Source organism: Rosa rugosa, chromosome 5 (assembly GCF_958449725.1).
Source record: "Rosa rugosa chromosome 5, drRosRugo1.1, whole genome shotgun sequence".
NCBI lineage: Eukaryota > Viridiplantae > Streptophyta > Magnoliopsida > Rosales > Rosaceae > Rosa > Rosa rugosa.
This window is the reverse complement of record NC_084824.1, coordinates 47782594-47853699: the sequence shown is the minus strand read 5'-3', so window position 1 is coordinate 47853699 and position 71106 is coordinate 47782594. Positions and strand designations below refer to the sequence as shown.

The 71106-nt window shown below is 42.9% G+C and overlaps 4 protein-coding genes and 1 long non-coding RNA gene across 5 annotated transcripts; 4 read left to right on the top strand and 1 right to left on the bottom strand.

The window, feature by feature from the left end:
* The first annotated feature begins 21326 nt into the window (after positions 1 to 21326).
* LOC133709146 (uncharacterized) lies at positions 21327 to 21957 on the top strand. The gene is made up of 3 exons (XR_009846153.1): positions 21327 to 21428; positions 21546 to 21758; positions 21869 to 21957. It is a non-coding gene; the product is annotated as an uncharacterized LOC133709146 (long non-coding RNA).
* Positions 21958 to 23382: 1425 nt separating this feature from the next.
* LOC133708191 (uncharacterized) lies at positions 23383 to 24887 on the top strand. Its single transcript, XM_062133647.1, has 6 exons — positions 23383 to 23756; positions 23831 to 24004; positions 24130 to 24237; positions 24379 to 24448; positions 24541 to 24639; positions 24724 to 24887. The coding sequence occupies exons 1-6, from the start codon at positions 23449 to 23451 to the stop codon at positions 24817 to 24819; spliced, it is 855 nt and encodes a 284-aa protein (XP_061989631.1). The 5' UTR covers positions 23383 to 23448; the 3' UTR covers positions 24820 to 24887.
* A 9155-nt stretch (positions 24888 to 34042) lies between these two features.
* On the top strand, positions 34043 to 38594 carry LOC133709151 (nuclear transport factor 2-like). Its single transcript, XM_062134786.1, has 10 exons — positions 34043 to 34201; positions 34320 to 34420; positions 34516 to 34650; positions 35552 to 35858; positions 36369 to 36631; positions 36724 to 36898; positions 37098 to 37222; positions 37309 to 37374; positions 37619 to 37700; positions 38193 to 38594. Exons 2-10 carry the CDS (start codon positions 34382 to 34384, stop codon positions 38405 to 38407), a joined length of 1407 nt encoding a protein of 468 aa, XP_061990770.1. The 5' UTR covers positions 34043 to 34201; positions 34320 to 34381; the 3' UTR covers positions 38408 to 38594.
* Positions 38595 to 38816: 222 nt separating this feature from the next.
* Positions 38817 to 43124, bottom strand: LOC133709152 (uncharacterized). Its single transcript, XM_062134788.1, has 7 exons — positions 42951 to 43124; positions 41949 to 42522; positions 41227 to 41399; positions 40991 to 41075; positions 40733 to 40909; positions 39567 to 39739; positions 38817 to 39277 (listed from the first exon to the last, which is right to left on the bottom strand). Exons 2-7 carry the CDS (start codon positions 42393 to 42395, stop codon positions 39223 to 39225), a joined length of 1110 nt encoding a protein of 369 aa, XP_061990772.1. The 5' UTR covers positions 42396 to 42522; positions 42951 to 43124; the 3' UTR covers positions 38817 to 39222.
* An 11989-nt stretch (positions 43125 to 55113) lies between these two features.
* LOC133713164 (uncharacterized) lies at positions 55114 to 57398 on the top strand. The gene has a single exon (XM_062139279.1). It carries the CDS (start codon positions 55421 to 55423, stop codon positions 57032 to 57034), a length of 1614 nt encoding a protein of 537 aa, XP_061995263.1. The 5' UTR covers positions 55114 to 55420; the 3' UTR covers positions 57035 to 57398.
* Positions 57399 to 71106: the final 13708 nt, after the last annotated feature.

Sequence of the window (71106 nt, the reverse complement as noted above, 5' to 3'; positions counted from 1 at the left end):
TTACACAACAGGAGGACTGATATGGCATCAGAAGAACAACTTGTGTCCCACATCGAAGATGGGGGAGACTTCTTTCACATGCTCGAGTATAAGGGCATTAGCACAACCACCTTTTACGGGTAATAACTCCTTTGTCCACTATTTACTTGATACACATCTATATTAGTTTCTCACTCAAGCATCGGAGAGGCGTAAACCGTCCGGTACGGTTTACCCCTCTAAGCGTTTGTTCTCGATACAGGTTTAGGAGTTGGATCGGTACCCCAGACGGTATAGCATTCTGTGTGAGGTACCCGGAGAAAGCCACCAGAAACAAGTAAAAATTACCTCGAAATAGGTAGCCGGAAAATTTGGCTGGAATTTGGTTGCTGGTGGTGGTTGGAAAAAGTCGTTGCTGGCCGGAGCGAGGCTAACCGTGGCAGGGGTTGCGCTGGGTGTGCGAGGGTGCTGCGCTGGTGAGGCTAATTTGCTCGGCAGATTGGCCTAGGGCTTGCGAGGCTTGTGCAAGGGCTATCGGCAGATGTCGGCAGCTAACGAGGCTCTCAGGAGGGTGCTGCGTGCAGGGGTCGCTCAGGGGTGCGCGGGGATTGGCAGATGTCGGCAGAAGGCATGCAGGGCTATCGAGGCCTGTGCACAAGTTGTGGACAAATTGCGACAAATGGGCGAAGGCTGTGTGAGGGCTGCGCGCAGTTGTCGGTAGATGTAAATGGCAGGGGGATGCAGGAGAGCGTAGCGCAGGGGTGCACGCAAGGCAGGCAGAAGCTGTCTACAGGCGCGCTGCGGTGGGGGGTCGATGGGCATGCAAGGATGTTGCTAGCTTGCGAGGCTCACGGGACCCGTTGAGGAACTTCCAATAACCTGTTCAACAAGTTTTCGGCCGGTTCTTGGGGTTTCACCGCTGGTTCTGGGATCCTGGGATTTGGGGCTTCAAGATGTGCAGCGATGGTTCTTCGGATTTTAAGTCTACAAAATTAGTGTTTCAGGATTAGGGGTCCGTGTTGATAACGTGTTTTAGGGAATCGATATTTGAGAGAGAAATTGTTGTGCTTTCATTGATAATAGAGGCCTCTTTATATATAGGATTACAAGCATAGAATCAAAGTTGTACATGGAAACATAATCGTACTATGAATGGATATCTACTAAGATTCTCTGAGATAATCTCTAAGAGAAACCCTATTACAACTTGCACAAGTAACCTAGAGTTTGGGCCAAACACATATTCTGGATTTACTTGAACAATAATAAAATAAAATATTTTGTATTTTGATAAATATACATGTTAATGCTCAAAGTCTGGCGGTAGCCAAACCTCCGTTTAACGCGGGTCCGGCGGGCGGACCGCTACTCTGTATACTTGGTAATTCCTGCTAGCTGCCAAGTGAAAGACAGGGCGTCAGAGGGAGACCGCGTTGGGCGGTCTTCACTTCTCCGATGCCTAAGTCAGTTGATATATAGGCAGCACAGTAATAAATGAGAGTTAATGCGTCCTAATGAAGAGAGAAGAGAGGACCTTTTATAGGTGAGGAGAGGTCTGATCTTCTCTTTGTTTTTGATGTGGGACTGATATGCTTCAGTTCCCAGTTTCAGTAGCTTCTGATGCCGTCTTGGCGGAGTGCGTGGCGGCGCGTCAGCGGCGATCCCGGGGAACTCTTGTACTCAGGCCGTGGCCCGCCTGGCTGCCTATCTGTTGGTTACTCCTTTGAAGGTAGTTGGCATCTGTGGCGGTACGATGAATGTGTCTGATTATAGCTAATTATGCTTTGCAACGTACATGTAGGTACAAGTCCCCCAAGTCCCCAGTCAAGGAGGGCAATCTTGGTTGGGGAGTTGATTGGCGGTGTGAAGCGTTCTCTTCCGCTAGACTTTTGCAAAAGCATAATTAGCGTCAGTGCGTTGTCAACCATGGATAATACTGAGCAAACGCTTTATACCCTTTCGGGTGGGCCCCTGCTAGGCCCCCCAGGGAGTCCTCCACTCCCCGGCTAAGATGGACCTCCGGATGGTCGCAAAATTTGTTTGGTGAGGAGGAGCTGCACGGAGCAGAGGGTGTTGGGTAGCGAACTCAATCTTTAGGACCCGAGTGACGGGGGTCAACGTACCTGATCAGGGTCGTCGTAGACTGTTGACTAGTCCCCGCGTCCCGTAGGGACAATCTGACTGTAATGCCGCGTGGCGGTCATCAGTCAGAATGAGGCGTGGCCTCGGGATCCGCCGCTGGCGGGAGTCCCCCCGCTGGTTCACAGCAGTAAACAGCGTCCAGTGGACGTGCTTGGCGTTTACTTTATTGAGCGGAACCGCGCTGAATAAAGTACGCGACTTGCCAGATAAAAGAGGTTTCCGCTAGAGGTGCGTAGCGGAAGGTGCCCCGTTTGTATTATGACAAGGGAGAAGTTTCGCTGGCGGGGCTTCGCTCAGCGGAGACCGTCACTTGGAGAAGGACAAGTGAGAAGTTCCGCTGGCGGAGCTTCGCTCAGCGGAGACCGTCACTTGGAGAAGGACAAGTGAGAAGTTCCGCTGGCGGCGTTTCGCTCAGCGGAGACCGTCACTTGGAGAAGGGCAAGTGAGAAGTTCTGCTGGCGGAGTTTCGCTCAGCGGAGACCGTCACTTGGAGAAGGGCAAGTGAGAAGTTCCGCTGGCGGAGTTTCGCTCAGCGGAGACCGTCACTTGGAGAAGGACAAGTGAGAAGTTCCGCTGGCGGCGTTTCGCTCAGCGGAGACCGTCACTTGGAGAAGGGCAAGTGAGAAGTTCTGCTGGCGGAGTTTCGCTCAGCGGAGATCGTCACTTGGAGAAGGGCAAGTGAGAAGTTCCGCTGGCGGAGTTTCGCTCAGCGGAGACCGTCACTTGGAGAAGGACAAGTGAGAAGTTCCGCTGGCGGAGTTTCGCTCAGCGGAGACCGTCACTTGGAGAAGGGCAAGTGAGAAGTTCCGCTGGCGGAGTTTCGCTCAGCGGAGACCGTCACTTGGAGAAGGGCAAGTGAGAAGTTCCGCTGGCGGAGTTTCGCTCAGCGGAGACCGTCACTTGGAGAAGGACAAGTGAGAAGTTCCGCTGGCGGAGTTTCGCTCAGCGGAGACCGTCACTTGGAGAAGGACAAGTGAGAAGTTCCGCTGGCGGAGTTTCGCTCAGCGGAGACCGTCACTTGGAGAAGGGCGTACCAGGGATTGCTTCCGTGATACGCCTTGACACGTGGCAAATAACTAGAGGGTTAGCGTGCGGAGACGCGTCTCCTCAGTCCGGCCGTCTTCTCGTCATTAATGTGAGTAATGATGGATTTCGTAACCGAGGCGACGCCTCGGTTAACCCGGAGGGTTAGTGCGGACAGGGGACACGTGTACGGCTGGGGTGTGATGTCGTTTTCTAGCGGACGGCCCAAAAGCCTCTGACGTTGACATAAAAGGGGGGGAACGTATTGAGAAAGGAGATCAGAAAATCCATTCGAACTGTTTGTCGTCTTCAAGCTCTGCCCAGCCGAGATTTGCAGAGAGTGCCGTGCGGTGTTGGAGTTCTCGTGGTCGGAGAGACGAAAAAGTTCCGTCGTCGGGGCACAGCGAGTAACAGCACGCCAGAGAGTTCACGACTGAGGTGAGTGTTCTGGTTATCCTTCTCTTTGGTTTCGCGTTTTTGTCGATTTATGGGTTTGGTGTTTGTCTGGGATTGGTGTTTGAACCGGGTTTCTTGATGTTCGTCGAGGGTGTAAGATGAAATATGAGGGTAGGTGACGGTGTTTAACAGAGAGTTGTCAGTTAGGGTTTTGCTAGATGGTTGAATCTGGGTTGAGGGGGGATTGTTCATGTTTTGGTAATTTCTGGGTAGTTGTTCGTGGTGTTTCTGTGCTATACCTGATATAGGGATAGGTTAGATCCTTCTGTGGGCTAACTGATTTGGGTTTTAGGGTTTGGGATGGCCAACGTCGTAGAGATCTCGAGCAGTGAGGACTCCGGGTCTAACGTGTCAATCAGTGCGGCGGATAGGGTTTTTATTGACTCGTTGCGTCCGTCTGCCCGTGCAGGAACCTCACTGCCAGAGCCGTTAGACATCGAGCCGCTGCAAACCATACCCTGGGAAGTTGTCATGGGCCGTACGTCGCGACCGGAGAGTGCTAGGGCGGGTGAGGAAGCTGCTGCGCAGGAGAGGAGTGAGGAGCGGCTAGCAAGTAATAGTGCCGCCAGTGGCTCCGCTGGCGGGGGAAACGTGACGGGGGAGGAAACAGAGTCGGCGTGGGTTCTCCAGGATGGGACCCCCGTCGACGAGGCGGGAGGGCGGATGACTGCCGCCGCGGTCAACCGGCTGAAGCGGACATACCGGTTGCCGGGAGTGGTGAAACTTCGTCAACCGACGGCGGACGAGAAGGCCTCAATCCTTCCAGCGGGGTTCGCCGCCGTTCACGAGGCAATATTCCGCCAGGGGGTGACGTTGCCGCTAGTGCCCAACCTTCAGATCCTGGTGTGTGAGTTCGGCGTCGCGTTTGGGCAGATCTGTCCCAACATGTGGCGGTTGATGCTGGCGATGAACTCCTTGTGGCGGCTATCCGGGTGCGAGGGGCCGACGGTGGCGGAGGTTTTGCATTTCTACGAACTGGTGTACGTTAAGCGCCAAGGTTGTAGGGGGCAAGTAAATTTGAGCCGCCGGCAGGGAGCGCCCAAGCTGATAGAAAATTTGAGGGATTCGATGTCCTACTGGCGGGGGACGTTTTGCGTGGCGACGACGGGGTGGGAGTATCAAGCGGAGTCCAACCAGGGGGAGCCGACGTTTAGGATTAAGTCGGAGTTTCAGCCAATCCGAGGTTGTCCGTCGATCTCCGCTGAACATAGTTGGCGGTTTAATGTATACATGTTGCAATCGTTTGACTGACACCTTCTGTTGTTTTACAGCGGGATTGCGCTACAATCTGACGCGAGAGGAAGAGTGCCGGGTTGCGCGCATCAAAGGTTGTTGGAAGAACCGCAATTTGTTGGACTTCTGTCTCCTCACCGGCTGGGAGCTGTTGGTCGATCAGCAGCTGACGCGCGCTATTGGTAAGAGATCTCCGCCACCTTGTATCTCTTGATAACTTGGTTAAAGCTAACGGGCGTTTGCATGTTCTCAGAGACTCCGCCAGGCAACAAAGCGAGCCGTGACGCCTTTGACAAAGCCATGGACCGTGCGGAGATAGAAAACTTCCTGGAGACAATGTATGCTTCAGGCGAGGCGGCCCAGATGACAGTTGTGAACCCCGAGACGCTGGACGTGAGCGCATCCGAGGTTCCGGTGACGCTGCCCATGCCGCACCACTCGCACCTAGGGGCCGACGGTCTGCCCAGCGTGCAGGTGGATGGACAAGCGGGCGGGGGGAAAAAGGGATCCTCTGGCGGGCCGCAGAAGGAAAGAGTGGTTGCCACTCGACGCGGGCCACAGAAAGAAAAGGTCGTGGCTCCAGTGGGGGCTGCCGCCGCTGCGGTGGGGAGACAACCGCCGAAGGGGACCAGGGCTGCGCCCACTGGAGATACCCGGTCGATCCTGCGGAGGCGGCGCCAGTGTGATTCGGACGGGGAGGAGGATGATGACGAGACCCTCGAGGTCCACAGGCAGAAGAGGAGCCGACAAGACCCGTCGAAGGCTCCTGTGACGGCCGAGAGAGAGATGCCCGTGAGCGATCTGGACTCGTTCGCTGCCTTCACCGAGTTCATGACCGACAGCGAGCGGGAGTTTCTCTACCACTTGTGCGAGCGGTTGGGGTTCGGCGGTCTGGCAGGGATGACGCGGCCTACGGCGATCGAGCAGTCGCCCTTCAGCTCAGCCTTCGGGCACTTGGCGGTTGGGCTGAACGAAATGTTCTTGGCGGCCTCCAAGCAACCCCGAATTGAGGGACAGCTCCGGGAGGAGGTTAAGAGGCTGGAGAGGGAGCTGGCGGAAGCCAAGGACAGGCTGGTGGATGTGGAGCGACGCCTGATGAAGGCAGACTGTGACGCGGCGGACGCTCGAGGCAAGCTAGATGTCGCCATCCAGCGGGACATAGAACGAAATGATCAAGTCTCCCAGCTGGAGCAAGACAAGGCCTTGCTGCAAGAGCGTGTGACCGCCAAGGAGAAGAAAATTGACATCCTGCAGCGGGAGTCTGCCGCCAGGCAAGGGGAAGTGAAGAGATTGGAGGGAGAGTTGACCCGGCTGAGGGATGACGGAAGTCGAGCCGCTGCTGCCGCTGTGGAGAATTTCAAGCAGTCGGCGGAATATAAAATCGCGCTGAATGAAGCGGCGAAGGCCGGCGCCCTGGCGAATGTCGAGCTGTTGCGAGCGAAGGGTGCCATTGATTGGGCCAAGGCGTCCCTGCCCAAGGCGCCGCAAGCTAAAAATGCAGCGCCGACGAATAAACCCCCGCCAGTGCCCAGTCCCCCAGCAGGTGGCGGAAGCTCAGGCAGCGGGTACCAGACTCCGGCGGATGGGACCATAGAGACGCCAAGTCCTACCGCTCGAGGGACTGACCAAGGAAGCTGCGTACAGCCGTCGCAGTCCGAAGTAGGTGACGCGGCCAACCCCTGACTTGCCCGACGTGCTCCGTTTTGACTGTAGCCGCTGAGGCTGAAAACATATGTACTTTTGTTTTTTTTTTTTTTGAATGTAAGGAACAATGTTTGGGTGGGGAGTCCCAGCCCTGAATATATGAAGTATGGAATTCTTGACGTTGTGTGATGATATGTCTATACCGCTAGAGTTTGACTTAGGATTTTCTTTTGCAATCAATGAAAAATTAAAGGAATTAAGATTGGTCCAAGTGCACAACGTAGCGGACGAGGTCCGCTGACGATTGCTGGCGTTGCCAGCTGCCCTCAGTGCTAGACTTGGTAACAATGGTTTGAATAATTCCTCATTTCATTGATAACTGACTGGTCAGTGTTAACAAAAGTGGGGATGTACCCGTTGGGTAGCTTCCCTTAGCTAAATATTGAACAAAAATTTAGCTAAGTCAAGATGCTCCTGGGTAGTGACACGACTATTTGTAGTAATACCGAAGGTGTTCGGTATTCCAAGGGTGGGTCGTAGTGACGCCATCCTTGTCCATTAAGTAGAAGGTGCCTGGGCTAACGACTTCTATTATTTTATACGGACCTTCCCAAGTTGGGCGGAGTTTTGTTGGTGCTGGAATGACTTCCTTCATTACCCAGTCCCCCAGTTGGAGGTTCCGGGCCTTGACTCTGGCGTTGTAGAAACGCGAAACTCGTTGTTTGTTTTGCAGGTTTTGCAAATGGGCCCTGTGTCGTTTTTCCTCTAGGAGGTCCAAGTCCAGGTTGATGCCATCGCCGTTGGTCTCTGGGTGGTAGCACTCGACCCGAGCGGTGGGTTGAGCTACCTCGACGGGCAGAACGGCCTCAGTTCCGAACGTCATACAAAAGGGGGTTTCACCAGTGGCGGAGGATGGAGTCGTCCTGATGGCCCAGAGTACTTCTGGAAGCTTTTCCGCCCACAAGCCCTTGGCAGTGTCGAGCTTCTTTTTTAGCAGCTTCTTGATTATCTTATTTGCCGCCTCGACCTGGCCGTTGGTTTGGGGGTGGGCGATAGAGGCAAAGCTCATCTTGGTTCCCAGATTGGCGGTGAATGAAATGAGCTCCTCATTGTTGAACTGTGTGCCGTTGTCTGTAATGATTGTGTGTGGGACACCATAGCGGCAGTAAATGTTTTTCCAGAGGAAGTGAATGACTTTGGCGGTAGTGATGGCCGTCAGTGGCTCGGCCTCTATCCACTTGCTGTTGTAGTCGATAGCGACAATGATGTACTTGAACTGTCCCTTGGCGGTTGGGAATTTTCCCATCAAGTCGAGTCCCCATGTAGAGTGGACCCATGGACCGATGATGACTGAAAGTGGTTCCGCCGGCGCATGTGGGAGATCGGCGAACTGCTGGCATTTGTGGCAAGATCTTGACACTTGCCGGGCGTCCTCACCAAGCGTAGGCCAAAAGTAGCCCTGTCGCATTGTACGATTGGCCAGGGATCTGGCGCCCGAGTGGTTTCCGCACTCCCCGCCGTGAATTCCTGCCAGCACGAGCTTTCCCTCCTCCGGGGTTAAACAGCGGAGGTTGGGGTGAGTGAACCCCTGGCGGTAAAGCTTGCCATTCTGGATATTGTAGCGGGTTGCTCTCCGCTGAATTTGGCGTGCCTTGACCTTATCCTCTGGTAGTGTGCCGCTGCGCTTGTATGCAGTGATTTCGTCCATCCAGCTGGGGTTGATTTCAATGTTGAAGATCTCTGCTAGGGTCTTTGTGATGCTTGGCTTGTCGAGGCATTCCACCTTTGTGTCCGTTGGACTTTGATGTGGCTGGGCGGTTGCCAGTCTTGCCAGGGAATCAGCCTTGGCGTTCTTTTCCCTGGGGATTTGTGTGATGGTGTGGAAGTTGAACTTTTTTAGCAACATTTCGACATATCCCAAGTATGCTGCTAACTGTTGGTCCTTGGCCTGGAAGCTGTCGTTGACCTGGTTAACGACTAACTGAGAGTCGCTGAATATGTTGACGCTGTCAGCCCCTGAGTCAATGGCGAGGAGTAAACCGGCGATAAGGGCCTCGTACTCCGCCACATTGTTTGAAGCTTTGAAGTTGAATTTCAATGCGTACTCCGCGTTCAGTCCCTCCGGTCCTGTTAGGATGACCCCGGCGCCGCTGGCCTTGGCGCTGGAGGATCCGTCCACATGTAGGTTCCAATCCGACTGGAGGGGACTTGCCTCCCCTACGGTTACCACTTCCGCTCCGGGTACCATCTCTACACCGGGTTCAGGTTGGCGTTCGGTGAGTTCAGCGATGAAGTCCGCCACTGCCTGGCCCTTCATGGCGGTTCTTGGTTTGTATTCTATGTCGAACTCGCTGAGCTCGATGGCCCACTTGCTGAGGCGCCCCGAGTGTTCAGGGTTCTGCATGACTTGCCTCAGCGGTTAATTGGTTAACACATGGATCGTGTGGGCCTGGAAGTACTGGCGGAGGCGCCTGGCGGCGACGATAAGTGCGAGGGCCAGTTGCTCCAAGGGAGGATACCTTGTTTCTGCTCCGTTCATGCCTCTGCCGGCGTAGAACACCGGGAGCTCATCCTGGCCTTCCCTTCTAACAATTGCGCAACTTACCGCTGATGCAGATACCGCTAGATATATGAATAGGGTTTCTCCTTGGACAGGGACGGAGAGGAGAGGGACTGCCGCCAGATATTCCTTCAGGCCCTGGAACGCCGCCTGACATTCCGGATTCCAGTCGATGACCTTCTTGTGCGTTGTTTTGAGGAGTTTGAAGAATGGGGCACACTTGTCAGTGAGTCGAGAGATGAATCGAGAAAGGGCGGTTAACTTGCCCTGGAGGCATTGGACGTGCTTCTTGTACTCTGGGTCCGCCAGGTCAAGGATGGCCTGGACCTTGTCTGGGTTAGCCTCGATGCCCCGCTCGCTGACAATGTATCCCAGGAATTTGCTAGCGGTGACTGCAAAGAAACATTTTTCCGGGTTGAGGCGCATGCCATAGGCCAGGAGAATGGTTACTATGATCCTGAGGTTTGCCACATGTCCGTCGGCCTTTACGCTCTTAACCAGCATGTCGTCCACGTAGACCTCGATGATTTTTCCCAGATGCTCCGCGAACATGGCGTTCATCAACCGCTGGTAGGTGGCACCGGCGTTCTTCAGACCGAAAGGCATGACATTGTAGCAGTAGAGGCCTTTGTCGGTCGTGAAGGTTGTGCATTCTTGGTCGCTGGGGTGCATTTTGATCTGACTGTATCCGGAGAAAGCGTCCATCATGCTGAGGAGCTCATGTCCGGCGGTGGAATCGACCAGCTGATCGATACGGGGTAGCGGGAAACTATCCTTTGGGCATGCCTTGTTGAGGTTTTTGAAGTCAACACACATCCGCCACTTGCCGCTGGGCTTTTTGACCATCACCAAATTTGAGATCCACTGGGGATAGACGACTTGGCGGATGAATCCAATGTCCTGGAGCTTGGCGACCTCTTCTCCGATTGCCCGGTATTTTTCTTCATCGAAGGCCCTCCGCTTCTGCTTGATGGGATAAAAAGAGGGTTTGATGGTCAGTTTATGAGTGATAATCTCAGGGGAGATACCTGGCATGTCCGCGTAGGACCATGCAAAGACGGAGGCGTTATGACGTAGGAATTGAATGAGTTCTGCCTCTACTTCTGGATCTAGTTGGGCGCCTATGCGGACTGTCCGCTCAGGGTGCTCATCTGAGATGCAGACAACTTTCAAGGATGTGTCCGGGTTGACCGGCTCCTTCCTTACATACTTCTCCTCCTCATCCCTAGGGTCCTCGAAGATATTTGGTGGCGGTGCCTGGTTTCCCACTGTTAGGACATCATGGCGGCGTGTTGACCGTGCCACAGTCGTTGAATAACACTCGCGTGCCAATTGCTGGCTTCCCCGCACACTGCCCGTGCCGTTAGGTGTGGGGAATTTCATGAGAAGCATGTATCCGGCTATAATGCACTTGAGCTTGTTGAGCGCCGGTCGTCCGAGGATGGCATTATATGAGCTGAGACAATCAACGATTATGAATTCTGTATGTACCTCCGCCATACATGGGCTAGCGCCAATAGTCAGCCGCATATAATCAGAACCGAGCGGCTGTGTGATGTCACCAGAGAAGCTGAGCAGCGGCTCATGGTCTTGGAGCAATTTGTTATTCCACTTGAGATGGCTGTAGCAACCGTTAAAGATGACGTTGACAGCGGACCCGCTATCTACCAATATCCTCCCCACCGAGAACCTACCAAGAATGGCGTCGACCAAGAAGGGGTCATCATGGGGTAGGTGTACCCCGCGCTCCTCCTCCTCAGAGAATGTAATAGGTTCCCAACCCACTTTTGGGACCTTGGCGGATCTCTCGTAACGAATATGGCAGACCTCCTTTGGGTGATTAATGCGTGCATAACGCTTCCTGGCTCTATGAGACAAGCCCGTGATTGGAGCACCGCCGTCGATTGTGTTAATGCGGCCTAACGTCTCTACGTTAGCAATCACGGGTGGCGGTTGGCGCACCTTGAACTGTTCCATCTTGCCTTCACGGTACAAAGTCTCAATTGCCGTCTTCAGTGCGTTGCAGCTGTTGGTGTTGTGGCCGCTGTCTTCATGGTATTTGCACCATCTGCCGGTGTTTTTGGGTTTGCCCGTCTTTGGGTATTTTGCTGGAGGAGGTGGCGGGATTTGGTCCTTGCACTGATTGTATATTTCCTCGTACGAGGTTGTGAGGACTGTGAACACTGCATACCGCTGAGAAGACTCCGTTTGTCTGTTGCGGTTATCTTCCTGTGTTGGGCGGTTGCCCTTGTGGTATTGATCCTTCTGCCGCTTGTTCTGGTAGTGGCCCTGTGGCCATTCCCTTTTCTTGTCAGTTGGCGATGCGGCGGGTGCCTTGTTAACGGTCTCATGATGACTTGAGGTGGGCTGTGTGGCCTTTGCTGGCGTTACCGGTGGCGGCGGGACTTCTCCATATGTAATGAATTCCGCCTGGGCGTGAATGACCGCCTCACTCATGATATGGTCATATGCTGCATTTGGGTGATTGTAGTTGAGGTGATAGAGGAACGGCCCCTTGAGGAGTCCTTGCTTGAAGGCCGCCGATGCCATCGATTTGTCCAGATCGCGGCACTGAGATGCCGCCGCTCGCCACCTTGTGACGAATGCCTTGAGTGACTCACTCTCTCCTTGTTTGACGCTGAACAGCTGACTCGTGTTATGATGTCCGGCGGACAATAAGATGAACCGGGAGAGGAAGGTATGTGACAGTGCGTTGAATGAGTCAATGGATCCTGGCGGACATTCGAAGAACCAATTCATTGCCTCTCCGTCCAGTGTTTCGCTGAACAAGTGGCACAGAGTGGGGTCGTCAAATCCCTTGTTGTTGGTGACCTTCTTGAAGGTGTCCATGTGGACGAAGGGGTCGGTTGTACCGCTGTAATGCGACATCTTTGGAGTTTTCGCGTACGCAGGCCTGATAGCTTGTAGGATTGCAGCAGTGAAGGGTCCTGGTCTGGACGTGAAAAGTGGACTTTGAGTTGACGGCGCGGCGCCCGACTCTGCCCGGACCAACCTTTGTTCCAACTGCTGCATCCTCTCCAGAATCTGGGCTGTTGCGTCGCCGGCGGGTCCGGTATATATACTCCGCTGGGTCTGCCTATGCCTTGGCGCAGGCGGATCACCCTCAGTTCTTGCCCTAATTTCCGAGCGGTTGGTGCGTGGTACCGACTCTGCCTCCTGCTCCAACATGAGTTGGGGAATGGGCGGTGGTCCCATCCCCAGTAGTTCAGGGGGGGTCCAGCGGGACCTGCATCTGTACGACTGGTTCTGGTCCCAATGTACCAGCGTTAGGATGACTACGCCTTGCACTATGCGAATGCTCGCTCTGTACCGGGTTGGCGGTTCTTTCCAACGTCCTTTTTAGGTCATCAAAACGTGACATCAGCGCAGCCACCTGCTTTTGGGCCTCGGTCTTCTCTCTGCGCTCCTCTTCACGTTCTCTGTTTGCCTTGTGAAGGTCTGCCAGTGCCAACTCGTACATGGCGGCGAGGTCCTGGCCTGGTGGGCGGCTGCTGCCTGGATCCGTCTCACCGCCGGGGTTAGTTGGGGTGTTGAATAGTGCGCGGTTAACACCTACCGCTGGATTGGATGGTTGGGGGATGGCGGACTGGTCTGCCTGCTCATCGGCGTTTCCCCCGCTACCGCTAGTCATGGTAGTTGTGATGGGATGACCTCTTGTTCAAGGATTTCCCACAGACGGCGCCAATGTTAATGCTCAAAGTCTGGCGGTAGCCAAACCTCCGTTTAACGCGGGTCCGGCGGGCGGACCGCTACTCTGTATACTTGGTAATTCCTGCTAGCTGCCAAGTGAAAGACAGGGCGTTAGAGGGAGACCGCGTTGGGCGGTCTTCACTTCTCCGATGCCTAAGTCAGTTGATATATAGGCAGCACAGTAATAAATGAGAGTTAATGCGTCCTAATGAAGAGAGAAGAGAGGACCTTTTATAGGTGAGGACAGGTCTGATCTTCTCTTTGTTTTCGATGTGGGACTGATATGCTTCAGTTCCCAGTTTCAGTAGCTTCTGATGCCGTCTTGGCGGAGTGCGTGGCGGCGCGTCAGCGGCGATCCCGGGGAACTCTTGTACTCAGGCCGTGGCCCGCCTGGCTGCCTATCTGTTGGTTACTCCTTTGAAGGTAGTTGGCATCTGTGGCGGTACGATGAATGTGTCTGATTATAGCTAATTATGCTTTGCAACGTACATGTAGGTACAATACATATAAAAAAATGAGTGGTTTTATTCATACCTCCTAAAGTGGTATTTAGACCTCCACTGATTTTTTTTCTCCTTAATTTCCAATTTTGCCCTATTTAATTCTTCTCTGTACACCTCCTTCTTCTTCTTTTTTCACTTTGCACCATCCTTTTTTTATCCGGCAACCGGCTTGAAATTAATGTTGTAAGAGAAGATAATATCATCGATATCTTACTGAAAGTAGAAATCGTTTCCAGAGTCTCTTAGTGAGGGAAACCAATTCTCTCGCAATAGAGTTTCATGATCAATTATTCTGAAAAATTCCATTTAAATGCAATGTGAGAATGTTTGAATCTTGAACGGACTGAGTTAAGAATCAAATAGATGGGTCAACCACCCAATTGATCCACTGGCGCTGATTGCTAATTGGTCCATTCAATTGTTCTGTTAGATAATTAAGATGAAGACGTTGTTATTGATGGTAACCCACTCTTCTTTAGTTTCAGTTGCTTTGGTATGCTAGGTCTCTTGAAAGTGGAGCTATGAGTATTGCGGTATAAAGAATACCATTTTTCATTCCGTGACTGCACCTTACCCAATGAGTATTGGGTATCCTTATTTGTATCATTTGAAGCAAAAAATACATTAAAAATATAGTATTTTTTTAGGCTTATGCTAGCAACAGTGGCGGAATCAGGATTTGAAATTTGGGGGGAGGGAAGGGGGGTCCGAAATATTACAGTAGATCATTAATGTACAACATCGCAATGTTAAAATTTAATAATATAGTATTAAAGAATCTATAAAAGAGTTGTACAACATTAATACTGAAAGAAAAAGTATAGAACGGGGGGAGGAAGGGGTAGGTCAGCCCCCGTGTTCTTCTTCTCCTAAAAAGATTGAATAATGTGCACAATCTACAAGTTCACAAACCTATGCTTCGTGAAGCCACCTTTTTTTTATATTTTTTTTATGATGAAATGCACAATGATAGATGTAGTGAAATAATTATTTTTTTCTGTTTTTTTCATTATTATTATTGAATACACTATGCCAAAAAGGCCTTCAGACGACACACATCAGACGACATAAGTTTTGTTTTATGTCGTCTGGGATTTTCAGACGACATAATTTTTTTTTATGTTGTCTGAATATACACTGAAACCATACTGGTTTAGTTTGGAAAAATGGTGAGAATTCAGACAACAAATTTGTGTAGTTGTAGAAGGTGGTGATTTCCTATCTCAAATTTGGATAAATGGTGAGAATTCTGATAACACATTTGTGTAGTTGTAGAAGGTGGTGATTTCCTATCTCAAATTTGGATAAATGGTGAGAATTCTGATAACACATTTGTGTAGTTGTAGAAGGTGGTGATTTCCTATCTCAAATTTGGAGGGATATCCAAAAGTTGATTAATTCTTTTCCCTCTCAAATAGCCGTATGCCTTAGTTGACTGGAATATGTTGTGACATTTAGACAATATTTAATGGGGAAATTACTGGTCACTCCCTCAATTTTTGGGGCGTCGACAGTTCAGTCCCTCGTATCATAATTTTAACAAGTAGCTCCTCAGACATTCAAATCTTGCACAATGTGGTCCAAAATGACTATTTTACCCCTCGATTCCTTTTTTTTTTTTTTTTTGTCTCTCTCCCCCCCTTCTCTCCTCGATCTGTTCTTCATCTTAACCATTTTACCCAGAAAATATATCCATACCCACGAAATCGATCGTTCCGGTGGTCATGGCTGGAGTGCTTGGGATCTGCAGCCTCATCATAGCTGTGATTATCAGCACCAGGATCAATCCAAAGGCTAAATCTTATTACCTGTTTGATGGATATGCTCACTTGTCCTCTGGCCTTGCTTGTGGCCTCGCTGAACTTTCCGCCGTCCGCCGTCATCATCCTCCCTTCCCTCCTCCGATTCTCCACCGCCTTCGCTTTCGTCGGCGCTCTTGGGAGTCCGAAACGATCTCACTGAATTGGGCGGGAGCTTCAAGACAGGCCTCTCGTTTCTCTCCGTCGCCGGAACACCAAATTGACTTCGAACTTGATGCCAGTTCGGAACAGAGCTTCAGATGACGACAGTGGCGGTTCCGTGCCGGGAATTACCGATGAGATTCTCAGCTTCGTCGTTCAGATTTGAGAACCGGCTTTCCTATACCACCATGGTAAAATTTCTCATCAACACTTTGTATTTGTGTAGTCGAAGACTATATAGTTCATCTTTCAAGTTGATTGCAGTTTCGATTTACTTATTTTGTTTTTGAAGTTGTGGATTGTGAGTTTAAAGGTTAGAGTTGATTGCATTTGAATTTGTTTGTGGTCACGCGCAATATGAACAATTTGAGACGATGAATTTGCAGAAGTCGGAATGGAAGCTGAGCAGAGGGAACCGGAAGCAGAAGCACTGGAAGGAGTTGGCCGACATTGTGGGTAGCAGAAAGGACTATGGCAAAACCCCCAAAACTGATATATGTGTTGTTTTCAGGTATATGTGTTGGTGGTTGAAGTTTGAATCAGGGATCTAATTGACTGGGTTCATGTTGGTTGTGGACAGTCAATTAGATCACTTCTCTCTCACGATTTTTTTATGTCTGGGTAAATGGTTAAGATGAAGAACAGATCGAGGAGAGAAGGGGGGGGGGAGAGAGACAAAAAAAAAAAAAAAAGGAATCGAGGGGTAAAATAGTCATTTTGGACCACATTGTGCAAGATTTGAATGTCTGAGGAGCTACTTGTTAAAATTATGATACGAGGGACTGAACTGTCGACGCCCCAAAAGTTGAGGGAGTGACCAGTAATTTCCCCATATTTAATTGTTGTCTAAATGTGGGGGTTGTTTTAAAATTTCCCAAGTTATTTGACTTGTGCTATTTGACATATATCCCTCGCAATTAAGTCACTTTCTGTCCTTCTCGCTCGATCAGTCAGCTCTCTCATCTCGACCTAGAAACCGCGAAACCTAAAACACCAGCCTCACTTTCTCCTTTTCACTTAGCTCTCTCAGCTCTCTCCGATCTCGGTTCTCTTTCAGCCAATTTCGATTCGGTTATTTTCAATTTGGGGATGGGGTGCCTTTCATCATCGTTCAGTGTTCCGGTTACATAAAACCCAGACCTCTCTCTCTCTCTTTCAGCCTCCTTGATAGACGACGACGGCGAAACAGTCTCATCTCGACCTAGAACCGGTGAAACCTAAAACACCAGCCTCTCTCTCTGTCCTTTTCACTTAGCTCTCTCTGATCTCGGTTCTCTCTCAGCCAATTTCGATTCGGTTATTTTCAATTTGGGGAAGGGGTGCCTTTCATCCTCGTTCAGTGTTCCGATTACTTAAAACCCAGACCTCTCTCTCTCTCTCAGCCTCCTTGATAGACGACGGCGGCGAAACGGCGGCATTCAATGACTTTGCTTGGTGTCTCCTTCAATCCGAAGTCAATCACTCAGTGAGTCATCGTCTTCTCTCTCTCAATCTCTCATGGACGGTCGCCGGTACTAGCCCTAGCTCTCCCTCTGTTCTCGAAGCTCGACTGCACCATTGAAGCTTTGTTTTGAGAAAGGTATTGGCTTTAGTCAATTTTTCGGGGATTTATATGATCTGGGTTTCGTTCAATTTCGTTTTTATTGGGTTTTTAATGCATGTGTTTTGTTTCTCAATAGATGAAATTGGTAAGTTTAATTGAAACACGGTTGTTTTGCAGATCTATACCTTCAAATTCTTCACCCCGAAGCAATCAAGAGCCAACACAAGAGTTCCCTACAAGAAAGATTAGTTTGCTATATCGATCATTGGGGCTTGGTTGGTGTGATTGTAGCAAGGTTAGTCCTTTGTACACTTTTGAACTGATTTTGTTAATAGCAGATTAAGAATGGGGAGGACACCGTCCCGATAAGCATGGTTGATTTTTTGAAGAACCAAAAACTGAATTGAGTTTGGTGATTGAAATAATTTTATGGTCTATTTTGTTGCCCAATGAATTGAATTAGTGCAGCAGTGGAATGGTATTTGCCTAAAAGAGAGTAGGTTTTCAATTCAATGGTAGAAATGTGGTGGTATATTTTGATATTTGTTCAGATCACTAGTGCAAGAAAATTTAAGTGGTGTAACTGTTTGTTCTTTTCTTATTGGCAGGGTGGTGTCTCTCTATCTGATGCTGATGATCTGTCTTTAACTTTAGAAAAGGTTAGTCTACTACATATGTGATGATACATGTGGTAAAGATCAATGATTTTTTAATATTCTGGATTAGGATGAAGCACATTTTAAATTGATCATTTCTTTTGTGAGATTGTTGCTTTTGTTTAATTGTGTAGTGGTGCGAGTGGCTTCTACTTTCTGATTTTGTGTTTCTTTTCTTGATAATTATGTTTTATTGATTATACTTTACAGCTGTGCATATACTTCTACTTTGTAATTACTATATGGAGTACTTTCTGTGGTTTGGTCGGTAATCTTGTTACCATAAACTTCTTACTTGCTTTATTAGTAGTTAATGATGTTTTGGTTCAAGTTTTGAGCTGGGTCTTTACAGTAATGCATTTGGATGATTTTTCAGGTTTAAATGTAGTGATAGTTTGCTAAATCTCTTTTTACTATAGCTCTCAGAATTACATTCCATTGGGTTGGGGTTAAATTGAAAAGAACAAAATGAGAAAAATCAGAAACGGAGAATAATAAGGTTGCTCTTTTAAGAGCTGAAATGTTCGAGGACCCTTTGCTTATGCATTGCTAAGACTGCCATATATTATTATTATTTTTTTTTATAAAAGTAAACTCTTAAGGATTGAATAATTCTAGTGCTCACTTTAGTGATGTGTTTAGAGGCTAAATACTCTGAGGTCAGATTGTAACCCCTTTCTACCCTCTTTAAACTTATTTTGTAACTTCTTCATGATGGGTGGTCAAATGTACATCTGCATTTTTTTTTTCTTTTGCCTTTGTTGTACTAACACAAGAATATATCAAATGCAGCAAGAGGGCGAGATTGGCGTACAGGAGAGACGCTTTGAACACAAAGTAACAATTTTGTAAATTTTTATTCCCAAAGTGAGTCGGCAATTTATATGACACTATGATCCTTTATAATATTTTTGATATTTTGATTTTGTTTGTCTTTTTTTCTTGTTTTGAGTTTGAATAATAGTTCTTCTTTTTCTAACATGTTCCTTTTGTTTTGTTGACCTTGATAGGGAAACTTGGTGGTACAAAAGGATTTGTGAAGGAAGGCTCACTGCTAGTAGTGTAGTGGAGAAAAATAGAAGGTTTTTTTGTTAAAATTTCTGGTGAGGCTCAATGCCACATTCTAAGGACCACCGACCGGAAGGACCGCCACAGCAAGGTTTGCACCACCAAAGGCCCCAGGGACCGCAGCATCAGGCTCGTCGCCCACACCGCCATTCAATTCTACGACATGCAGGACTGGCTTGGATACGACCAGCCTAGCAAGGTCGTCGATTGGCTAATCAAGAAAGCCAAGGCCGAAATCAACGAGCTCGACTAGCTGCCACCGTGGAACCCAAACTAAATTTATGTTCATACAACATTTTCTCCGACGATGCCGATATCCGCCGCGCAGGACACGCAGAACGTGAGCCTCAATTTCTCGATGGTGGAGGCTCCGAGTTCTTTGTCTACTAATCGGCGAGGCACAATGGTGGGTAGCAGCGGAGTGGCGAAGCTGGTGAATAAGAACAGCTCAAATTTTTTGCAGGTGAGGATGGTGTGGAGGCCGAAGTTGTTAATCTTTGTCTGCCTAAAATTGCCTCTGATCGAAGTTGGGCTAGAGGCCGAAGTTGTCGGCTAAACCGATGAAATTGCAGGTGAGGATGGTATGGAGGTGGTGTTGCATGTCGGGAACGAAGGAGAGGATGGAGGGGTGGGATTGGAGCTGTGATTTGAGAGTGGAGGGCTGGCGGGGTCTGAGTTTCTGATCAATGGTGTATAAAAGGGGGTCGGAGGAGAGAATGAGAGTGGTGGTGGTCAAGTCATTGGCGGTGGCGGCGGGGATGAACTCGGAGTGAGCGGTGAAGCCTCAATGCACAATTTCAATTTGATATAGGATTTGAAGTTGGGGGAACCAGAAACATCTGTGGTGCATGAAGGTGGATTGACAGGCAACAGCGGTGTTTGATCGGCGATCGGCGGTGGGAATCGGACGAGCAAGATGATTTGAATCTTGATGATTCAAATCAGGGGAAGAAGAAACCAAAAAAGAAGAAGAAGAAAGAAAGAAAGAAAGAAAGAAGAATAAAAAAAGAAAAGAAAGAATTTGAGGGTAAATCGGTCATTTTGTCTTCATTAAGTGACTCCCGTGCATCGCACGTGCAAAATTGGGAAAAGTTCACCAACGGTGTCTGGACACTTAGGGACTTTCAGAATGATACCTGAACTTACAAAGTTATCAATGTGATACCTGGACTCATTTTTTCGTATCAATGTGATACCTACGGCCAATTTCCGTCACGGAGCCGTTACGGAAATTGGTCATAGGTACGATGTTGATACGAAAAAATGAGTCCAGGTATCACATTGATAACTTTGTAAGTTCAGGTATCTTTCTGAAAGTCCCCTAAGTGTCCAGACACCGTTGGTGAATTTTTCCCTTTCGCTAATGTAATCTATTATTGATTTGAAGGTTTCAAATGAACTGCAGTTTCCGGACAATAATGTTTCGGAAACAATGAGGTGGATGTCAAGTGGACCGAATCATGTAGTGCCGACCTTTAGTGGATACCAGGTTAATGGTGTTGATTTCAACACTAAGGAGCGGGACAATGTGCGATCAGTGCAAAACAGTGGGGTTTTTTTGGTGGCTGATGCAATGCAAGTTTCTAGTGCAAAGGATAAAAATCCCAAAACTAATGATATGGACTTCTATGGTGTCATACAACAAATATGGGAGGTGGACTACTACAAGTTTAGGGTACCGTTGTTTAAATGTGATTGGGTTGAGAATGTTAGGGGCATTAAAGTAGATGAACTAGGGTTTACATTGGTAAATCTGAATAGGAAAGGTCATCTTAATGATGCTTTTGTCTTAGCTAGCCATGTTAAGCAAATATTTTACATTGAGGATCCCCTCGATCCTCAATGGTCAGTGGTTGTAAGGGTCCCAGATAGAGACTATCAAGGGACTGATTCAGATGAGGAGTTAGAAGATATTGAAGTAGAACAACAGCCATTTGAAGCAACAATGCCATCGATCGAGACTTTTGATAATATAGATGGTGATCAGCATAGCAATTATATGCGTCCTGGAGATGAAGCAATATGGGTGGAAAATGACTGCAATCAACTTGGCTGAGGGGAAAAAAAACATTTAGTTAAAGTTGTTTGTTCATGATTGACTTGTTTTAGAATGCCTATATATATGTACTGATGTGTTTGATGAAACATGTATATTAACACTTCCAATTATGTTAGTTATTTCATTGTCTTCTGTGTTGTTTAATTTTGAGTTGTGTTAGTAATTTCATTAATTGCTTTATATGTTTGTTATTTCATTGTTTTATGTGTTTTTGTTTCATATGTTTATTGACATTAATTGTTAACCTATATTATGGGGCTAACTGTGTTTATTGTGTATTGCAGGTCATGGCTCCATCTGCAAGCACATCGAAAGTTGCTAGATCTATAGCCTTAAGGATGAAGGCGGTGCAGATGAAACGTTGTAGAAAAACCGTCTCTGAACCACCTATTACTTCTCCAAATCGTAAACCTACTACCCCCAAAAAGGCTGCAGCAAGACTGATAGAAGCCAACAAGGCTACCTCTCCTAGGAGAAGTCCGCGAAAACATAAAGCTACTCAGTCCAGCAAGGATGTGTCCTCTAGGAGACGTATGGCACCTCCTAAAGCAGTAAATTCCAAGGTGGCTGTGGCAGCAAAGAAGTCGTCGTCCGGTCGTAAGTCTGCAAAGAGCAAGTCATCCGAGGATTCTGATGATGATGACAACATCACTGGTGGATTGAGGTTGCTTAAGCGAGGGATGGTAAGCATGAATAAAATTACTAGGCGACTGATTCGAGGAAAGAAGCTAAAGGTGAATTCTAATGCTGATGGGGAGCCAATTGAGAAGGCAGCTAAGGAGATGCAGTCATACATTGGGGTGTTAGCACGCACCAAGATCCCAATATCTATAAATGATTGGAGAAATGTGCCTTTGGATGAAAAAGACAAGATTTGGAATAGTATTCAGGTAAACAATCAGTCGATATATAAGTTGTTGCTGTTCACTAATTTACATTTCATTATTCTTATTTTTTTCAAAACACAGTAACTAAAGCTATGATACTTTGTATTCGTTAATGTGTAGGATGCTTATGTGGTGCCAAAAGAATGGAAGAAATTGGTGATTACATCAGCCGGCCACAAATGGAGAGAGTTCAAGAGCAAACTAACGAACTGGTACATTATTCCCTATCTGGATTCTCCTGAACTTTTAAAGTTCCCTCCAGATGATTATCGATCCATTGAGGTAGATGAATGGAATACGTTCGTGGCTGATAGAACTTCAGAACAATTTCAGGTTTCTCTAATACCATACTTGGACATGCAGTTGTGGAACAGTTTATGCATTATTAGTTACTGATTATGCAAATACTAAAATATAATGCATAATTCACATATGCTTTGTAGGTACTCCGTGAAAAGCAGAAAATAAAGAGGAAGGAGAATAAGTATCCTCATCGATTGTCACGGAAAGGATATGCTAACTTCCAAGAAGAATTGGTCAGTATTCGTCTTACAATCTATTTACAATATATTTGTTATTCTTTTCGGTTTACATAAAGCTGATCATGATCTCACACGTATCTATTCATATTTATAGGCTGAAAAAATACCGATTGAAGAATTGGATCGTGCTACGATGTGGATAAAGGCCCGGCAAGACAAGAGCGGCAACTTCAAAGGGCCAGCAGTGAAGAAGAAGGTCGAAAAAATTGTAAGTTCAGTTTTTTATAATTGTTTATTACTTGTTGTTTTTTTTTTTTTTTTTTTTTCAGGTTTTGTATCCGAAGGATAATTTTTGTGTGCTGTGATTGATGTCTATATCAGGAAAGTGTCTGAAGGAGAAATCAACCCTGAAGGAACAGATGATGTTCTGACTTTGGCGTTGGGAAATCCTGAGTATCCTGGTAGGGTACGCGGTGTTGGTGGCTTCGTCAAGCCTTCCGCATATTTTCATCTACCTAAACGCCCAATGCTAAATGTAGAAGATAGTGTTAGGGTAAGTGTTAAGAAGATACTAGCAGAAGAGAAAGAAAATATCATTGCTCAGGAAAGAGCCAAATGGGAGTTGGAGATGGAGCGACAAATTGCTAGGGAAAGAGCTGCTTGGGAGGAAAGATTTCAGAAGTTAGAAGCGATAGTTAATGGAAAAGAGATGCCAGCTGACTCACCCAAACCTGTGACACCGCTGAATGATTTAGGCTCTGGTCAGGGCAGCTGTTCAAGGCTACTTGAACAGGCTGGTTTGAAAGCTATTGAAATTCAAGCCGCCAAAACTGCCAAGAAGAAGTTAGTTTTAGGGGAGGACCAGCAGAAAGTAGTTGAAGAGAATGAAGTCTTTGTGGATGGGGAGCTGAACATCAAACTAACCTCGATTATTGAGGAGGAGGTTAGGAATGATTTAACTCCAAAAAAAAATGCAATTGTGGAGCAAGTGCAAGTGCCGGTAATTAATCGCTACCCTAGCTTTACTTTCTCTTTCCTTACAATTAGTTTTCTTTTCTTTTCTTTACAATTACATTTGATCAACCATATTGATGACATTGCTGCCTCAAATGTGACTAATGCTTACATATTTTTTGGTTTGAATTAGCAGGTTCAGTCCACCAATATTGTCCAGTCAGGGTGTAAACTTGCGATAGATTCATTGGACAACATAGTGGCTGAAGGAACGATCATTCAAGTGGATGTTGAGTCCAGCAAGCAAACCATCCATGGTGTTCCATTGGTTGAGGAAAATGTCCGAGTGTCGATCACCAAATCTATTGTTGTCAATGCTTTGCTACCAATTCCTATTAAGGATGAGATTCTGTTTGTCCGCGATGCAATTGGTACATGCGTTGCTTGGCCTAGAGACTGGGTTATACCCACTGCAGCTGATGCAAAGGTAATGCAGTTTGCTTAAATTATTTGTCATTTTTAACCTTTTTATTCTTACCAAAATGACCATATGAGCTGCTATATTACATCATATAGAAATACTAATCATGCAATGTTATTTTTTATATCAATTGCAGCAACAAAAGCATAAAATTGTGAGGAGGAAAAAGAAGGATACATATGATGATTTTTTTGATCATGATGATTTGGACAAGCTGCCACCCAATTTGCCTCCACCACTTAAGACGTTGGCCACATGGGCTAATGATAACTTAAAGGATGGGATCACCATCCACACAACCTTAGGCGAGGAATTATTTGGATATCGAAAGAAGGTCGCCATCTTCAGAAGGGATGTGTATGCCATGACCAACATGGAGGAGGTTTCTGCCGGCTGCGTTGTGATGTATATGAGGTCTGTAATGCATTTTAAATGGAGTTGTTAATTCAGTGTTATTGAATGATATTTTGAGACTTGTGGTTTTACAGCTTCCTTTATCAAGTGTTGAAGAAATCGAAGATGCTTGACATGATTGGCTTCGTAGATCCTGCTAATACTGGTGTCATTGGCTGTGGAAATCCGACTGAACGGGCTCGTTCGTTGTCAGTTTCTTATGAAAGAGGGAAGCCTGGTCAGATTTTTTTGGTCCCCTATAATTCAGGGTACGAAAGCTTCATTCATGCATTTTTGTTTTTGTAAATATTGACTTTTGATCTCATAAATATAGCAATGCAAGTACCTAGATCAGATTCGTGTTGGTATTGATTATCAAAAATTTGAATGCCAGCTGTCATTGGATGTTGACGGTGGCGAACCCCACTGAAGAAGTTGTGTATTTTATGGATCCGCTAAAGAGGCGACTCATCACCGGTGAATGGAGAACTATTGTGGACAAGTAAGTGCAGCTAGCTTGTTGGTTTTTTGTTGGTATTATGTACAAACAGTTTAGTCCTCTTTTTTTTTGCAATCTTTATCGATTCTCAATTTATAAGTTGTTAGTTTCATCATAATTTTGTGTATTATGTTGTTGTTGAAGCTCCATCAAAATATTCAATGCCCAAAAACATAGGAAAGGCCGAAAGACTGTTCAATGGAAAAACTGTGCAGTATGTGTTCCCCATCTAGCTAACTATTTATATTTGCATTTTTCTAGTTCAGGCAAGGTTTATTAGGTACTGAAAATATTTATTTCTTTCAGGGCATTCCGGAGCAGATGGGTGATAAGACTTGTGGATATTGGATTATGCATTACATGAGGGATATAGTAGAGGACAAAAACCAAGAGTGGAGTGCTAAGGTAATCAGTAACTAATTTATTGTACTAGTGATTTATTGGATTAATTATCCATTGTTATGCATAACTAAACTTCTGTCCTTGCAGTGGGAAAGAAAAGCAAATCACTATTACACAATGGAGAATGTTGATGTTGTCCGGGCAGAGTGGGCAAAGTATGTTATGAAGTTCAGAGATAACTAGTGCATGTGTAGGTTTATTAACTAGTGCATCAACTTTTGGACATGGATAGTTGATATATATATATATATATAGGCCAGATTTTGATTGCAGTACTGCTAGCTATTTTGCTTGTTGTTTAGTTGGTTGCCCACATTGTGTTGTGCTTCTGGTTTATTAGCAAGCAGTACTGCATGCATATATTTTGGTGGCTGCCCAGTTTAGTATATATGGGCCGTTTAGAACTGATGTTGATGATTAGAACTGTGATGTTGATGATTAGGTTCTGATGTTGATGATTAGAACTATGTACCTGAGACAATGGTGGATTAATGGAAATTGCAATAAATGATTTTGGATGTGGATTTTATGGTTTCAGGAATAGCCAATTTTAATTTCCAGAATGCATGCATACCAATTGTACAGGGGACTACTAAAATGTGTCATCACAAACTGCAAGCTACAACAAAAGCACACCAAAATGTGTGGTTGCAGCTGCACAGACATAACACAAAAATCAATAATAAGTCTATTGTCTGTTTGACAATGGGACAACAGAAAATTGTAGTCTGAAAGCCAAAACAACAACATAAGTTAGTTCAAAGTACTGGCTAAAGTGTATAACAACAACAAATAAGTGTGATTGGACGTGATTACAGACAATATAAATTAGTGGTCCTTGTTATATTCAGACCACAAAAATTTGTCGTCGTAATGAGATTGACATAACAAAAATCTATTGTCTAAACCATTTCCCAACATCACATATGTATAATTGAAAAATCTTTCACACAACACTTAAATGTCATACAAATAAACCATAGAACGACACTTAATTGTCCTCTGATACACATTACGACCACATATAATTGTCGTGTAAAGTAAATTAGCACAACCTTTAAGTGTTGTTATATGAGAGAAGACACTACATATGAGTCTTCATATTTCTTATTTAAAGGCATTCACACCACACAAATAAGTCTTGCAATATGCTTCACAGAATAGTATTTCAAAAAATACTGTCATTGTTTTGTTTATCAGACAATACAAAACAGTTGTTTGAATGCTTTTAAAGAAACAGATCACAATGTTCCCAAAATGCAAAACTCATCAGACGACACATTTTTTATGTCGTCTGAAAATTCAGACGATAGAACTCTTCTGTCGTTCGATACGCCCAAGACACGACATCGTACTAGACGACACATTTTGGTTCGTTCAGACGACAGAACAGTTCTGTCGTCTGAAGGCCTTTTTGACATAGTGATAGCTAAACTAGTTGTGGCTAAAACAAATTAAGATTAAATTAAGCTAATGGTGTGATGAATGGATGAGAGTTAGAGCTTAGAATTGTACATTACAGCCTCTCATAAAAGCAAGAATGGACTTGAATGAATGACGCCAAGTTAATTATCCAATTTTTCTCCTAGTATTCGGTTCATTAGCACACACACACACACACATACGGGATATGCTTTTTAGTTTGTTTTAGCTAATTGAGTTAGGGCATTAACTAAGAATCTAAATTACATTAGATCATTATTGTACAACATCGCAATGTTAAAATTTAATAATATAGTATTAAAGAATCTATAAAAGATATACTGAAAGAAAAATTATAGAACAGGGGGGAAGGGGTAGGTCCGCCCCCGTGTTCTTCTTCTCCTAAAAAGATTGAATAACGTGCACAATCTACAAGTTCACAAACCTATGCTTCGTGAAGCCACCTTTTTTTTATATTTTTTTTATGATGAAATGCACAATGATAGATGTAGTGAAATGGTTATTTTTTTGTGTTTTTTTCACTATTATTATTGAATAGCTAAACTAGTTGTGGTTAAAACAAATTAAGATTAAATTAAGCTAATGGTGTGATGAATGGATGAGAGTTAGAGCTTAGAATTGTACATTACAGCCTCTCATAAAAGCAAGAATGGACTTGAATGAATGACGCCAAGTTAATTATCCAATTTTTCTCCTAGTATTCGGTTCATTAGGACACACACACACACATACGGGATATGCTCTTTAGTTTGTTTTAGCTAATTGAGTTAGGGCATTAACTAAGAATCTAAATTACATTAGATCATTAATGTACAACATCGTAATGTTAAAATTTAATAATATAGTATTAAAGAATCTATAAAAGAGGTGTACAACATTAATACTGAAAGAAAAATTATAGAACGGGGGGAGGGGTAGGTCCTCCCCCGTGTTCTTCTTCTCCTGAAAAGATTGAACAATGTGCACAATCTACAAGTTCACAAACCTATGCTTCGTGAAGCCACCTTTTTTTTTTAATTTTTTTTTTATGATGAAATGCACAATGATAGATGTAGTGAAATGGTTATTTTTTTGTGTTTTTTTCACTATTATTATTGAATAGCTAAACTAGTTGTGGTTAAAACAAATTAAGATTAAATTAAGCTAATGGTGTGATGAATAGATGAGAGTTAGAGCTTAGAATTGTACATTACAGCCTCTCATAAAAGCAAGAATGGACTTGAATGAATGACGCCAAGTTAATTATCCAATTTTTCTCCTAGTATTTGGTTCATTAGGACACACACACACACACACACACCGGATATGCTCTGTTAACATTAGTGATCCGTGGGATCTCTAGTTAGCTTTAGAGAGAGAGAGAACGACACAAGCGAAGTATAGTGGTTCGTTTCCCGCTAAGGCGGGAAACTACGTCCACTTGAATATTTAACTATGTGTGTTGGACCTTGCGGCCCAAGAGGATTACATGAGGATGTAATGGAGTGGATTGAGTTGTGGGAGGAGGCATTCCTTTTATAGGTGAAGGAAGCCATCTCCTTTACATGGTTTTCGATGTGGGACAAGCAACCACCATCTCTAGTCTAGAAAGCCTATTTGTGAGGGCATGTTGACAAGGCCGGGAAGGTGGCTTCCCGGCGACATATTTGCCTCTTCCGGATACTGTGGCGTAGCTTGAACATAGGGCTACAAGATGCATGTCTCGGCTGGGCCTCACCATGGCTTGTGGGTGTCCCAAAGAGGGTGTTACTTATGCTTGGTGATGTAGCAAATCCTCCATGCATAGTGAGAGGTATCTACAAGTCCCCGAAGTCCCCAATTAAGAGGAGCTTCTTGGTTGGGGAGTTATAATCATGAAGTCATCAAGCATAGTGACCGGGCGGCACGGAGCCCCTACAAGTCCCCGAACTCCTTAAGCAAGAAGGGACTCGTCTAACCCTACACAATGAGACAAAAAACGCTCATATGTAGAATGCTTTGTTGTATTGGTTACCGTTCATATTAATGGAATGCGAAAAGAATTCGATTTGTAGCGAACAACAAATGGTAGAAGAATTCAATATTCCATTAATGTGTATGAACATGTAAAATATTGGTAGTTGTATATGTGGATCTTATGGCCATATAACACGCACAACAGATAGTGGCAAGTGTAATGGGTGTCCAAAGTAATTTTGTGGGAGTAGTCCCGGTGACATAGAATGAACCGTTTGTGAACTTGGGGCTTAAGTAAAATATGTTGGACATGATCGAGCAAGTTGGGTTGTTCGAGCAAGTTGGGTGTAGTTGAGTGTGTAGGCGCTGTGCGAGCATGCGAGGCGTGGCCCAAGCGCAAGTCGTGGCCATACTCGATACCCAAGCGAGTCGTAACCCAAGCAAGTCGTTTATCCGAGCATGTTTAATTAAGTCGTAAGTGTCACAAGCTTCTAAATGCATGTCACATGAAAGTGCATTTAAGCATGTATGTGTGTAGCATGTACTTGTAGTAAAGTTGCTAATAACATTTTGTAGGCATGCTTAAGGGTCATGGAGACATGTATAGTCATGGCAAAGGCTCTATTTGCAAGAGCGTAAGAGATAAGATATAGTGACTTATCTTGTGCCGATTTGGAGGCTAGCGGAGTTATCCGAACATGACACTCCATTGTTCCGACAAAGTACCTTAGTCGAAAGGTGATGATTTCGCTAATTGGAAATGTGATCGTTTTAGCTAATTGAGTTAGGGCATTAACTAAGAATCTAAATTACACATCAAATCCGGTTAAAGCATTTAATGTTTCACTTAAGTGCTTAAAGCTCTAGAGATGACAAAATTATGCAAATAAACTGTTCCTAACAAAAGGTTATTGTAAACTCCTTTCAAAACAAAAAGGTCATTGTAATTCACAACTTCACATACAACATGCTCTCAACATTCTTAGGTTATCAAGCTAAGAACATTTTCATGAAATGCAAATGCAAAATACCTAGATTAATAAGTTGTAAGTACATGCATAGACTTTTATTACAACATGCGAAAGTGATAATTAATAAAAATTGCATCACATTAAATCATAGCATCATGTATGATCACTAGGGTGGATTCTGCACCCTTGAGTCCCTATTATAGCGGACACACATCATGTCACGCCCCTGATTTTTAACACAAATAAAAATCGATATATAATCTCATAATTATACATGCGTGATGGTTCAGCCATCAATACAAAATACCTGGAAAACTTTTTTCCTTTTAAACCAAGTACAAACTGATGCCCTGAACCCACTATGTCAATACAGACCAGCTCCACAGAGTCATATATTACATAAGTTTACGAATTAAATTGTCACAACAAAATAAAACGTAAATGCTCCTCGGAGCTTACTACACAACGAAAGTCCTATCAACGGTAATGTCCCAAAAATGGCTTCCTACAGTAAAGATGCAAAGACGCTACCTCAGCTTCAGCCACGATTATCCTGACCTACAGGATTAACCCCTACACCATTGAATAGTGCACCGGGTTGCCACACAACAAACAGCTTGTATGAGTAACTCAAAACAACCACTAAACAACTCACACCAAAACTAAGGAAAACAACTCACACCTTGATCTCCTTACGAACACGTAATAAAGGAAAGCAACTCACTCTTTGATTCCTTTCAAAACGTAATAAAAGAAAGCAACTCACTTCTTGATTTCTATCAATACGAAATAAAGAAAGCAACTCACACCTTGATTTCTTCTAAATCGTAAATAAGGAAAACAACTCACTCCTTGATTCCTTAAACATAAACTCATGAGTTAGATACAACCTCGCTCCATTACCCCATGTGTTACACTGGCAGACAGACTAGATCTCTAACTGAAATTGTAACCACTCGTCCGGCCAAAGATGTGATTACTTAATATACTACCAAAGGTCACCATCTGACCTTAATTCCTTGGACCTCTCAGTGCCTCGGAATAAAACATTAAAGAAGTCGCACGTGACTCAAAATGTTACACAAATCTCAATGCTTTTCAAAACAATAGAAATCATCATTTCACAATCATTTGTTTTCCGAAAAGCCACAACACAAAACAATAAAAAGCACCATTCATGCATATTGTTTTCATCGATCAACAAAATCCACCAACACATATGTATTTCACGTAAATATATATATATATATATATATATATATACGTAGTCATTCACTCAGGAATGCCTACTAATACCAACTATAGTTTGCAGTTAAATAAATAACTCTCAAAACGATAAAGGTAACTCCGTTCATAAATGAACATTGTGAGATTACTGACCTCGAAATTCCCATTGCATCTTCAATACAGAACAAAGCAGCACAACCACAAAATATCCGTCCAAGAATACTTCGTCAAGTACCTAATCACATACGGTCTCAACTTAGTAACGAATCACAAGCGATTTAAGTCCGAAACCCCCGTTTTGAACTAAAATCCCCAAAAGTGACGCCAATCGAGGCGAAACCACATCCGAGACCACCCAATGTCTCCGGAATACTTCTACGATCGATATGTCAAAACCACAAGTAGATCGAATGCTCGAATCCTCACGGATCGAATAATCGAAAGGTCCGAAACCTTAAAAATCACAACATATTCATACGATCTCCAAAAATTACGTATTATATATCAAAACGCTCGTATCGACAAGTAGATGATATATAAAACTAGAAACTATCCCTTACATGGCTGGAAAGCTGCCACAGCGCTGCCACAGGCGGTGGCACAACCACCACCGGCCAAAACTCAAAACCATCTTAATCCAACCTTCCAAAATATCAAAAACACCAAATAGAACAACTTTAATATATAGCTGGGGTTCAAGCCAACTCGGCCTAGATCGCCGCCTATCGCCGTCACAAGCCGAGGATCACTGTTCACTGTGAGTTGATCGGATACCAACGTGAATCGATCAAAACTACCACCATGGATCGATTGAGGAGGCTCCTACGAACTTAAACCAGAAAGTTTGAAGCCATGACGTTGCAGGAGCTAGGATTTTCGACCGGGTCCGTCTGCACTAAAATTCACCGCCTTCCAGCGCCGCGCATGGTGCAAATCGCCGCTAGAGGATGCTACAGGGAGGAGAGCACGGTGGAGGCGAAGAAGTCTGTCCAAGTTTTAGGGTAGGAGCTTGTCGGAAAAGTCGGGTCGGATCACCTGAGTACGGGTCGGGTCGCGCAGCTGAAGAGAGAGAATGGAGAGTTTGAAAATTTTCCGAAAATGGAAGTTTCCAAAATGAAAATAGTAAATTTCCGAAAATAGAAACCCCTATTTATAGAATTTTCCAAATTTTCAATAGCTCATAACTTTCTCATACGAACTCCGATTTTCGCGTTCCGCATGTCCACGAACTCGTATTGACACGCTCTACGACTTTCGTGAAGGAAGTTTTCAGAGAATCTCAACGTACAAAAAGTCAACCTTCGTACCCCCCTAAATCCACACTTTTCGAATAATTATTCGTCTGAAAATAATTCCACTTTGACACGCCAAAAATAGGCGCTCAACTTAACCCTGAAAAATTGTAGTTGTTAGTATAGAATAAGTATGGCTCATTTAAGCCGGGGATTGAGGGTACACAAGTAATTACATATAAATAAAGAATCAAAACAAATAAAGAATCAAAGTAGGAATATAAGTATATACAAAAATAATTAAAGAATGAGTGAACATGAAATCGTAACAAGGGGGGTTTTAGGTTTTGTAACACAGAAAATTAAAGTAAAACATAAAAACAGTGCGGGATTTACAATGATATGAATGAAGATGTTAGAGATTCGGAAATCCACCACCAAAACATGCTCAAGACAAATTTGTTATCCTAGTTTCAATTACCAAGTCATGAAAATGTTTCAATCAAGAACAAACCGTGAATGCATTGCATAAGTTCTTATTACTTCCCTAGATTACTTAAGCAAGATGAATGCACCATTACTAAGCCTTTAGAATAAACAATCAAGGTATAGAACGCTATCCTATCAACAATTTATTCTAAGCATTAATCACATGTGGAAGTTTGATCGAAACAAGTATGCAAAACTAGTGTGGAATGCCTACTTAGCATGCAATCCTTTTTATTTGGTTTCACCTATTGTCCTATAGGTTTTACTACCATTGAAATAAGCATTATTAACCGTTTAAGAGATTAAAATACCTATTTCTAGCCCCACTCACATGATCATAATATTTTATGTGCGCATTTATAAAACATAAACATGCAAGAGTTATCTGTAAACCAAAACCAAATTAACAAATTCACAACAAAGTAGTTTCAAAACTAAGAATCAAAACAATGTCTAAGGGCTTCAAACCTCGCCCCTAACAAAAGTAATTTAGTTATACATTGTCATAGTATAATAAAAATAGAGAAAAAGAAACAGATGGCGGACGGATGAATAAGAAAGAGAGACAGAAGAGAAGGTGAAGGGTGCGGTTCTTCTCATTGTGCTACAAAGGTTCTTTATATAGGAGATACACAACCCTAGTTTCCTTATTCAAATATGCTTGTAATTTCCTTGAGGTTTCCTTCAATTGATGCACAATTTACTTACTTTCAAGCCAATAAAATAATTTCATGTCATCAAGATTGAGTCATCATCTCCAATTCGTATCCAAGTATGATTGGGGAAGCCTTTGGATGTCATATACTCTAGAATCTTCATGTAAATATAAATTCCCGTCAAAAACCAGATTCACGCGCTGGTTGACCTTCCTGTACTAAATCGGCCATAACTTCTTCTAGAAAAATGATATCAACGAACCGTAAAAAGCTGTGGGAACTAGACATCCAAGGCTTTTCAAAAATATAAAGATCATTATCTGGTTCGTTCTGAGCTTCTCTCAGTGCTCTGTCGAAATTGACTGATCTGCACAGGCAGATTTCCTAATTTCGCCTTTCATGCGTCTTTTCTCCTTTATTTTCTCCTTTACTCCACAAGAATCCTAAAACAATAAAACAAACATTAATACTTTCTATTAAGAGAAATAGCGTGACAAAATGCAAGGAAATATTAATAAATATCGCACATTATGCTCCTATTACACTTCACATATGACGTACGAATAATGTAAAATAACAATAATTCGTACAACTGGTCTATCATTAATTACTAAAATTAAATAACGAAAATTCATGTCATCACACATCAAAACCTTCCATATTTTCTCGATTTTGGTTTTTTTTTTTATCAATTATAAATATTATTTTTGTAATAATTATTTTATTAAATATAAAAAAAATGTCAAATGACACACAGAGCAGGTATTAAAAGGTTAGTATACAATAATTTAGAGACACTTTCAGTCTCTTTCTCAATGCAATAATGATTGATTGCACGATCTTCAATGAGCTATGTAGTATATGATTGCATGATTTTTAAAGAGTTATTTGATATATGAACCATTTCAATGATAGTATCATTTCCAAAAAAAGAAATATAAATTAATGTTAGACAAACATATTTCCAATTTTGTGGATTGAATCTCTGAAGGCCTGCTCATCTAAGAGACCGTTTTTAAGGGACAAGTGAATCTGACGGCAATTTAGTACATGTGGTTAAGATGCATTTGTCCCTCACAGTCCCTTAAAACTGTCCCTTAAGTGAGCAAATCTAATCTCAGACCTAACCTAATCTTAAATTAATTTTCTACTCTCCTTCACTATTTTGACAAACCCTATGAACCCACTTCCAATTTGGTTCAATGTGAGTATTTCTATTTTTTTATATATATTATTCCACCAATTATTGATTAGATGTTTCGAAATACCATACAAGCGTTGAAGTATAGAATTATGTTTAAATTAACAAATTACAAAGTACAGATCATAAATATGGATTAGATGAGTGAGTATTCAGTGTACGATAAATTGCACAGATTAGCAAAGTAACACTCTAGAGGAAAGACCAAAAGAAAAGGGCCCTTTCTATTTGAAATTTGATATAATAATTTTTGCAAATTCCATATTTAAAGTGTGCCCATGGAGTTGTGTGTCACCCATATCTGTGGTGTGACGGCTACGAACAAAGAGCCGCCAAGCACCCCCAAAATCTCAAAACCCAAAACCAACCAGTGGAGAAAATTCGATCCCTCTCCCCCAAATCTATCTCAAGGTCTCTGCTTCAATCTCTCCTCACTCTCTCGCCATTTCTCACTCTCTATCTCAACGACCCATTATTTCCATGTATCCCATTTCCATAAAAATCTTATCTTTTTGGGGTTTTGGTGCAGATTTGAGGGGGCATTTGCAGATCTAGGGTTTTTGATTTTGTGGGTTTTGGAGGTTTAGAAACATGGCCACTCCCTTCACCATTCCCGTCACTGCTGCTCAGGTTCATGCTCTATAGACTCTGCTGCTCACTCTGTTCTATTACAGATGGTGTGTGTTGAAATGAAAGTTCATGTCTTTGGTGCTTGTGTGGTTTAGGTTGGGACTTACTTTGTGGGGCAGTACTATCAAGTGCTTCAGCAGCAGCCAGACTATGTGCACCAATTCTACTCCGAATCCAGCACTATGCTTCGCATTGATGGCAACACCAGGGACACCGCCTCTGGAATGCTGGTATTCTTTTGCCTTTTGTTAGTTTAAATTTGAGTTAAAGTTTGCAACTTTATCTGAAAAAAGACCTAGGAAGTATCGATTCTGGTTAAAGTTTACGGCTTTATCTGAAAATGCCAAGGAAGTAGCTGAAATGCTGAATTATGTGTTTTAAGGTTGAATTGGGTGAATGTGGGTGTATGTAGGTGTATTTAAAGCAAGCTGTTAAATGAATTTGTGGGCTTTTTCGGTCATTTTATGTATGAGAATTGTTGTTTGTTTTGGTGAGGTTCGTATATGTACCGGTCGTTGAAAATGACTTGCTGGGTTTCTTTGATATGCTGTTGTTTTCAGTGTAGTTTAGGTGACTTTAGCAGTCGCAGAGAGTGGGCTAAGTAGTAAACTTTTTGTTTTTCACATGCTTGGATTCTTCACCCCATTGCATTGCAACGTTATGTGGATTAACTGAATTGCAAAAAGATTAGGCTTATTTGTTGTGAGGTATAGGTTGTGTTAGCCTTCCCATCTATTTCTTTTATTGTGAATTGTGTTCAGGTTTTAGTTTTAACTTTTTATAACTATAATATCTAAGTTTTCTTTGTTAGTTGTTTTAAACTACGACAATGATAAAGGACAACAGCATATTTTGTTGGTAGCTGGTCTGGGTTTTTATTCAACTTAGGACTGACCTGTTGTTATTTTATTAGGCAGCTAGTTATTGTCCTGCAGCTCTTTTAGCACTAACACTCACGGCAGAATGTTAATGCTCCTTTTTCTCTTTATCTGTAAGGTGGTTGAGGCTTTGACAGTCATTAGTTTGTTGTAATCATGTGGTGTTTATAAAATGATGCTGAGGGCCTTTACTTGATATAGATTTTTGCTTCTCTTTTTACGCCATTTAATCCTTTCTTTCTGTATGCAACAGCAAATCCATACAGTTGTTATGTCACTCGGGTATTCTGGGGTTGAAATCAAGACAGCGCATTCTTTGGAATCTTGGAATGGAGGTGTTCTTGTGATGGTTTCTGGCTCTGTGCATTTGAAAAATTTTGGGGGGAGGAGGAACTTTGTTCAGACTTTTTTCCTTGCACCTCAGGAGAAAGGTTATTTTGTACTTAATGATATATTTCACTTCATTGATGAGGATCAAGTTCATCAGCATCCAGCAGTGTTATTAGCCCATAGCACTCTTGACTCCAAACTGAGTGCCCCTACTACAATTCCTGAGCCAGGTTTGTTTACTTATTAAGCTTTACATTGATTTTTAGAATTCCATTGGCAGCCGGGACTATAGTTTTTGCTTTATTTTTGTGAGAGGTGGGGAAAGGTTATGGTTGTTTACTAAACAAGTGTCAGGGAATTTTTGAGTATATTTACTGCATTTTGTACGGGGTTATACTTTTGTATCTCTTTGCATTAGTCGTAATGAGATCAATTCCATAATCAGCAATGGAAGGTCTTCTGCTTCTTGGTTTCTACTTTGTGTTCAATAATTAAGCAGTGATAGCAACTTGACTTAAAATCATGTTCATACTTCATTATGGTCTCATAAGAAAATGCGGTCAATGCCTTTTTCTTTTGATCTCTTTGGAACTATTTTTTGGTTAAAATGCCATTGTTTTTTCTTTTCCCGAGTTCTTAGCAACTTGATTTGTGATGAGTGGATGAGCTTTCATTGTAACATATGTGAAATCTAGTGTTTTCCATTTACTGATCATTTTATGAAACTCATGGTTTTGCAGTGGCTAATTATATGATGAGTGGAGAAACTCATACCAGAGACTATGTGGTGCCTGATGTTAATGGAAATGGTCCAGTTGACAACTATGGCTATGCAGAGCAACGGTTGCAGCAGGTTGTCGAATCTGAGAATATCATGGAGGATCCTGCAGCAGAATTGTCTAACGGTTCATTTCAAAGTGCAGTGAATGTTGTACAAGAACAGCTGCCTGCATCTGTTGAGGAACCTATTGGAGAGCCCCAGAAGCAGACCTATGCCTCTATAGTATGAACTGAACCTGTTCAACCAGAATTTGTCTTTCAAATATCATATTTTTTGTATATGACCCAATTTGCCTGTTTGATTCTTTTTCGAAGTTACGCGTTGCTAAAGGACAACCTGCACCATCTGTAGCTCCTCAGCCTTCAGTTAACAAGAGTGCACCACTGGCTTCAGATTGGAATGACTTTTCACAGCCCATTGCATCGTCCAATGCAGTTGAAAGGCCTGTAGCAGAGACAGCAGATGAAGTTTCTGCCCTAGAAGATGAAGGTGAATCTCTTGGCTTCCTTCAATTGTTACCATTGAGCTGTGCGGTTCAGCCTCTATGAGTTATTTGAAATACTGCTCTATTCTTTTGTCATGGTGTCAAAAGTTCCTATACTTTGTTCTTTTAACAATTTCCTTTTAATTAGGCCTTTGACAGCAATATTAATAATATCTTATTTGTATTTTCTGTTAATTTGTTTAGATGAAATCAAGTCCGTCTATGTACGAAACTTGCCACCTAACGTGGACCCATCTGAAGTTGAAGAGGAATTTGTTAATTTTGGAAAACTCAAGCAGCCTGAAGGAGTGGTCATTAGGAGTCGCAAGGTACATTTCTTAGCTTATCTCTCTCTAGTTGTATCATCATCTGTCATTCCCACTTTATTAAGCTAAAACATTCAAGTCTTGTGCAGGATGTTGGTGTTTGCTATGCATTTGTTGAATTCGAAGACATGTCTGGTGTTCGTAATGCTGTCAAGGTTGAAGATGCTCTAGAAAAGATCCATATAGTATCCCTGTTTATAAAAATTGAATTTATACCATGACTTTTCTTCTTTACTGATCTAATTTTAATGGATTTTGGTGGGGAGATGGAGGAAAACTTCTTGTTTTTTTTCCTTTTTCTTTTTCAAAATTCTTACGACCCATACCAATTTGTTGTTACTAGTCATGTTTGGATAGGACACTCTCTACTGAATATCTTGATTTTTTTTGTTCGCTTAGGCTGGTAGTGTTCAGATTGCTGGGCGACAAGTATACATTGAAGAGCGGAGACCAAACAGCCACATTCCCTCTCGAATGGGAAGTAAGTTTCCTTTACCAACATTCTATGCTATCATACCACTGTTACTGTCTGGATGACAGGAATTTGCAACGTTTAACAAATCCTGGATTACTAATTTGTCGTAACCATAGTGGCCTTTCAGGTAGTCACACTGTTTGGTTGTAACACCAAGCCACCCTTTACATTTGGTTCGGGGGTTGGATCTATATTCAACCAGGGCCAATGTTTTGTTGTACTATATCCTAATTGTGATTCTGAGGGCCATTGCATTTGATTTTGGGGTGTTACACTGTTATGTGTAGATTGTTATAATAAGGAAGCTCTGGTGATGATTTCTTTTGAAACCCTTTGTCAGTATGACTAGTTAGTGTAATAGATAGTAACCTGGAAAAAGATACTTGATCTTTGTTTGTAATAATATGTTATGGTCTTTTGCTGTTTGTTCTCTCTACTATTCAGGACTTCATAAAAATTTAGTTCTTGTTGTAATTATTGTGATTGAATTATGAACAGGAGGAAGGGGTAGAGGAAGGGGCAGCTACCAATCAGAGGTGCCAAGAGGTCGTTTTGTCTCTCGGAATTTTGGGAGGAGTGGAAGCTACGATGGAGGTGACCAGGACTACGGCAGACCAAGAGGAAATGGATTCTATCGTCCAAGTGGCCGACAAGACAGGGCAAACCCAAGCTACCAATCGTCAAGAAACGGGCAATATTCATCTGAGTACTAATTAAGATTATTTTACGAAGAGAAGGAAATTTTGGGTCAGCAGATAACCTTTATTAATTTCAAGAACTATATAATGGAATTTCCTAGAGTTGCTTAGCTTAGATGTGATGGGCATGTGAATCATATTCTTCTAAAGAAGGGGTTGTTTAATACCCGATGACATAATTTAATAGGTGATCTTTTTGGAATTTTGCGGTCATGTGTTCCTACTGAAATCTTGTGGTGTCCTTGCTGGTTTAAGTTTGTTGATTTGGATACATCCATTCATTTAGTTACTTGATGTCTCCATATTTGGAGCTTGAGTACCATCAGTTTGTGAAGGATGGGGGAAACAAATTAAATGCAAAACAAGCGTTGCATTGCTGTGTTTTTGGCACTATAAGTAACAAATTCTACCAAGATCTCAGAAAGAAAAAACGGCCAAAATATTACAGTATGTTCCTACAATACATGAATACATAATTTCACAATATCATTGTGTTTTTATGGTCAAGCATAACCTACATACAGAGTTGGGTGCAACTGTACAGGTCGTATACAATTGACCAAAAACATGGTGGCTTCTTAAAAGAACAATTTTAACATAAAAAAAATGCTCACTTAACCAACTTCTATGGCCACCAAATTTATCAGTTGTAAACTTCTAATACAGGTATATCTACAGCTGCTGACCCAATGAAGCACCAGAAACTGGTTTCCAGTGTTTTTGTAGTCCTGCACTCTGACAGGATTTCAGGCATGTGCAGGTCTCATGGCTACGCCTTGTAGAAGATGAAGTTGAATATATGCCCTTCTGTTGCTCTATCCTCACAATAGTCAGTCATCTTCTTCGTTTTCCCAGAGAAAATGAGCATACGCCCCAAGAACATAGCTGAACACAACAGTACAGAATATTGAAGAGGTGATTTAGTCACTAAAACCACTGTGAAATCACAGGTTTATCACATTTCAAATGGTGTTCTAGTGGATTCTTTGGTGATTAAAGATGGTCTATCATCATTATTTACATTTAAAAAACTCGCTAGGTATATCATTGTCCATATGCCCATTACACGCCATACGTTACATCTGAAGGAGAATCTTTTTATATCGGAGAGAATATGGGAAATTGTTCTTGAAAATGCAGAGTGAGATATTGATGATCATGTAAAAATGTGTACCTATCTTCAGAAGTAGCTTCAACTGCTCGCTCAAAGTAAGACGATGCTTTCTTACTGTCATGATGAAGTTCCCAAACCAGTTGAGCATACTGTGCCAAGATCTCACCATCATTAGGATCAGCTACTGTGGCACGCAGATAGTATTCCTCTGCGCTGTGAAGGTCTCCCTTGGTCTGTAGGCAATCAGTATAATGTTACCCCATATGACTAATAAACAGAAAACAATGCGGAAAATCCAATGTCCAATCACAAGATGAAATATGAAATATATCAAGAACGATGAGGAAAGAAGATTCCTACTTATTAATAACTGAAAGCAAGGTTCAATCCAATCTCTCTCTGCCTATTTCCATTAGTTTAGTAACCAAGGTTCTTAAGAAAGTCGCATATGCGCCTAGCAGGTCCTCACTTCCATGGAACTAATTTTTTATCAACAAAGTATAAGCCACCTATGTTCTCATTCTGGTCTACCTAGCTTAAAAACTATATGTTTAGTGCTTCTGCACTCACAAGTCTGCTGTAAATGATAAGAAATGTTGTTTACACTTGCAAGTTGTTTACAATAATCACAGAAGTGTCGATAAGTTTTTGCATGCTCCTGTTTCAATAAGCAAATGTGCATTCAACCCACTATATTGTATTATGACAGTACAGGAACATACCAGGTGAAAAGGAAAGTATGAGCCACCTATGTTCTCATTCTGGTCTACCTAGATTAAAAACTTTATGTTTAGTGCTTCTGCACTAAAAAGTCTGCTGTAAATGATAAGAAAGGTTCTTTACACTTGCAGGTTGTTTATAATAATCACAGAAGTGTCGATAAGTTTTTGCATGCTCCTGTTTCAATAAGCAAATGTGCATTCAACCCACTACTATATTATGGACAGTACAGAAACATACTAAGTGAAATGTAAAGTATATCAAGCTAACCCTGTGAACATTATTGCTTTTCATGCCAAGAAATTTTTGGACTGTAACCAAGAGGAGAACCGGGAAAATCACTTGAAAAAATAATGACTCACATCTGAGGCAAAATAAACTGTATGTAGGTGTATGGGATCTACTTTTTATTTGTGTTCTACAATAGCCATATTTTTCAGAAGTAGACGTTCATAAGAGAAACCCAGATGTGATAAGAAATAGAGAGCAGAATGCACGTATCTCACCTGGCACAAGAACTCGGCGTAGTTTCTTAGAAGCAAAGCATTCTTGGGATTCTCTTGAATCCTGGTCTTGTAGTTCTCCTCATCATCAATCTCATTCCCTGTTGAAATGTGCCCCCTTATAATTTCTTCATTGGTGTCTTTGTTTTCAAGTTTATTCATATTTTGACCATTGTTGACCTGCATTTATTCAAAAAGGTATTAGATTGAAGACAACAATGTAGGAATTCTCAAATGGCATCATAAAGAACAAAAAATCACCTGAATCTGATCTTGACCTGCTTCGTCTTCTTCCAAGTCATTGTCTATTTCCCAGAGGAAACTAGCATATGCTGCAAGAACATGACTGGAAACACGAATGAAATGATTAACTTTTCAAGTTTATATTGGGATTAACTAACCTGGAATTTAACCCAATTCATAAATTATCTAGAACTGTCGGTGTCTGTTTAGATTTCCATTTTGTTGGAGATGCAATGAAAGAAGGAAACAATCACCTATCTTCAGGACTAGCTCGAGCTGCACGTTCAAAGTAACTCAAGGCTCTATCTTGGTCATGACGGAGCTGCCAAACCAGTTTAGCATACTGCACTAAAACCTCACCATCTTCGGGATTCGCTTGTGTAGAGCGGAAATAGTAGTCTTCAGCTCCGTGTAAATCTCCCTTAGACTGCCATTGGAAGTATTAGTACATTATGCAGGAATTAGCAACCAAACTTAGTCAAAAAACTACAGTCTAGTATGTAAATAAAAAACTTCCCCAGAAAATCATAATAAGTCATGTTCACAGGTAAAATTTGTGTGCTCCCTGGTAGTGATGGAGGCAAAGGATTTGTTCAACCTAAATAACTTAAACCCTAATTAAGGGGAATAATGGAACCTGAACAAAAGTCACACCAAAACACCAACAAGTCTACGATAATGGAAAGAACAGAAGCAGCAACACTCCTAGGCTACATGCTTCCCCGGCCTGCCACAACCACTGGTTGTGATGCATACAGATTGACCTACTGAATTACTAAAACTGGGAATTTAGGCCTGTGATTGCTTTTTGATCAGTGGATCGAAATATATCACATCAGTATATCCTAGTCTTAAGAATTGAAAATTGGTATCTGTATCAGTTATACACTTCTATATGTCCTTAATGATGCTAAACATAGCTCCTTCGATTCAATACGATAATCACAAATTTAAGCACAACCTGAAGGAAGTATACCTGTAAAACTTGAGCATAATTTCTGAGGAACAAAGGGTGGCAGGGATATTCATCAACCATCTTCTTATAATACTCTTCCGGATCGCCGTTCTCATCAATTTCTGGCATAGGAAAATCATCACCACCATGAAAACCAACACCACCAGTATCAAACCCAAGCCCTGTTGCAAGATACATAGGAGGACTGGGAGGTCGTACTTGATCTTCTTCTTCCTCCGCACCTTCCTCCTTAATGAATCCCATACTCTTGTCTCCAAATCTGAAGTCATGAGTCCCTCCTATTCTATCTTCTATTGTATTAGTTCTCTCCAATAGTTGTTGATTTGAATCTCGAAACTCATCAACACCCGAGTTAAATATCGAAAGAGATGGGGCTGTCTGCAGCATTGAATCGTTTTGGTCATCTGAAGACTGTGTTGGTGTTACTGAACTCTTAAGCTCTTCCATCTCACAAGAACTATAGGCTAGTCCTTCTAAGTTTCCTTCAGATGGGGCTCGCCGAGAAGCTCAGTTGCCTGAAGTTTTGGATCAGAATAGGGTTCCAATTGAGATTGCAAAGCTCTGTGCCTCAAACCTGTGAAGGAAATTAACCATGTGAAATCTTTCAAACCTCCCATTAAACTTCAAACTAAATCTTTCAGCCAGAGCTGTACTGCTTGATTTTGGAAAGAACATAATTTGGGATCTGGGAAAATCCCAATAGTTTATGTATTGCATTCATTTTTTTATTAATCCAAAACAAGCAACAAGAACATGTGACCCCATTTCTCTGGGGAAGATGAACATGTGATCCCTATTCCATAAATAAGAAAGCTTGTGAGCAAATTAAGCTTCTTTTTCTGATAAAGAACTAGTGGGTCACATGCTTTGGATCTAATTATAACTGGGTTTTATGCATTAGCAAGAACAGAGAATAGTCAGAGTGTTTCAAGATTTTGCTAATTCTGGAAAAATGAACATGAAAACTAAGAAAGGGAATATATACAATTATATGTTACATACCTTTTGTCTCATTCCCTTTGCTACCTTCTTTCCTTTACATGTAAGGAAAGAAGGTTAAGCTGAATATTGTATTTGAAGGTACTTCAATATTTGAGAAGTACAGAGATGAAGAGTGAAAGAGCTTGATCTCTTTTGGGTTAAGCATACATTGCAGTGGGGGTTGGCCTTTTTGTTTCGTTGTTGAATTTGTCATTGAAGGATGTGACGTGATAGGGAGAGAGAGATATGTGAGCTTAGCCGTTGAGTAGTACATTAACCTTGGAACTTCTTTGATTGGTGGCTCGGAGAGACAGCAGCAAGTGCCACGTGTACGGTCACGGGAAGAAGGGTGTCATGAATCCAAATGAGTTGAGCAACAGGCCAAAAACTTTTTTCTGATCTGATCATGAGTCATGGCTATGGGCCTCTAGTATTTGCATTTGAGCGGATAGGGCATACCGTCATAGGTGATAAGACCATATTTCTAATCAATCATTCAAGTTTAATTGATGAATGGAGATTGGAGTTGTTGGGATTTGGCTACTACTACTGTAGATTTATCATCGCTGGTACTAGTTGGGTGCCCTTTTCAAGACCTCTTGAAATGGACTCACTGATGGTGGAATGATATATCGATGTTTCATGGAGGTGGTACAAAATCAAAGATGCTAAAGTGTTTGGACTGTGGCGCTTTTTGAGCATGTTTTTTGTTCGTTGGAATTCAATTGATGATGAAGAATTTTTTGGAGATGGATGCTCAGGGTATTCTACTATTATATGGTGTGAAACCGGTTTTGTTCGGTGGAAAGTGCATTGATAGAGGAAGCAAGGACCTTCTTTTCGCTTCTTCTTCACAGTTACCTCTAGGAAATGTATTCAGGCAGCGCATATTTTAGTTAGGATCGCGCTTTTGTTTCCTGCATTTCAAGTTAGGGTAGACGAAGAACCACAATGGTTTTTCCCATGTACTTATATCTGTTGTAACTATCTCAATTGTGTGATGCAATTTTCTTTCCTTCTCAAAAAAGAAAAAAAAAAATTAAGCCATTAACTTTAGGGGTTTTTCCCGTATACCCAAAAAGCACCGGTATTTTTCCCAACTACCCAACACTTTTGTATTCCACTATTGACTCTAGGGAAGGACTAAAAGGGGTAAGTCTTTATCTAAAATGTTCTTTGTATCCTATGTTGACCCGTAGTTTTGTCAATAGTATTTGACCAGAAAAAAAAAATTTCATTTTAAAAGACAAAAACAAAAACAAGACTAGCCTTCAACATGCCTAAGTTTTTCTCCTAACGGCCTCTTGCCTAACGGATACTTTAACAGGCGGAATCACTGCTGCTTGTCCTAATTTTTGGTTTTAAAACGGGGTTTTTTCTTTCTTCAGGTAAATAGTACAAACCAGACTTTGGATTTCTATAAGATGCAGACACTTTGGATAATGACATGTGAATGAACATGAAGGAATAGGATGACAATGATTTTAAGGAAAATAATTATAAAATGACAATGACATTTGTTGAAGAAGTGGACGAGTAACCACATGAATTTATTTATTCAAATATATACCTATTGAACATTCAGAGTCTCATTCTCAGGTAAACAGCAAAACTGTTTAGCTATCCATAAGAATGAGAACAGGTACTTACTTGTACTTAGGAGTACACTACTTCACACTTGTACAGGAAGGGAAGCACACTGCTAAACTATTTGAGAGAAGACTCTTCTACTCAAGGTGTTTAAATCTAGAATTGATATGGCTATTTTCGAATATTGGATGATGTTTCCGTTTTTCGAATGCCTTACAAATGAAACTAAAGCTCTTTATATAGAGAGCGAAACTCAAACTGGAATTCAAAATGCAAAAATGTACAGCATAACTCCGTGATCTTCTGCTTTTCTGAGTGCTCCTGATGATGGAGGTCGGACAAGGAAAAGCAAAAGCATCTGGGTGAAATGTTTTTCACCTTCTTCTTTTCTGAAAAGCAAAAGTATCTTTTTGAAAAGGAAACAGTTGCTTTTTTGTTTTGGTGCCTTTTTCTTTCACCAGCTGCTACATGTTGTCATCAGTCTCTGAGTGGTGGCCAAAGACAAACGAGTGGTTGTCTGTTTGTGCCATTCTAACTGTTGTAGCATTGTCTTCTACGTCCGTGTCGACATACATCTTGTAGTGGTTGTCGTTTTCAAGTTTGTCCATCCACTGCATGCATGCCATTGTTGAGTCTATCTCTTTTCGGGTGAGAGATAGGAATAGGTTGCTGCTAACGACGTCAGGATGATCGTAAGCAGTGGTAATAATCTTCTCTCCTGCTGCCAGGAAGGTATTGCTGAGGTCTCCAAAGATGATCTTCTTTATGTATTCCAGAGCCATAGCTCATCCATGGGATGCTAGAGTTTGGTTGGCCATTATACCCGACACAGGCAGGTTGCAGATATTGTCTTTGAATAATTCTCACATAGTGATATGGAGCAATATATTCAACCTCACCATTTGCTTGCTGGATCCATTCTGGAGGGGTGGATCTAAACTTCAGACGAAGCGTACAGTCTGTTTTTCTAACATTCTTGACTGTATTGACGATGATGGGCGGCAAACCTTTTAGATCATCATTAGTTTTGGTCCACAGATTATGGACAAAACCATTTTCAACAAGCCAAAGCTTGTGTTCTTGTGGATGTTCACTCTGAACATTTACCAGGTATCTTCCAACATATAGTCCCGCGATGATGAAGAGGGTTTGAGGAACTAGGTCTTCTGAATTGTGCCTTCCTATTAGATTGTGGAATTTATCCCAGTCTGCTTCAGTGAGTGCCATGATAGGGACCCTAGCACTTTCTGGACTTTCAAGGAAGTTAATTTTTTCTTTCTTGACAGCACTCTGCTGTAGCTCTTCGAACTGTGGTCTAGCATTCTCGTATAGTTCTTCAGCTAATGCAAATAGGGCTGGAAACATTAGACCACTGCTTTTTTCCTGAAAGGCAAATAAAAGGTTATCCAGAATTGCCTTCTGGTGGTAAGCAAGTCTCCTGCCAGTTCTGAACACAGGAGTATCAAAAGTTCGAAGTTCATAATTGAAAACATTTATTACTCCAGTTGGAGTAGGTTTGCTTTTTGGCAAAGCAACAGCCGTCAACGGTCTTGATGAGCCTTTACCGTCTGCCGTTTGAGACGGGCTAGTCAATCCTTTACCCTGGGATTGATCAGTTGTGGCTAAGCCTCTTGGACTTAGCAGGAATCTCTTGAGGATTTTTTCTTTGGGATCCTCATTGGTTTCATGTTCTTTCCCAGCTCTTCTGCTTCTGGGATTGCGACATTCGTCGTCGTCATCATTTCTTTTGCTGAACATGGCTAATTCTCTTGTGAAGGCGTCTGGAAGATAGTTCTTGTTTCCTGCAATTAATTCAACAACATAATCATATTGGTTAAGGAATAATTGCTAGTTAGCTAGTATTCCTCTATCAGCAGCTTTATCAAGTTTGAAATTTTTGAAATTCTTTACTCTGGCACAATCGGTGCGGACAGTAAAGGGTTTTCCAAGGAAAGCTGGAGAATTTAAAATAGTTTTCTTAACAGCCAAAATTTCTTTTTCCCCTGTGGGATAATTTAGTTCTGCAGGGCTGAACTTGCCACTACAAAATTTACAGATCTTTTCAATGTTAGTTCCAGGCGCTTTCGCCAGAACTACACCGGACCAGTAATTATCACTCGCATCTGTTTGGAGGATAATCTCATCATTCTCTTCTGGTTGTTGAAGAGGAGGGAGGTTTTTGCAGAGATTTTTTATCTGCTTCACAGTTTTTTCATCATCTTCTGTGAAGTTCCATTTTCTTTTGGAACTCGTTTTAGGAGATAACATTGCTGTTAACCCTGAGATCTTGGGGAGGAAATCTCTTCCATAATTTATGACACCAAGGAATCTCTCTAGACTCTTAGCATCAGGAATTCTATCCGGAAATTTCCAGATCTTCTCAAGGATATGAGGTTGGAGTTTTATCACTCCATTTTTGATATTTATTCCTAGGAAATCAACTTCATCAAGGAGAAAGAAGATTTTCTTTTCTCCTAGAATAATTCCATGCTGAACTATCAGCTTTACAACCTCATAGAGGTGTTTCATGTGTTCTTCTCTGTTTTTGGAGAAGACAAGGATGTCATCTATGTAGACGACGCAAAACTCCGCGACATGCTTGAAGATGTTGTCCATCTTTCTTTGGAAGATTGAGGGAGCTTGTTTGAGACCGAAAGGCATTACCAACCATTCGTAATGTCCTTGTGGTGTTCCGAATGCAGTGAGAGGCACACTCTCAGGATGCATCTTGACCTGCCAAAAACCCGACTTTGCATCGAATTTTGAAAAGACTTTAGCTCCTCTAAGCTGGTTGATCAGTACTCTTACTTGAGCAATTTGATAACCTTCTTTGACAGTCTTTTTGTTGACATCTCTGTAGTCAATCACCATTCTAGCTTTTCCTCTTCGATTTTCTGCATGATTTCTCACGTAGAATGCTGGAGCATGATGAGGGCTAGTGGAAGGTTGAATTAATCTCTTGTTCAGGAGATCTTCAATATCTTTTCTGAATTCTTTTTGGTCTTCCCCTTTGTATTGAGGAATGGCTTTGACATGACAAATGGCATTCATGTCATGCAATCTTAATTCACAGACCACTGGGTCTTTTTCCCAGAACTTCTGAGGGTCTACATCGATGTTCTGCTCGAGTAGCTTCTTGATTTTTTCAAGAGTGGGAATTTTCTGAGACTCAAGCTTATTCTGAAAGTGCTTGAGGTTATGCTCATGAATGAAACTAGCTTCTTCTTCTTCTTCATGAAAACTAGCTTCTTCTTCTTCTTCAGAAGATTCTTCAACAAGTAATTCTTCTTGTTGTTTGATTTGGAGTATGGGTTCAAATTTGGGTTTGTAGGGGGTAAGATCACCACTATTCTGTTGCGATCTCTGATATTGGGTAGTAAAGTTTGGACCTACAATACTTTTGGCTTGAATAAGCCTATCAGCCCAGAACACCCGTTCTCCTTTTCTGAAGCCTATTGCTTCTTCATCCTGAATAAATCTCTGTTGGAGAATGAAATCATTACCCAACAAGAAATCTGCGCCTTGGCCTTCAGATTGCCAGACGTTATGGATGGTAAATGTTCCTCCACCAATGGTGATATGAACATTTTTCGCTACTTTATTCATGGTGAGATGGCTTCCATCAAAAGTAACACCAGTAGCTGTTTTCTTTTCTTCTTTCCAGAGTTTCTCTGGAATTGCAAATCTTTTTGCAACTGTAAATCCTGATCCATTATCTACAAAGGCATGTAGATGATATTTTTTGTGATCAGGGAATTTTAGTCCAATCTCTATGTAGTTGCTGTATCTACTTGTAGAGACGACTTTCGATTGCTGAAGCTCATTTTCTTGAGCTTGTTCCTTTGGAATGAATGGTTTACATTCTTCTGGAACATATTCCTGAGTGGGAGATTTATCAAAATTCCTCGAATTTGTATCATCCCAGCCTGTAGGAATCATCTCTTTGCAGTTTGGATTACTGAACCATAAAGGAGGGTCATATCTGACTTTATAGTCAAACTTGCCAGAGGGTTGGCCAAGTAGATCCCATGTTTCAGTAACTGTTATAGCTGCTTCTTGCTTTTCTAAGAGATGAACAGTTTCTGGTGGTTTCACCAGTTCTACATTTTCTGGTATTTCAACCAGTTCAAAGTTGTCATCGATTTTTTCTTCGATGATGTCTTCCTTTTTCGAGGAAGAAGGTTCCATGGTTTCCCGGAACAAAGTTTCTACTTCTTTCTCTTTTTTCTCAGAGAAATATTCTTCATATTCTTGTTCAACCAGTTGGCCGACAAGACCATTCTTGGTTTTTCTTCTTGCTTCAGCTATGAAGCATTCTTTGTGATAAGTCTTTTTTGACTCTTCACAAAACATGGGGAGACCATTCTTTTCGTGACAAAAGCAGTAGTCACAAACGAATGTACCAGGGTTCACCTGATAAGAAGACATTAAAGATTCTGTCTTGCTTTCTTCCCAGTTTTTGATTTTCAAAACATTCATTTGTCTGGATTCGAAGTACTCTACTTCAGAATCTGTCTCAGACTCAGATGAATCTTCTTCTTCGGACCAGGCAGAGTATACTGACCTGTCGTCTTCTTCATCATCAGAATAGGCTATTTCATAGCCTTTCATATTTGTTGATTCTACTATATGCTCATATTCTTCAAAGAGAGCCTTAGTAGAAGATCTTTTACCCTTTTCCGGGCATTCATTGGCATAGTGCCCTTCAGCTTTACATAACCAACATCTGCAAGCTTTCTTGCTTGGCTGTTTATGTTGATGAGTATTCTTCTTTTTCTTGAAGAATTTCTTTTTTGGATCTTCATCCTGTTGTTTCTTGTAATTGGAACTTTTCTTGAATTTCCAATTCTTTCTTTGATTACTCTTTTTGAATTTTTTAGAGTAATACTTTCGTTTCTTCTTTCTGTGGAACTTGGCTTCATGGCATCCCCAGTTGGTTGGCATATCCAGTATTCCGTAACAGAAATTTTCAACTCCTTTGAGTTGTTTCTTGGCCATCTTAGCTCTAAGATTGGCTTTGCATTGTTCTTTCAATAGTTGCCGGATTCTGTCGGCAATTCCTCCAACTGAAAATCTTTCAATTGGTTTTTCTGCTATGCTTTCCCGCACAGCTGTTCTCCATGGTTCAGGGAGTTTCCTGTGCAACAGGTTGACTAGATCAGTATTTTCTAGTTCACCAATTGTACAGTAATATTCTTGGAATTCATTCAAGTATTCTTCAAAATATCTCATGTCACAAATTTTGAGAGCATAGATATTTGATTTGGCCATTTCTCTAGCCTTTTCACTCATATTTGCAAGATCTCCACAGAACTGATCATACAGTGGTGCTGCAAAATCATACGGAGATTTTGAAGTTTTGATCTCTTCCAGCCATTCTTTTCCTCTGGTTGTTTCTTTGAAAGAATAGTAATACTTCTTGGCTACTCCTGTGAGGGTAGTTTCAAAGTACATCTGAAGATCAGGAGCTTCAAATTTTCCAAGGGTCAGAGCAGATGCCATCATCAGGCTGTCTACCCATTGGTCAAGAGTTTTTCTCTTGTCTAGAGCTTTGTCTAGATCTAGCCAGATACCATAGTTGGAAATTGGTACTCTGGGTATCTTGTCCTCTGGGACAAATCTTTGAGAATTTCTTTCTCCATTTCTGCCCGTAGGGGCCTTCTGTATAGGGAGTTTTACTTTTCCCTTTTCTCTGGTGATGAAAGTTTTGGAGCTATCTCCATCTTCCATTTCAACATCTTGGTAGGGAAGGAGTTTTCTTTCCTTTCCTGGATTGAAGTTTTTCATTTCTTCGATTAGTTTTTCTAATCTTTCAGGATTTTCGCAAAATTCTGCTTCTTCATATAGATCATAGAGCTTTTGTGCTCTAAACATATTAGCTGGTCTGCTTAGATCAGCTTCCAATTCTTCTTCAGTGATGGATATGGACTCTGATGGTTCTTTAGTGCTTTTACTGACACTAGCTTCTCTAGTGTTGTAACTTCTTCTGAGAAGATTTTTGTTTATCCTGAAATTTTCAGGACAGACATCACTTTTTCTGTTATTGTCAAAATTTAGATTGATTTCTCCAGTCTTTCTACTTTCATAAATTTTCGCTTTTGCACTTTCTGCTGGTAGCTTCGGACCAGATAATTTCCATTCAATAGGAAACGTTACTTCATTCCAAGTAACCTTGTGGATCTGTTGTGAATGGTTCTTCTGACTGGTGAGGAATCCAGTAGTAAGACCAGGGATGTTTGATATCCTTGTCTTTGGCTCTACTGTAGTACTCATCAGTTTATAGTATATCCTGTATACTATTGCCAATTCTTGCATATCATTTTTCATAGATATGCCATCTATCTTGACTCTCAGTCTTAGACAGTGAGCTGCATCTTTCAAGCTGGTTGAGAAATTGGGGAAGCAGTTGAAATATGCCACTTGGTTGCACAGAGATGCTTAAAGAGTTCCCAAAAGACTAGCTTGAAAATCTGTTAGTCTATTGTCTTGTTAGACACATAGAACTGAACAGTTTATACCTTCTCGAGCTAAAAGTTGTATGCCTACTTGGACTGCTCCAATGTGCATAAATTGATAATTTTTTGCTTTTGCTCGGGCAACTTCAGAGGGAGTGATCAGTAGTAGATCTGTTTCTCCTGTTGTAGAGGGGGTTGTAAATTCAAGTAATTTGAAATGATGGCTATCCATCAGGTCAAACGTTCCCCTTTTGTAAATTTGTTTGAAATCTAGCTTTGGAATTGAGGCGTTTTTTACCTCATGCTCGATTTCATTGTATTCAAATTCTTCAGCATTTAGGAGTTGAACTCCTTTCTTTTTTCCGAAGATGCTCATCATATTGACATCTCGAGTTTCCTTCGGCTTTTCATACCGAATACTAGTAGAACTAGTTGAGGGATCCAGAAAAATCATGTTTGGAACAGGATTCTTTTCTGGTCTTTCTAATGGTTTGAATCCATTAGCCTTCTTTGGTTTTACTGTAGGCACTTTCTTGTCCTTCAGTATATTTTTCATAGAATCCAGCGTTTTTTGCTGTTCATTGATTTTTCTACTAACACTCGTTAGCTTTTCTTCTTCCGTTTTTGGAAGATCTTTGATATAATCCAGTTTGTTTTTCAATTGTTCTAATTGGTGGATTATAACAGGAATTTTTTCTAGATGTTCTTGATATCTAGATATTTCTTTCTGCAGGATATGATATTTTTCATCAAAAGATTTTAAAAGAGAATTAAGTCTCTCTATTATTAAATCAGACATTGTCCCCATTGGGGATTCCCCTGCTGAGCTATTTTACAAGCTCTGATACCAGTGATTTGCGGATCTAACCAATGCTCAAATAATCAAGAGGTTTTTGTTCCTCTTCTAGAACATATAAAAGATTATCAATATCTTGTTCTAGTTTATAAATTCTTGTTTGAAGTCTATAGAGGATATCCCAATAATTGGGAGTTTCCCTAGGAAGACGTTCTCTATAGTCTTTCAATTTTCTCAATTTTTCTCTTTCCTGATTCAATTCCTTGCTAGTGTTTTTGCAGATAGCATTTAACTCAAGTCTGTCAACTATCGAAATTCTGGATAATAAAGTGCACTGTTTACCTTTGAAATAGAGGATGATTGCAACATCTGTATATATTTAAACAAATATAATTCTTATGGGCCCACCACGTTTCAACAAAATGATTAAAAAGAAAAATAAACAGACATCAAAGCAAACAAACAGACTGATAGAGATAGTATAGAAGGGTACTACTGGTACGAATTTTGATAAGATGGGTTGGTAGGAATAGAAATGAGAAAAAGTTGTGTAAAGAGGAAGAAAAATAATACACTGGGGTGTATGAGAAGTATATTCAGGAATTTGGGGTGTATGAGCATTAACCCAACTTTAAGCATAAATCCAAAAGCATCAGAGTGAGTGAGTCTGATACGAGAGTAAACTCTCGACTCTTTTAAGTATGGCCGTGTTTGACTACCTGCTTTGTTTCTTTACAGTTCCTCTCCTTCTCTCTACCTCTCCTCCTTCTCGTACCCATTCTTTTCTCTTTTTCTTCCTCATATGCAAATAGCCTTCGTAACAATGTCAACGGTTGTGGATCACACCCTGTACTTGGCAACTGCCCTTGCTCTTTTAAGTGAGGGGGCCGGGTGCAAACAGACGACGACGGTGATAGTGGTGGAGAGCGGGTTAGACTCTTGCGGTTGTTGATTCCGCTATGCTTTCTTCGGGTGGGATCGGTGAGGTTGGTTCAAAGCCTCGTGGTGGTTTTAGATCAGTGAAAGGCGGCATGGATGATTTCATGTGCCCTAGGGTTAGGTTGTGGTGCTGAACTTGGGATTGGGAGCGCATTGGTCCTTTAATTTATTTGGTTTTATTTAATAATGGAAACGGTCCACTACAAGGAATAACTATAAGGCCAATTACGAATTTATGGCACGTTTACTTAATTGGAATGGAAAATAATCATGAATTGGAGAAAAGTGGAATGAGAGAAGAAAAGAATCAGTATTGATTCCGGATGATTGATTCCTAAACCCATCTCCCCCCTTTGTAATCAAATTTCTGAGTATTCGGAAATCGATTCCTGATAAGGAGGTGGGATCTACATCCATTCTGATTCCTTCATATGTTAGTAAACGCAGGAATTCTTTTATTCGGAATTATTCCGATTCCTTTATGTGTTAGTAAACGCATGAATGTTTTTACCCCGTAATCATTCATTCTCATTCAAAGTAAGTAAATATGCCCTTAATGTTCATAATTCCCCAGCTCTTATTCCTTGTATTTGAGGGTACGTAAAGTAGAGAACTGTTTTTCTTTGGGCCACTTTGTAACAGGTGTCTTTGTAATATTGTCATCCGGCTTAATGAAGTGTTCTCGTTTCTTCTAAATAAATAACAAATAAAAAAAATCCAAGAGCACCATATGTTTCAGCCCCCCAAAAAAAAGAAACCACCATATGTTATGCAATTGAATCCGCCTAACTCACTTCTAATTTCATATAGTATTGATATTGTCCTAATTTTATCATTTTTTATACTGATAGATGTAGCATTTTAACCTAAAAGGCTTCGATACTATCAGAAGCAAACTACCCCAAGTGTATGCCAACAAGGGTTGGCAGAGAAGGTAAGGTACTAGCTTGAGTGGAACCTCCACCCACGTTCGAGCCCCAACATTCACAAGTCTCTCTCGTTAGTAGGTTGCTAAGTACCGGAGTCCTACAAGACCCATGTGATGCTGGTGAAGGTGTCAGGTTCCTGAGAGTCTGCATCATCACGAGCCTGATTGCCGGATATATGTCTGCAGGCTTTCAAAGCAGAAACCTTGGGCCTACAGAGTTTGACTGCTCTCACTTGATAATTGGTGCTGGACTCAGATGTGGGTTGGGTTCTTGAAGGACACGGATGATTTATAATGTCCTTGGGTTGTTGGGTTGCCTCCCCGTTCAAATACTCTTGTTCAGGAAAAAGGAAAAAAAAAAAAACTATCCAAGTATATTCTTTCTATTGTTGAATCTTTTTTTCTGATGTCTGATTTCGTATCTTTTGTTTATTTTGCACCAACTGTTGAGTTATGTCATGGACTCATGGTTGATGGTTCCTTGCAACCTAGCTAGAAAGAACCTTCGAGTTGACTTCACCGCATTTGTAATACCTTGATCCTAATCCTCATTTATATTATTTGTATTGAAAATGAAATTAATACTTCATGTCAAAAACGTGAAGAGAAGAGTAATCATTTACATACGAACTTATAACATATTGGATCTCAACCATCTGTCAAGTTTAATACTCACTTTCTGTTATCAATATCAAGATTTTCCATTGCAACTTATTCCTTTTATTTTTGAAATGCTAGAGATAGTTTTCATTATATATATTCAACTTTTATTCTTCTGCTAATTCGGTTTTTGCATGCTCATCGAGCACGAAATTTCTAAAAGACTAGCTCATTGTCCTCCCACCAAATCAGGTATCACTCTCTACTCTATGTAATGTCTTTCAACATCATTTTGGATCTTCTCTTGATATTAACTGATATTCAACTAGTTTTACATATTTGAATAAAAATTAAAAAATAAAAACTAGTTTTACATATGTATTAACATGGTTTAATTAGTACGGTTTTGATATTTCAGTAAGCCACGCATTGTCATCAGTTCCCTTTATATTTGTTTATAGCAATTTGTTTCTTACTCGTTTAAGGTCTATAATTGTATACCTCTTTTCAGGGTTTGATTGCTTCAACAAATTTGGCTTCAATGTTGGTTGCTAGTGTCAGTTGTGATTCTTGTAACTTGCAAATTCAAGTTATAGTGTTGGATTGTTTTTCCATGTAGTAGTGTGAGTTTTAGAACCGAAAAATTAAATCACTGTTAGCTTCACGTACAACCCTATTTTAAGGCAATGACATGTACACATGTAATCAAATGAAGATGCCAAATGAATTATTAACAGCCTCCTCCTCCTCGACCACCTTCCAAAATTAACAATACTAACTGTGGGGGTGGTCAAAACTCAAACTCAGATACCCATTTTAGTCTCTCGTTCTCAAATAACCAACGAAACGCTGTTTTCAAGCTGTTTTAACAAAAAAAATTACACCCTTGCAGTGCTCACTTTTCTCTCTCCTCCCACCATTTTTGCTTCTTCATTCCCTCTCTTTACCTTCATGCCTACCCACCCCTCTCGTCGTCCTCTTCTCGGAAGGTCGACGGACGGCGAGTGGAACCACTACCACCCTTTTGCTTTGATATGAACATCAATATTTAACCAACCCACCAGCTAAGTTTCTCTCTTTTTTGAGATTATATACATCATATAATCATTCATCGATCCCCTAGGTTATTATTGTCGTCGATCTCAATTCATTGAGGCCTGAAGAGGCCACACACAACAAGACAATGTCGATCCTAAACCCATTCCAACTTCTGGAACTGAACGTGATCTCGGCGCAAGACCTTGCCCCGGTATCACGTTCCATGCGGACGTACGCCATTGCATGGGTGCACCCGGATCGCAAGCTGTCGACCCGGGTGGACACGCACGGCCACAACAACCCTACATGGAACGACAAGTTCGTGTTCCGGGTGGACGAGGATTTCTTGCATGAGGACACCTCCGCCGTGATGATCGAGATCTACGCCCTCCACTGGTTCAAAGACGTCCACGTCGGCACCATCCGTGTCCTCGTCGGCAATCTCATCCCGACTCCGGTGAAGCCCCACCACCACCATCCTCAGCTGGGCATGCGCTTCGTGGCGCTCCAGGTCCGGCGGCCCTCCGGCCGGCCACAGGGGATATTGAACATCGGTGTGGCGCTGCTTCACAGCTCCATGCGCAGCATGCCTTTGTATTCTCAGCTCAGCGCATCCGCCGTGGGATATAAACAGTTAATGGGGGAGGACGACCCGCCGCGGAGTCAAACCCACCGGAGTCAGTCAACGTTTTCGAAGGCGGAGCTGAGACGTAGCAAGAGTGACTGCAGCTCCATGTTAGCGTCGGAGGTCCGGACCAAGGAATTTACGAAAAAGGACAAAAAGAGCAGGGGGAGCTCGGTGGTCAGCGGGTCCGACGTCAGCAGCCAAAAGAATAAGAAGGGCCGATCCAAGGCCAGCTCGTTAATCAACGGCTCAGAAATCATCAAAGGCAGGGGTAGAAAAGGGAAAGCGAGCTCCGTGGTCAGCGCGTCAGAATTAAGCCGGACCAAGGGTAAAAATGGAAAACCAAGTTCCATACTCAGCGTCTCCGACGTTGGTGGGGCCAAGGACAAAAACGGAAAACCAAGTTCCATACTCAGCGTCTCCGAAATCAGCATCAGCGACCCGTCAAAGAGAGGCGGTAGGGATCCGAAACCGACGAGCGGATCCGAACCCGACGACCCGGTGAGAAAGCCCAAGCACAACGGGAACTACAGAGCCGCGGTCGTACACGACATCGTGGCCGCGTCGCCGCTATCGAAGCCGTCGCCGAAGTACGCGGTGGAGAGTTACGGAAATACCCCTGGGCGGAGGTCCTCGGTTCCGGGGAAGTCGCCGTTCAAGATGGGGACGTACGACCAGTACGTGACGCCGCGGAAGTCGAATCTGATAGTGCCGCCGTACCTGACGGAGTCGGAGCTGGGGCCGTCGCCGTCGGAGGTGGCGGCGGCGATCGCGAAGGAGAGGATGGACCAGGACAACGAGAGCTCGGTGGTGGTGGGGGCCTGGAACGAGGACGAGAGCGTGGAGGGGCTACAGTCGAAGCTGGAGCGGTGGCGGACGGAGCTGCCGCCGGTGTACGACCGCGGCGATTTTTCGAGCTTTCCGAGCAGCAGCGAAGGGCACCACACGCGGCGGCACACCGAAGGAGGCGGCGGCCCGGGGCTGTTCTCGTGCTTCAGTAACATCTGCGGCGTGGAGTGCTCCATCGTGTGCGGCGGCGGCGACGCCGGTAAGGATCGGAAGAAGGCGGGGGGCAGCAAGAGTAGCGGTCGGGTCGGGCGGAGCCCATCTGCGGAGAATCTGAGCTATGTTTGAACTTGAGCTGGGCCGGGTCGGGTCCGTTCTCCGTTTTCTTTATTTGGGTAAACCTTATTGGGTTAATGCTAATGTGCGCGGAAGGGTGTATTAATGTTTGGGTGGACTGGTAAAGCGGGAAGGTGGTTCATTTTACGAAAGGGCGTGCCATAACGAGTTGGTCTTGGTTCTCTCCCCTTAATTCTTTAATTCTTTTTTCTTTTCTTTTTTAATTTTGAATTTCTTAAGTTTCTGACGACTGATCGAAGCCCAAAAACAATAGAAGAAAGGATCCCCCAAATTCAAACTTGGAATTTGTTATTATTGATGTGAAAAATCGAAGTGTATCATTTATAAATATGAAATTATGAACAATTATAAATCAGATAGCAGTAATGTGTTGTGTAAATTGCAACTCAATCTATTTGTTTCTGGGTTTAATATTCATGTATCAGGTTTGGTTCTGGATATATGATAGTGAACTGCCTCTCTTAGGCAAAACAATCCCAACAAATCTATCAATCCCCATGGCTAGTACAAATGTGTCTAGATCTGTCCATAGTATACAAATCACTAAGGTAAAAAGAAATAGTCGAAATCGGAGAACTAGCACCCCTCATAAATAGAGATGTTGAGATTGGGCAGGATGCATGTTAGCGATTATGTTCCTCTCCTTGTAACTTCAAATCTTCAATGGAGCTCAAATTCTGAAATTGACTGCAAAAAATCTTGTACTATTTAAGAAAGATATCTGTATTGGATTTGGGGTTCCTGACTTATTTGGTTTTTGTTCTATTTAAACCTTTGGTTTTTATTCGCGAATGGTCAATTGCTCGATTGCAATATAATCATGTTACTAAATAACAAGGTGTTAGCATTGAGTGTAACTCAAAACCTTCAGCTGAAGGTTTCTTATTAAACCCACTTACAGATGGGAGACCGGCAAGCGTACCCTATCCAATGCAAAACTTCCACCACTTCATTTTGCTGGGCTATGCAAGTCCCTCTTGTATTTCATGCCTTCATTTTCGCTTGTGAAGCAAGTAACCAGCAGGAGAGCTAAATACAAAGGATTGGAACTACATGTAAAATGTATGAATATATAGTCAAATATACACTATTCTTTTAGAAGCTAGTCTTGTTCATGCCTTATTATCAGCTAGGTTGAATGGTATTTGACGCCTTAGGTTTTTGCTTTAGTGACACAAAAGTGCAAAACAACCAGCAGGAGTTGTAGAAATCTCTACCAACAAGTGTGATATTCTGATTCATAGAAAGTGAACTGGTGTGCATAACCAAGGTTTTAAATATTGGTATCTTCATATCTATCGGTACTTTGAAAAAGGGAGATATCGGGGATACAGGATAACAAAATGTCATTTTTGAAAAAAGTCAATTTATTAGAAATTTAGAATTACATATAAATACATATGAATGTCAACTTCATCTACATCCAAAAAGAGACTCTAGACGGTTGAAAAGCCGCTCGCTGGTCTACGAAAATGCAATAATCAGACCAAGACATATGACCCATATAGTGCGAATTGTAGTGATAAACATGATAGTTATAGATCTCTTTAAAGCTGCCGACTGTTTCCCCTATAAGGGGATAATAAGGATGAACCCAACTGGATGACTAATCATATACTTCTCCATATTGATTATATCCATAAGCATCATAACCAAATTGATTGTTGCCTTCATGAGATTCATTTGAGATCCCACTGCGCTTTGTGCCTAAACTAATAGAGTCAAAACTTAAGTCAATTGAAGAAACATCAGATGGGGTACGGGGTACTTTGATCATTAGTTGCACCTCTAGCCCTCCTCCCATATAGGGTCTTCTCTTGAGCACCATGACCAGCTGTTCTCACTCCGTGGTCTTCATCTTGGATGGTATGATCAAAATTACCTTCACAGGTAAATTGGAATCCTCCATCCACAGAATATTGTCCATATTCATATCTTTCACCTCCACCACCTGTTCTGCTTCCACCCTCTACCATCATCAGAACTATCTGGAGTTGTTGTACCACCCACGCATCATCACTATCTAAATTATCTTCTGGGTTTTTAACAACTTCTTCAGATAAGACTCTCTCTACGTTGATTCCAGCATTAGTTGCAGTTTCTACAACTTGTACTCTGCAGACTACACAGTAACTTCATTATTCCTCACTTTTTCAAGATGCATAGCCAAAATTTAATACTCCGTACTCTGCAATCTGCACTCTCTTCTCATCATGTCATCCATATATGGTTCATTGACTTCCTTCTGCAATGTCATTTGGCCTCATTTGAATAATTGAACATTTATGGCTTTATCTTCTTTTTATTATTCAACTACAGAGTTATAAACTACATACAGAGTTACAGGCATAGTCACAGACTATACAGTACCAAATCTCTTCTCACACAGATTTGCATTTACAGAATTACTTCTTACCCAAAATCGCCTTGAGGGTATTTCTCCTCACCTAGATTCGCCTTGAGGGGATTTTTTTCCTCACATAGATTCGCCTTGAGGGGATTTTCTACTCACCTAGATTCACCTTGAGGGGATTTCTCCTCACTCAGATTTGTTTTTAAAAGATCTCTCTTCACACAGATTTTCATTTAGAGTATTACTGAGTTTTTTTTTTAATTTTTACCTTAAATTTTACAGATATTTCTTCACTTTATCGGAGATATATCGCAAATATCTAATATATCGGGGATATTTGACGATGTCAGAGAAATTTCGCAGAAACGGTAGAAGATAAGATATCTACTCCCCAACATATATCGGTCCGTCGAAAAAAGAAAATATCGAGAGATATATCGGAAATATCACAGATGTGCATAACCACTTAGAATTGTGGGTGTCAATTCTCAATTAGCTAGGACCATCATCAAGAGAATAGAACCACCTTCTTGAGCACTAAATAGTGAATATATATGCTTTTCATAACTAGCTTGTCCCCCAATTAGTGAAGAGAATCTTTATAGAATGATATATATAGTCTTATTTGGATTAAAGTACGCATAAAGATAAAACCATTCTATATATATAAATATTTCTTTTTCCACAATGAAGAGCAGTTCTGTAATGTTAACCCCTTGCTATCTGTAAATTAATATTAATCGAGCACTGAGAAGAACGGGAATAAAGAAAACTCAATAAGTTCGAATATTGTCTTCTCCAAAGAAAATATATATATTAGATAGAGTTGGTCAATATCGATTATAAAAGGCCTAAACCTGTAGAATAATGTGATTTAATCAAATAATTAATATGCTACTTGGAGAAAAAAGATATCTAAACATGAGACATCTTTTCTGAAGGAGGATTTTGACTGCCAAAACATATCTTCCTCAATCCTATCAATCTAATCTTAAATACATCACAGACAGAACTACTGTTTTCATTAGTTTTATAATCACTGGCTTACTAGTTGTAATTTCTGGATTAGATTACTGATCAAAGCTAGGGTTCTTTTAAACAGGATTAGAGAATTGACCGAAAAACTCTCATCAGTCGATCTACTACATTATGTACCGGCCTTGCGAAGCTAAATAATCGAAATAGAGATCAGCAGAAACAGCTTGAATGATCGAGCTCGATGGCATCAATTAATCCAATCTTCATCTCTAGCTCAAATAACATCTGGAGGACAGGAACTAAAAAGACTTGAGATCCACTTCACAGCACTTGGCCTCAACCTATTAACAAGGACAGGGTTGATCGATAATATTTTTATTTGTAGCTAGGTGTTTATTGTTTGAATGCCTCAATCGCTAGTTTGTATGTATGTAATTTATTAATTTTGAGTGTGAATTCTTGTTTCCTAGTGTTTTTTTTTGTTTTTTTTTTTTTTCCAGTTGTTAAAAAGCAAACATTTCATCATTTATAGCGCGACAGAAGTGTTATTATCTAAATAGAGTATCTTTTAAGCATTTCAACTCATCATGCCAAACACCGACTAAATCCGAAGATATACCTGAACTTGAAACTGGAGACTGAGGTGTGAATTTGTGACACCTTCCTACATGAAGACCCAAGAGCTAAACATACGCAAACACCCCCCCCCCCCCCTAACCAATTAAGAAAACCGGGCGGACCTAGCATTAGGCCTGACGGGGTCCGGACCCCCCCCCCCCCCACCTAGCATTAGGCCTGACGGGGTCCGGAAACCCCCACCCCCCCCCCCCCCCCCCCAACTTTTTATACTTAATTGTTTAATTACGTTTAAGTTTATAATGAAAGCAATAAACTTATAGTAAAATCTGCTACTGAACCCCCCCCTAATTTCACAGTAACCCATATGACTACTGACAAAAATAGTAGTTGCATTTGATTTTTTTTTTTTTTTTTTTTTGAAACAAATGTTCATTGCATTAGATGACCAGCCAATAAGCCAGAGTCTAAACATACACTTAAAGACAGAAAAATGGCGGGGTAACTACCACGCTCCTATCTAAGTAATGTAAACTCATTACAAGTCGATTTTGAGCCCGCTTTGGAAGCGGACCCATAAACAAAGAACAACTCCGTGTCTTCTAGGGCAAAATCATTGACTAACATCCCCATTAGCCAGGCGCGCAATTGCGGTACCAACAGAAAAGCCACTTCCCAGCAAACAAATAAGAGTCAGTTCCTCATCTATAAGCCGCTTCCGCCAGTCTCACTCAAGATAATTACCAATTCTGTGGAATCATGATCTAAAGTACGACTAGCACTTTAAAGACCTTAAAAAGCCCAAATAACCCAAGTAGGTCAAAGTCTCAGGTCAGGCTCGCCCGACGCGCTAAGTAATGAATGAGGGTGGCAAGACACCCTCCTTGGCAGCCCATAACTTAAGCCTAGGCTTAGAGCCCAGCAGCCCAACTCTGAGCCCAGGCCTAAAAACCCAAGCCCAAACCCGAGCTACCCAAACATGAGCCCTAACCCTCAGGAACCAAGCCGCCGCTGCCGCCGTTCCTTCTGGCGGCCGCCCACAACTGAGCCTGACCATGGTGGACTCAAATCACAAAACAACCAACGCCTCCAAGCACCTGCACAACAGCCCGACGCCAACGAAACCAAACTCAAAACCTCGATCGGAGGCGGTCAAACACAGAAGAGTGCAGAACTACCGCGCTTGCTCCAAGCCCACCAGAGATCGGTAGAATCCGATCCCCTCAATATGCAGATCCGAACTCCAATCGATCAAACACCCGGATCCAATTCCACCCACCAACGATCAGGGCAGAAACCTCCGGCGTACTCCTCTCGATGCTGGCGTCGCTATGCACAACAGATCCGGCCGGAACGCGGCGCCGCTGCTAGACTCGAAACCCTAGGTTTCGCTAATAGACCAATTATGAAGTTGTTAACAAACTAATTTTACAGTAGTTGCATTTGATTGGTTAACCATAAAAATATAATAATACTATAACCATAAAGCAATATACAGGAATGGTTAGTGATTACTAATTCATATATTGGCCATTATGGTGTTTGACAAGTTTTGAATGTGAGAACTCAAAACTACGTTGCCAATTTTACAATTCATTAAATTCACTAATATTTAATTTCATTGCAATTTTATTTTAACAGTATATATATATTTTTTTAATCATTGGTTTTACTTTTAGTCAACTATTGACTTATGAATTATACTTTATATAGTTTGTATATTATTTTTACAGTTGATTTTATTTATTAATAAATTATTTTTGTAGTAATTTAGTTGCGACAATTTATATTTCTATCTCGACCCCCCTTAAGTTTAAATCCTGGTTCCGCCCCTGGGCCTACATAATGAAAATTATTGTTTGGCGCAAAAACCAGTTGGCTTGCAAACTGTCTCTTTTGAGCGTGTGCGCAGGCGTGCCAGCACCGTGGGGTGCAGTCGTCGGGGTAGTCCCTTGACCTGACTTCTTCTTCAAGCGTTGTGGACGAGGAGAGCACCAACCTCGCCACAAGGTTCTTCTCTAGCCTTCCGGGAAAGGACTTTCTGCCTTACGGATAAGGACTTTGGGTGTGATCTCTTCGCGTCACCGAATCGATACTTAGTGTTGTAGACTAAGCAGAGCAATCACTGGGAAGTTTGGAGAAAGCACGGGTTGCGCTAAAGCGTGACTTTAGCTTCGCTGGGTTGCGAGGGCGTTACCCTTGCTTCGCTGGAAGTAACGGTGGCGGTTGCGCTCGCAGTCGGCTCCTGAGGAGACTGGGACTGGAAGTACGGTCGTCGGGTTGATCTGGTGATGCTGACAGTCGGCTCTTGGAGAGAACTAGGACTGGCAGGCGGTCACCGGGTTTCAACGAGGTTGAAGGTTTGCTCCGGGGAGGCTTTGTAATCGCTAGGATTGATTGATTTGAGAGCTGTCCTTAATTCGTCCTTGAAACCTGGTATATATACCTAGGGTTTCGACTGCTCCTTGCCACAGAAGGATTATTGGTTGAAGTTTCCTATTCAATCCTCGCTACCCGACTCCAATAAGGTTTCGTTTTCCTTATGGATCACGGAATGGGTGAAGCTGTAACCCAAACCCGAATAAGCTTATTTTTGGGCCGCATGTATCGGCCCGCTGTGCTGAATCCACTAAAGGATCTTGCCAAAATTACTTTTGGGCTCAAACATTGCCCCTCAAGCCCCGATATCAGGCCCACTAAGATGTAACTGATAGAAGAGGGTTAAAACGACATGCCTGGTGATCGAAACGATGTCATTAATGAAGGTAGCGTCGATTCGTTTGGCAAAACGTCTTTTCGTCGCATCGTTTCCCTCACAAAATCTTTTATTTAAATACCGCAACCGAATAGAGACCTGTCACATCAGAAAACCCTTCCAGTCTCCTAAACCCAGAAATTTCTCACTCCATACCCGCTTTACAGAAATCCAGAAATGGCTCCCCCAAAGAAGGTGATTATCGATCAGGAAGAAGAGCTCACTGAGAATGTCGCTCGCACTTGGGGAGCCAACATCGGTGGCCGTTGTCGTATCCATACCTCTGTCCAGAGGCCTCTGCTTCTCAGGCTTTCAGATCATCACGCCGGACTGGGTCCGACACCGCGAGACTCTATTCCTGCTGACGCTCTCACTCTCTATAGCCTGCCCATTCGTAGACCCACTCAAGTCCTCCGGAGGACCCCTGCGGATTTCAGCAGTTGGGGTGCGCAGAATCATAGAGCAAAAATAGGGCACTGGCCATCCAAAATTAGCGAAGAGGAGATCTCCTGGTATCATGAAGTAAGAGCACGAGATTTGGCTCGCTGGAACGAAGCAGGTATTACCCACACTATCGATTTATGCTTTCGCCTTCCTCGCGGTGGGAATCGCTCACCACTCGCTGCCTTCCTTTGCTTCTGGCATACTGCTACCAATACTTTCGATTTCCGATTTGGTCAAATGAGTATAACCTTGTTGGACATCCTCACCATTACTGGACTGCCCATCGATGGCGAGCCCTATCTGCATGGCCAATTCGATTCTGACACCTTCGCATCGACCATGAACCAAACTGGTCGCAGTGCTCATAGCGGCTCTTACCCGCGGTGGTTGCTTTTCTATCGCAAGGAGCGCAATGCTACTGGTGGCATCGCTTTTCTGGAGTATTGGCTCTGTAAATTCATATTCTGTACTTCCTCCTATAAGCCCACTGGTGCTTGGACTTTTCTAGTGACAGCCCTCTACAATGGCCGCCGCGTGGGATTAGGACAACCAGTGTTGGGCGCCCTCTACCGTACTCTATATCAGGCCACTATGCATCCTTTTGAGACCAGCATCTCTGGCCCTTTTTGGATCCTTGATTTCTGGATTCAAACTTATTTTTCATTCTTCCGCCGCGACGATATTCCACTCCTACCACAGACTAATGCCCTTCTTAGTCATTGGTTTTGTCGCGATGCGAGGTACACATCTCCCCCCTATTCTGAATGCTTCTCATACTTGTATCTCCTGCACGAAATGCCATACTGTGATTTAATACTCAGTAGGAGATACCCTGCTCCTCTTCAAAATAGATTTCTTCCTGGGGCTCCCAACTATAATGATCGCGCGCGCTTGGCTTTTCGCCGCGCGATCTCTTGTTCAGACATTAGGCTCGCTGTTGATGAACTCAGTTATGAGCTCTATGCCCCCAACCATTTTGCCCGCCAGTTTGGTCTTATTCAGCTGGTGCCTTTTCCCCTCTATGATGCCTGGAATTTTTATACCTCTTGGCGACGAATTGGTCCCTCTGATGGGGCTCCGCCAGAGCAAAGCATGCTCGCACTGGTCGACCTCCCAAACTGGGCTAATACTATCGTCCCCGTGGATGGGATCGCTGAAGATTACGATCAATGGTGGAAAGAAGTTTCTGTTAACTGCTGGAGGCAAAGGGACGACGAACTCTTCGCGGCCATCTTCGAAGACTTGAGGTATCCTTATGATGCTGATACTGAAGCACTCGCTCGCTTTCATGAAGATGAAGAAAGACCTCCACCACCCGAACCGGCTCCGCGACCCGCGCGAGCCCCGCGCTTGGTTCAAGCTGGTATTGTTATTCGCGAGCAACCTCTAGAGGTACTTGCCTTGATATGTTCCTTTGTTTCCTTTACCACCTCCACCTCTGTCCCCTAACTCGAAATTTATAGCAGGGACGCGCGCCACCTTCAGGCAGTCGCGCAGTGGATGTTCCTCCGGCCACCGGTCCAGCTGCTAAGCAAAAAGCAGTACTGATCAAGCCTGAAGTAGAGGATACTTCCTCTGACGATGACGATCCTCAGACTGTAAGGGTTCTTGCTTTAGAACCTTCTTTATTTTAGCAGCCTTCTCGACGTCTAATTGACTTTGTTTAAATCTTGACAGATTGCCGCTGCTCTGGCACGCAAACGCAGTCGCGCTGAGCTCAGAACTGACCCATGGGCAGAAGACGAACCAACCGCTGATCGACTGGTAATGCCTCTCTCCCGGAAACATTGATGCCTTGTCTTGTTATGTATGGCTCATAACGTTTCTCTGCTTCAGATTCGTCGCAGGCTTTCAAGGCCAATTGGGGAAGGATCCTCTGCTGCCAGCGAGGGTGTATATGGTACAAACGCCCAGGAGACCGATGGTGGCCCTCCCTCTGCGATCAATGCGGCAAACCAAATGCAGTTGGTTGTAATTCCAGAACCAGCTATAGTTGACGGTCCGCCTGAGGTTGAAGACAAGATGTCTCTCCTTCCTACCTTCCGCGAGGAACCCATTCCCCTTCTGGCATCGACGGTGCCTGACCTGGATCCAATCCTTGGTGAAGCTGCTCTAGCGCCAATGGAAGATTTCCGCTAGGCAGCAGTTGAAGAGGTAACTCTCTTAATCAAAAATGTTCATCTTTTACCTTTGGCTTGGTTATTCTGAAAGTACATCTTTTCTCTTTTTTTTTTTTTAGGGTCCAAACGCGGAAGTAGCAGCAGAAGAAATAGCGAACGAGGATCCTGCTGAATCTGTTCCTAATGTGGTTGGCCAAGAACCTGCTCCCCATGCCCCCCAAGTCATTGAAGCTGGGGAACCTGAAGAACTTCATGAACCAGTGCCTGAAGCTATACCTGTCGCGGAGCCTCCTGAGGCCCCTGGCGCTGAGCCCCCTACTCCATCCACTTTAGAACGTTTAGCTCGCGTGCTCGAAGTGACCCCACCTGGGGTTGTAGATGAAGCCAGAGAAGGTCTTCGTCGCCTCTTGGGTCCCGATATACTGATTCCTGGTGCGCCCGCGAGAGTTTTGGAGTATCTGAGGGTGCTTCTTCGCGAGGGCGCGGTCACTAAAGAACAATTCCGAGAGGTTGATGGGCTGCTGCAAGATCTCCCGCAAGGGCTTAACGAGAGGGCAGTCGCTAACGCGCAGGCTAGACAAACTGAAACACACTACCAAGCTCTTACTCATCAAACTGACAATGCCCGCGGTTTCTTGGGTGATCAGGCTGATCTCATCAGGGATCTGACACTTGAGAGGAACCACCTGAGATCCCAGATTCTTTCTTTTCAAGCCCGTTTGATCGAGGTCACTGCTATGCTTTCCCACGCGGAGCCTCAATTGGAACAACCCCTCGCTGCCTTCGAGACGCTGTCCCAAGAACTGGCCCAAGCCCGTGTGGCAGCCCAACAAGCTACTCAAGCTGCTGCGGATGCTAACTTTCGACTGGACGAACTCTTTCTCCGCTTGACCCGAGCAGGCCGGAGACTTTTAGGCCCCTAGTTATTCCGTTACTGGGCCCATATTTGTATGAACAATATTATGAATAATATTTAAAATATTTAGCCCAACTTGCTTGGCCCAAATACATGTTCAGATTTTCTGGCAGTTTAGCGTCTAATCCACCTTTATTGCTGTTGAAACTGTTTGAAAAGATATTCTCGAAACAAAGCGGTTATCTCCTTGAAAATTGCCCCGCTTCCCACGTGCTTTCAATCATCTTCATTTCCGAGATCTTTGCATTCAATTCCATCGATACTCTTATTGATGGCGTTGAACGCACTTCAACTGCCCCTCTTAGAGTCGAGACCACTGAAACTGGTCCTATAAATACCTATGCTTGTGAGAAGAAAAAACTCAAGCGAATATGGCTTTCCCAATAATAGTGTCACAAACCCTACTTCTCTTGCTTCTGTTTCTGAAATCTTCTCCTTACGATCTCAGCCTCAAACCCAAATCCTTAGGTCTTATGGCTTAATCTCAATACCTGGGTAGGTCTCATGGCCTAATCTCAGGTCCATCCGCATGTCTTTGGTCTCTGGAAATCCGGATAGGAATCTCCGGTTTCAGTTAGGCTGAAGAACATGCGGCGCTCCTAACGCGGCGGAAAGAGATTTTGAGTGATCCCTCTCCTCAGATTTCTCGCGTGGAGCAGGCGGGAGAAGAGTGGGCGGCCACTCGAGGCCGAGCGTTCTTCTTTCGCAGCCTACCTCTAGGGACAGACTGTCTGACTTATGTTTTTCCCCTAGAGGTAGATGTGGTTGTGAGTTACGCTCTCCTGCAGACCATCTCCATCCCGGAGGGTAATGGATTACTTCCTTCCCTCCATCTTCAGTACAAATGAGAGCATCTGCAACTCAGATCAGATAAGACATGTGGGTGAAGAGAGGGAGAGGAAGAGAACTTTTGATCATAGCACCGCCCCCTTGTCACCGCAAGATTCAAGATTTCAGCAACTCTTATGATTTGTGGGCCACTTTTGGCCTTGTAACCTGCAAATGTAATAGTTTCGATTTGTATTGCTTCTGGCCGCAAAGCCACTTTATGAATGAAAGTTTCTGAGTATTATTGCAAAAGAAACTGTTATAAAATAAGGCCTCATGTATAGGCCATTACATATATATATATATTCTTAACACATCTTGTCAAGAAATTTGAAAATAAAAATTGCTACAAAAAGTATTGCTACAATATACAGCCTCTGTGAAGGCCTGAATATATAGGATGTTGCCCCCCTAGGGTTCGTAGGTGAAGGGAAGACAGGATGCGAAGGCCACAAAGAAGGCCTGAGTAGGAATGGATGTTGGGAACTGACGAATACTATGTTTGCCCCCCTGTCTGAGAAGGGGAATCTGGAGGGTCTTCGAACTCCCAAACACTAGGGTAATATTTCTTCAGGAATCGTCCGTTGATGGGGTTGCGATGGATGTCACCGTCCAAATCTTTGAGGTGAAAGGCCCCGCGCTCCAGAATGCGGTGAACAACAAAGGGTCCTTCCCATCGCGGGGTCCATTTACCGCGACCTGTCAGCTTCTCACCAAAGGGAAGAACAGCCTTCCAAACAAGGTCACCTTCTTTGTAACTACGGCCACGCGTCCTCTTGTCATAGGCGCGAGCAACACGCTGTTTTTCCATTACCAAATTATCCAAAGCTGTTAAGCGCTGCTCGCTGAGGTCCTCATGCTCTTGCCACATCGCTTGGACATAGTCTTCGCCTATCAAGTGATGCTGATCTTGGACTCGTAAGGATTGAACATTGAGTTCCAAGGGTAAAACTGCGTCATGACCAAACATGAGTGCATAGGGCGTTGTAGCAGTGGGATTCCTCTTGGAAGTGCGATAAGCCCATAATGTCTCATACAGCGTGTTGTGCCATTGGCGAGGGTTTTCAACAAGCATCTTCTTGAGAAGGGTGATAATAATCTTGTTACTGGCTTCCGCTTGACCGTTGGACTGAGCATAATATGAAGTGCTGTGGATGAACTGGATGCCCAACTCGTTGACAAGTGTCTCTACCTCACCGCCCATGAACGCTGCCCCCCTGTCGGAAACGAGCACTTCAGGGATACTAAACCTGCAGATGATGTGCTGGAAAATGAATTGGCGAATGGTGGCACCAGAAGCCTCTTTCAAAGGTGCAGCTTCGACCCATTTGGTGAAGAAGTCTGTGGCCACGATGATGAACTTGTGTTGAAGGGAAGAATGGGGGTGAATCATCCCAATCAAGTCCAATGCCCAACCGCGCGCAGGCCAAGGCTTAATAATAGGTTGCATGGGAATGTTGGGGATGTGCTGCACTGGACCATGTGCCTGGCAATCTTGGCATCCTTTTACGAACGTGATACAATCCTTCAAAATGCCAGGCCAATAGTAGCCATGTCTCCTGATAAGCCAAAGCATCTTAGGACCCGCTTGATGGGCGCCACATACTCCTGTATGGGCTTCGCGCATTAGCCGTTTTGCTTCGCTGCCATAGACACATCTGAAGTCCATGCCATCTTCTCCACGTCGTCGCAGCTCATTGCCCCTGAGGAAGTAGTTCAAGGCAAGAAAACGGACCTTCCTGTCTGTTGTAAGATCTGGATGCTTGAGGTAAGCGATCAACGGAATTCGCCAATCGACGTCAATAGGTTCTAGGACAGCGACGACCGGATCATCGGGCGGGTCTTGCCGCGCAAGCCATGAAGGTAGCGTGCGGCGCTCAACTTTCAGTGTGCGCTCGCGAACCCCATATTTCAGTGTAATACCTGTAGCCAATTGAGCAAGCTCATTGGCCGCAAAATTGCGCTCGCGGGGTATGTATTCCAAATCAGCGTCATCAAACTGATCCAAAAGCTCAATGGCGCGAGTGAGATATGGCACGAGCAAACAGCTTACACACCTGTATTTCTCCTGGAGTTGATTTATCACGAGCAGAGAGTCACCGCGTACCTGAACGTCCCTTACCCCCATTTCCAGTAAGACTTCCAGGCCAATAATAAGGGCCTCATACTCTGCCTGGTTATTAGTGCATTTAAACTCCAATTGGAAAGAATAGGAGAAACGATCGCCCGCTGGGTTTTCCAGAACAATTCCGGCTCCTGCTAATGTTTCTGTTCTTGATCCATCGAAGAATAATACCCAGGGTTGCAGTGAGACAGTGGCTTGATACCATATTGCATACTCTGGGATGTGCGCCAAATCTGGTCGAGTTGCGGTGGTGATCGCTATCTCTAATTCCTTGACTGGGGGAATATCCAACATAGGGTGATGTGCCAAAAAATCTGCAATAGCTTGTCCCTTCACTGCTTTCTGTGGAACATATTGGAGCGAAAATTCGGATAGAGCTAATACCCATTTGCCAATGCGGCCCCTTAGAATAGGGCGCGACAACATGTACTTAACCAGGTCGGTTTGAGCGATGATGCTTGTAGTAAAGGATAACATGTAATGTCGCAACTTGCAAGCGGAGAAGTACAATGCGAGACACAATTTTTCCATAGGAGAGTACCTTGTCTCGCAATCTGTAAGTGTCCTACTGAGGTAAAAAATGGCATGCTCGACACCTTCTTCATCGTCTTGGGCAAGTAAGCTACCGATAGAGACTTCAGCCGCTGAAATATATAGCTTTAATGGAAATCCAGCTCGCGGGGGAACCAGGACTGGTGGACTCGTTAAATAGGCCTTGATTTTGTCGAAAGCCTCTTGATGCTGAGATTCCCATACAAACTCATTCTGTCCTTGCAACTTCAGCAATGGAGAGAAGGGCTGGATCTTACCTGCAGAGTTAGAAATAAAACGTCGTAGGAAGTTGATTTTACCCAGCAGGCGTTGTAGCTCCTTCTTAGTTTGTGGAGGGGACGCGTTGATGACCGCGCTCGCTTTATCCTCAGGGACCTCAATTCCCCTCTGATGTACAATGAAGCCCAGGAAATCTC

Bases quoted from the DNA above. Each gene is read 5' to 3' on its own strand.
- LOC133708191 (XM_062133647.1), top strand. From the start codon at position 23,449: ATGCAATGTTATTTTTTATATCAATTGCAGCAACAAAAGCATAAAATT. The intron at 23,757-23,830 runs GTCTGTAATGCA...GTGGTTTTACAG, and splicing joins TGCGTTGTGATGTATATGAG to CTTCCTTTATCAAGTGTTGA. The intron at 24,449-24,540 runs GTATGTGTTCCC...TATTTCTTTCAG, and splicing joins TTCAATGGAAAAACTGTGCA to GGCATTCCGGAGCAGATGGG.
- LOC133709151 (XM_062134786.1), top strand. From the start codon at position 34,382: ATGGCCACTCCCTTCACCATTCCCGTCACTGCTGCTCAG. The intron at 34,421-34,515 runs GTTCATGCTCTA...TGTGTGGTTTAG, and splicing joins TTCCCGTCACTGCTGCTCAG to GTTGGGACTTACTTTGTGGG. The intron at 37,375-37,618 runs GTTGAAGATGCT...TTGTTCGCTTAG, and splicing joins GTGTTCGTAATGCTGTCAAG to GCTGGTAGTGTTCAGATTGC.
- LOC133709152 (XM_062134788.1), bottom strand. From the start codon at position 42,395: ATGGAAGAGCTTAAGAGTTCAGTAACACCAACACAGTCTTCAGATGAC. The intron at 41,400-41,948 runs GTATACTTCCTT...TTCCAATGGCAG, and splicing joins ATTATGCTCAAGTTTTACAG to TCTAAGGGAGATTTACACGG. The intron at 40,910-40,990 runs GTGATTTTTTGT...GAATAAATGCAG, and splicing joins CAGGTCAAGATCAGATTCAG to GTCAACAATGGTCAAAATAT.
- LOC133713164 (XM_062139279.1), top strand. From the start codon at position 55,421: ATGTCGATCCTAAACCCATTCCAACTTCTGGAACTGAACGTGATCTCG.